Source organism: Impatiens glandulifera, unplaced genomic scaffold, assembly GCF_907164915.1.
Source record: "Impatiens glandulifera unplaced genomic scaffold, dImpGla2.1, whole genome shotgun sequence".
Classification (NCBI taxonomy): domain Eukaryota; kingdom Viridiplantae; phylum Streptophyta; class Magnoliopsida; order Ericales; family Balsaminaceae; genus Impatiens; species Impatiens glandulifera.
The window spans coordinates 7,560-79,648 of NW_025919836.1; the positions used below are offsets into that span (position 1 = coordinate 7,560).

Here is a 72,089-nt window from a genome sequence, read left to right on the forward strand (position 1 = left end):
CAAATTAAACGATATTTGTCTCGCCTCTTCCGCATCTTTGATGCTGCTATCAAATTCTGGTATTGTCGGGACAGTTTCTCTAGTGTACGCCGAAGATTTTTCCATAAATCACTCATCCTGAATGTATTTCATATTAATCAAACCAAATCAATATAATATAACTTAAATCAAACACAATAACCTAAATCAAAAATATATCATACATTTAACAAAATCTAACAAAATCATATATAAATTTAACAAACAAAAATAATCTAAACTAACCTAAATTATATCTAGCTAAAGCTAAACAAAACAATAAATTAAATTAACCTATAATGGCGGCGGCAGCGGCGGCGAGAAATGAGAAGAGAATGAGAAGAGGAAGAAGAGAATGAGAAGAAGAAGAAAGAAGAGAAGAAGAAGAGAAGAGAAGAAGAAAAGGAGTAGGCGGCGCAGGCGGAAGAGAGAGAGAGAAAAAAGAGAGGCGTAAATAAGAAGAGAAGAGTTAGAGTTTTGTATTTATAAAGGTCATTAACAAAAGTTCTTTGTATAACTTTCGGTTTTGACCCTCCTAAAACCGAAGATTTTTCAATAAACCTTCGAAAATAAGCATCATGAAAATTATTTTTTTTTCATTTTCTAGGATGAGTCAAAACCGAAGGTTTATTGGAAAAACCTTCGCAAATAACAATTTCAGGAAATGTAAAACCCGAAAGTTCTTTGAATAACCTTCGCAATTAATCATTTTCAAACTTTGAATATTTTTTCATTTTTTGGGATGAATCAAAACTGAAATTTTTTGGAAAACCTTCGTAATTAAAATTTTCAAGAAAGTTAAAACCGAAAGCTTTTTTGAATAACCTTCGCAATTAAATCACTTCCAACACTTAGAATTATTTTGGTTTTTTTTGGGAAGGTCAAAGAACTTTCGGTACTAAGTAGTAAAACCAAAGGTTTTACACCCCTCTCAGAATATATTTTATTAACGAAAGTTTTCTTCCTCTGGGATCATTTAGGAGAGTTTTTTAAAACCTTTGGTAATATCTGTCGATAAAGATTAATTTTTTTACCAGTAATCATTCTTCTTTATTTATCTAATATACAAGAGAACATTAATCTATTTTTTCTAAAGTTCAAAACAACCGTATTTACAACTTAAACAAGTATGAAAAAATTGTCTTTGTCTTTTATGTTAGGTTTATGGATTAATGTTTTTATTATCATTTATGGAGTTTACGTTAATATTTTAGTATACACATTTGTCTTTTAGTTTAATTATTTTTAAATCATTAAAACATTATTAAGAATTTGTAATCTACTAGTTAATGTTCTTTTAATGTTCTTTTTTTAGTTATGATATTAGATAATATTGCTGAGAAAATTTATGTTTATTTCGTTATTATTTAAAATGTCAATAATAGTAACGAATGATCTTTTCAATGTCCTTTTTATTTACCACATACTTTTTTAAAATACAAATATAAAATTTGAAGAAAATGTTAAAAATTCCAAAAAATAAATCAAAATTACTAAAAATTAAATAATTTTCATCGACATTTAAATTAATGCAACCAACACTTAAATAAGCGTCGTTTGAACCGACCCTGCTAATATCGACACAAAATATAACGATGTCGGTGATATATTCGCGATAGTTTTAATGGTTTGACAAATGTTTTTTTAAGCTTTGCGAGAAGTTTTTTTTTGTTAGAGTAAGTTTAGTTGTTTTGATTTATTAAATATTATTTTATATCATTTATAATTAATCTTTTTACTTTTATTTTCTGTTAAAATTATTGATAATTATATCCTTATCAAAAAAAATATAAACTAATCACCTCATATATATAATATATATATACTATATATATGATATAATATATATATATATATATAGATGAGGTGATATAATTATGAAACTACTTATTAATTAGTTCTCTAGCTACTTTAAGACTAAGTAGGCGAGCTTGCTACTTATATTTTTAGTTCAAGTCAATAAATGTGAAGCCGCTCCGTTGATTTCAATGACCAATTATAATGAACTAAAAAAAAGAATAGATATATAAATATAAATCTAGGTATAAAAAAGAACATAATTGAAATGGGGAAATTGCAAATGAAGATGACTCTTAAATGTAATTGTATTGAAGTTAGAAACTACAATATATATTCAAATGGTGTTATAATTCAGCAAAGAAAATATTTGAACTTCAAATAACAATATTAATAGCCTTGGATTGCTGGAGGGGGTGGCGATGAGTACATGCCACCCACGGTTGGCGGAAGTGTCACATTTGGGAAGGCTTCTGGTGTTGGTGGAGGTCTAGGAGTTGGAGAAGGTGCTGGTGAGTAGATTGGTGGCGTTGGGTATAATTGTGGTGGAGGACTAGAGGTTTGAGGAGGAGGTGAGTAGATTGTTGATGGTGGAGGAGGTGAGTATAATGGTGGGGGAGGACTAGCGGTTGGTGGAGGTGGTGAATATACGGGTGGTGGTGGTGGTGAGTATACTGGTGGGGGCGGACTAGTGGTTGGTGCCGGTGGAGGTGGTGAATTTACGGGTGGTGGTGGTGAGTATACTGAAGGGGGAGGACTAGTGGTTGGTGGAGGTGGTGAATATACGGGTGGTGGTGGTGAGTTTACTTGTGGGGGAGGACTAGTGGTTGGTGGAGGTTGTGAATATACGGGTGGCGGCGGTGGTGAGTATACTGGTGGTGGAGGACTAGTGGTTGGTGGAGGTGGTGAATATACGGGTGGTGATGGTGGTGAGTATACTGGTGGGGGAGGACTAGTAGTTGGCGGAGGTGTTGAATATACGGGTGGTGGTGGTGAATTTACTGGTGGGGGAGGACTAGTGGCTGGTGGAGGTGGTGATATATGGGTGGTGGTGGTGGTGGTGAGTATACTGGTGGCGGAGGACTTGCGGTTGTTGGAGGTGGCGAATATACGGGTGGTGGTGGAGGACTAGTGGTTGGTGGAGGTGGTGAGTATCTGGTGGGGGAGGACTAGCGGTTGTTGGTGGTGATGGTGAGTATTGTGGTGGGGGAGATGAGACAGGGGGTGGTGGTGATTTGTTTATTGGTGGCTCCGAAGGAGGGCTCTTGGGGCGTCGTGGTATTTCGGGGCCAGGATTTTCAGGGTTTTCTCGACAATGTTTTGTACAATCAATAGACTTGTCTAAAATAGGCTTGCATACATCTTTAGGTTTTTGTTTTGGCTTATTGTCCAAACAATTGTGGTGGTCATCTAATGTAATATCATTTCTAAGTTTTGGATCACATTCCTTTCCCTCATTTGTTATATAATTGTTTGAAAAAGTGAAGTTCAACACTTGGCAATTTGCAAATGTTGTCGGGTATTGACCCTATCAACATATTGTTAGAGAAATCCAAGACTTCGACACTCTTCAATCCGTTAAGACTGACCGGCAATCCACCTACAAACTTGTTATGGCCTATGTCAACTATAGTTGCATTAGCTAGCATACCAATCTCCTCCGTAGACAACCACCCAATTCATTATTAGCGAAAAGAATCTCATTTATATTTCTAATTTGGTTAATGGTCTTTGGAATGCACCCGCTAAAACCTATTGTTGGAAAAACACAGCAACAGACACCGTGACCTTCCAAATGGTATCGGGAATGCATGCTTCAAACCTATTGTTATTAACGAACAATGCGTCGAGGTCTTTCTCAAATAGTTCTGGTGGTAACGACCCCTCAAAATCATTATACCTTATATCAAGGTATTTCAAAAGATGGCAACCCTAAAACAACCTCGGGAAAGGGACCACAAACCGGTTGTTGCTTAGGTCTAGCTCATGTACCAATTTAAGATTGCTAATACTTTGAGGAACAATCCCACAAAATCGGTTGGAATTGATATGAAGCAACGCGATGTCGGACAACATCCCAATCTCATCTGGGAGGTGCCCGGCAATGTCACCTTGGTTAAGGTCAACTCCTGCCACAACGGTTATGTTGGATCATCTAGGGCTCTCTCGCAAAAAACGCCATTGTAGGCGCACACATTGGCACCATCCCAATTCCGGTCATGTTCATCGGGTCAGAATATATGGCATCCTTCAATGCTTGGAGACCAATGTAGGCCCTCTTTAGCCTTGGATTAGGAAATGTGATTTGTAGGTCAACCTCGAAATCAAATCCGTCCCGAAGAGGGTCATTTCATTGCCGGATGAATGAGGAAAGTGAGCCAAAGATACAATGTAAAATGAGGAGAGATATACAGATAATAATAAGAAGAAGCAACCTTTGGCCTTCACATTTGGAAGGAAAGCCATTGGTGATGACCACCTTGGAGATACCCCAAGGCTGCTATATCTAAGCAACAGAAAAGAGCCAATGGATAGGAAATATATCTTAGGTTGAGGAAGAGAGGGGACCTCCCAAAAGTAAAGGGAGCCTTTCGAGGGTATTATCTATTTCATTTTGCTACAAACCAAATCTCTATTTATAGTGCCCTTTATTCATGGAAATTGTAGGCGAAACCAAAAAATGTGGTGATAACTATCTTTGTGGGATTTTATCAAATATTCTATCACAATAGTTCATCAAATATTATATAGAGAGATATATTTACTAATTACTTTGAGTTTTGTGATTTTTTCCATTAAAAATAGTTTAAAATTTATAGGCGTACTCATTTCATATAGAATAAATTATGACATCTAAAAAGTATTACAAGCACACAAGGGGATTACAAATGAATAAATTGAGACTAAAAAAAACAGATATAATCAGTTTTGGTTGACCACATTTAGTTACTTGTTTATTTTTATTTTTTAAAGTTTTAAATTTTATCCTTGGCATAAATGATCATAATTTATTTTTCACATTCACAGAAAAAAAAAAAAAAAAAATATATATTATATATATATATATATATATAATATTATATATATATATATATATATATATATATATATATATATATATATATATATATATATATATATATATTTTTGCTGTGAATGTGAAAAATTATATATCATGACACTCCATATTTATCACTTTAACATATGATCTCTTAGATGTCATATATGTATGCTCGTGTATCTTCCCAACATTTGACGTACAAATCGATTCTCCCTCCAAATTATGATAATAATACACGAGTCTTAGCAGTGGCGGACCCAAAAATATTTTCTCGGGGGGCCAAATACATAGTAACGTAGCAATTTTTTGGCGATCAAATAAATACATTTTTTAATTAAATTTACTCGGTAATTACATAAAAATACTAACAAGCACAATTACAAAATACTAACAAGCACAATTATTAAATTATTTTTTGTCCATGAGTCGGTACAAAAAAAGACAAAATCTCATTATTACGTTGACTATACCAATCAATCAATTCAAGAAAATTACCTTTATTTGATGAACTACTTGACTCATCATGTCTTCGAAAAGGTAATCCTTGCCTCAATAAAAAGCATGTTACATCAAACATTGTCGTTAAACGGGTGCAATAATTTATTTCTATATCACGACCATGTGTACGTAAAACGTTTCTCACGCTATGTCTTAAATCTTGAAATTATTCAAATTGAATTCTAGCTTCATTATGACAACTATTTGAAGTTCCCATATGACGATTGGATCTTTCTAATGCCCTTTTCCAATTTTTGTACCCATCTCCTATAAAAGTATCATCTACGTTTTCTTTATTTAAAGGCTTGAAAAGATAACACCAAAAACAAAATGATGCATCTTTTGATATGCTATATTCTAACCATGTATATTTGATCAATAACATTAGACTCATTAGTAGGCTCATTAATTGATTGAGAAGGCTCGGGATGGTCATGTGATGTAGAAGTACAAATTCGTTTATAGAACATATCCATTATTCTATATCCTACATAAAATAAATACTAGAAATAAATATGTGTCACAACCCTAGGCCCCTAAATAAAATCTAACAAATAAATTTATTTGTTGAAATAGTTTAAAATTAATTTAAAATTAAGAAATATAAAATAATATTTTACCCTTATATTTATATAAATTGTTATTTTACCCTTATATTTTGTTGGGGTCAATTATTTTGACTGAGTGTCAAAGTAGTTTGACTATTGGAATTTTAATGATGAATGTATATAAAACTCAATCTATGTCGTCTAATCGTTTTTGGTGCAGGTGTATCGAAAATAGGGGTGAGCAAACGGGTAAACCCAACCCGTATTACCCAACCCATATTTAACCCAAATTATATTTACCCAACCCATAATTCAACTCATATTATTTACTAATATGGGTTGAGTATGGGTTGGTGTTAGGATCTAGATCGCCGCTGGTGGACCGGGGGTTGGACCGGTTAGCGGTTCTCACTCGTAGGGTGTGGTTAATCCGGTTAGAGATTAACACCGGGGTTTCAATACTACACAACTGTTACAAACCCTTGAACTAGGTTCAAGCGCGGAAGAGGTTTGCTTTCAGGTTGAAGCGGCACGCTTGTATGATAGGCACGGTCGGTTTCGGATGATGAAGATTTGGAAATGGTGGGTCGGTTTCGGTAATCTGGATATTCGGTATGGTTAGTATAGAGTCGGTTTGGAGCGGTGTGATTAAGTTAATCGGTTAGATAATGAAGCCGACAGAAAGTAAATGACAAGACAGATTTTATGGATGTTCGGAGATAAAACTCCTACGTCACCCCTTCCTCTCGAAAACCGCGAGAAGGATATTCACTAAGGAATACAAGTACAGGCCGATCGAGACTTATTTCCTGCTCGATAACACTCTTACAATTTACACCGAAATTGTAAAACACACTTTAACTTTCACACTTAGGCTTTCTAGAGCAGCACACTCTATCACTTGTAGTAAATGCTCTTAATATCTCAATATCACAGTTGTCTCTTAATGTCCCGCTTAAGTCACTGCATTTACTCTTCTTCAGCTACCCCTTTTATAGGTGAAATATGCCAACGGTCATATTTCACTGCCTTGAATCTGATTGGCTGATCAGAAGTGCAGTGATTCAGTGTTTCAGAGGTTCAGACCTGCGGTCGTTTCCTCAGACCTGATGGTCAATCTCAGACCTGGTATTATGTCTCAGACCTGGCGGTCTGTTCTTCCGGTGTGTAAGACAAACCTGCCGGGTTTGTCTTTTACTTGATGTAGGCACTGTCTGTTGGACAATTGTCTGTACTTGGAAGATTTTCTTTCTGGCTTATCCCGAAGTAGAAGGATCCGGTAGTACTGTTTTCTGCAGCCTACAGTCTTTCCTCAGACTTGCATGGATATGGAAGTATTCAGTCTGTTCCTTTGGTATCATTCTCAACAGATACCCGAAATGTCTTCTTGTACTGGTCGGTCATTTGACTTGGCCGAATGTCTTTTGGTAGTGATGTAACCGGACTTCCTCCGGTTATTCCTCTCTTGTGGATGATCGGCTGTTTGATGATTCCGGTTTTGAGCTTTGACCGATCTTTTCTTTGTGCGGTCACGTTCCGAATATTCTTGATCGGTTTAGTAGCTTGACCGATTTTTCTTTAGTCGGTTCTTTCATCCGGTCCGGTTCCTTGTTCCTGCATGGGAAGTTTATTTAAGTTAGGTTTATTTGAACCGGTCTGAATTTATCTAACAATTTCTCCCTTTTTGATTATTTTATTTAAAATTATCAAAATCATGTAAGTTTGCAACCGTAGGCCGGTTGTTTTGTTTGTCCGTTTTTTTTTTTTTTGAAAAAGACTCAGAGCAGTTAGTTTCAATACTCAAGCAAATATGTATCAGGATAGGCCTCCAATGCTAGAAGGTGATGACTTTGCCAACTGGAAGGCACGCATGCACCTGCACCTAGTCACCTTGGATGATGAAATGGAATCCATTCTGACCGAAGGACCGATATTCATTGATAAAGATAGAAAAGAATGGACGGCTGAAGATAGGAGAAGGAACAATCTGGACAACCATGCTAGAAACTGGATCTCCAACAGCGTGGACAGAAACACATACTGCAAGATCAGAGATTGCAAAACCGCGAAGGAGACATGGAACACGGTCATCCAGATCTTTGAAGGAAATGAAAGAACAAGGGAGAACAAAATAATGATGGCCACACAGAAGTTTGAAAGCATCAAAATGAAACCAGGAGAAACTATGAAGGAATACAGTGACCGGTTCACCGGTGTGTTAGATGAACTAGCAACTCTGGGCAAGAAGTATGAGAACAAAGAGGTAGTCATGAAAGCTTTGAGATCTCTTCCAAGTGCTTGGGACATAAAATGATAAAAACGATGGTAATGAGAGAATCAAAAAGCCTACGTAAGATGAAACTATACGATGTATTCGAAGATCTCAAGGCATATGAGTTCGAAATGAGATCCAGAACCGAAGAGGAAGTCTCGGCCTCAACATCAACCAGAGCACTAATCACATCTACAGAACCGGCTGCACCTGCTCCTACACCTGCACCGATACCGGTTCCTGCACCCGCACCGATCAGAACCGCCGAACACTTCACTGAGGATGCCATGGCAATGCTTGCACAGAAGTTTGGGAGGTTCATGAAAAGAAGCCAACCTACGAACAACTACTATGGTGATAAATCCAATGTAAGATGCTATAACTGTAACTGTTTGGGACATTTTAAGTGGGAGTGCAGGAAACCAAGGAGGGATACCCAGAAACCGGACTATCAAAATGACAGAAACAGTTATCAACAAGCCGGTGAAGGAAGTGAGGTACCGAAAGCACTGATAACCGACGATGGAGGAAGTCTATGGGCTCGCAGTGATAGTGACGATGAACTTACATGTCTCATGGCAAATGAGGAACAGGTATTTGACTCTCCTTGCGAAGAATTTACTAAAGATGAATTATACAATGCATTGAATGACATGGTAGATGAATATAAGAACCTACTAACCATGCTACCCAAGCATCTCAACATTAGAACCGATCCCATAGTACCTATTCCAACAGAACCAGAGGTACTTATCATACCTGAACCGGAGGTCATACAATCTGATGATACCCATACTCTAGAAACCGAATTAGATCCTAAGACCGAACAATCTAGTGAACTTACTAGAGAACTAACCAAGGAAGAAAATGCCCGACTTCAATATAAGATGGCCGCCTATAAGAGATCTAGCGATATAGTAAAGAATATGAATAAACACTACAGGCATCCTCGTTGTAAGCGTGGCCTTGGATACACAGGAAATAGCTCTAAAGACCGAAAACCCATAGAGAAAGCACGGCTCACAAAAGGAAACCTTCCCTTTATAAAATTTCTTAAGAGCTCCTGGACAGCTGAAGAAGAGGAGACCGCATACTATAGGGAAGAAAAGCTAAAATACGACTATGTTGGTCCAACCGATTCATGGCTTGACCCTGAGAAAAGAAAAGACGAAATCCTCAGATATAAGAAAAACTTTCCTGAACCGCGTAGGTCAAACCATAGATCACCGAACCAAAGACCATCACCATTTAGGACATTTGAAGGAAAACCGAAATACACCAGACCAAGTGTCAAAAGGACAGTTAAAACCCTAGCAAAGAAGACCGTCCGATTTATCAAAGTTTGGGTACCTAAGAGACTAATCGCATGTGGACCCAAGTAAATGTGGGTACCAAACAGTTGTAAATATGTACATTTTGCAGGACCCAAAGAAACGGCTAGGAAACTCCGAATGGTTCTTGGACAGCGGTTGCTCCAGGCACATGACCGGAAACAGTAATTTGCTAACCGACATTAGATCAGTAACCGGTGCTCTAATTACCTTCGGTGACAACTCAAAAGGTAAAACTGTGGGCAAGGGTAAGATTGTCCATGGTAATCTAACTATTGATAACGTACTTCTAGTTGAAAACCTACGTTTTAATCTACTTAGTATTAGTCAGATGTGTGATGCGGATACACGGTAGAATTCCTTAAACATGCATGCTTAGTTAAGAACTCTCAAGGTATTGTACTACTAACCGGAAATAGGATAGGTAACATCTATAAGGTAGACTGGAAAACCAGAATAGAATATCCTATATGCATGATAGCTAAGACTGATCAAACCTGGCTATGGCACAAGAGACTAAACCATCTAAACATGAAAACCTTAAACTACATTCGTGGTAAAAAGCTAGTTTAAGGTATTCCTGTTATAGTATTTAACCAGGATAAGGTTTGTTCAGCATGCCAAATGGGTAAACAAACTAGGTCATCTTTTAAGAGTAATGGAAATATCCAATCTAGCCGATGCCTAGATCTTCTTCACATGGATCTATTTGGACCGATTCAAGTCATTAGCCTAAGAGGTATGCTCTACACCATGGTAGTTATTGATGATTATTCTAGATATACATGGGTAATATTTCTACCATCTAAACGTGAAACTGTATCAAACCTGATCACACTTCTTAAGCGGTTGCAAAATGAAAAATCCACTCGTATTAATAGCATTCGAAGTGATCGAGGTACCGAATTTACCAATAGTACATTAATTGCATATCTTGATGAATCCGGCATTAGACACGAGTTGTCTAGTGCTAGGACTCCTCAACAAAATGGCCTGGCCGAGAGAAGAAACCGGACTCTCAAGGAAGCCGCACGGTCTATGATAGCCGATTCCGGAATTGCTCAGAAATTTTGGGCTGAGGCTATCAACACTGCATGCTATACACAAAACCGGTCTTTGATAAACAGATTTCACAACAAAACACCGTATGAGGTTTATTTTAACAGAGTTCCTAAACTTAAATACCTCAGGATTTTCGGTTGTAAGTGCTATATACACATAAATGGTAAAAACCAACTCGCTGTTTTTGATGCAAAACCGATACCGGAATCATGCTAGGGTACTCGGCAGTAAGTAAAGCATATAGAGTATATAATAATAGAACTGCAACCATGGAGGAAACAATTCACGTTGTTTTCGATGAATCGGTTGAAAGCAATACTGCTTCATGCTTTGATCTACACAACAGACTGGAAAATAACGATATTCATTCTGATAGTGAAGATGAGACTCCGGTCTTCAGGCGGTTTGTCCATGACCAAATGGGTAATATTGATACCCAGCTGGATCAAGCTGTTCCACAACAGGAAGCTGACACTTCGGTCCAATCCGAGGAAGTCGGTCGGTCTGACAATTTCGTTCATCCTACCGACATGTCTAGCCTTGTTCAAGTTAACGGTAATTTGGTAGACATCCCTGAATTGAATCTCAGAAGAAACAGTAAACATCCTCCTGAGCAAATTATAGGTGACCCTTCAGAACCTGTTCGAACTAGGAGTCAACTTCTGTAAGGATATTTTAACTTAGCTTTCATATCCCAGATTGAACCGAAAAGAATAGATGAAGCATTGTCAGATCCGGATTGGATCTTGGGAATGCAAGAAGAGCTAAACCAGTTCGAGAGTAGTAAAGTCTGGTACTTAGTTCCCAGACCGAAAGACCAATCGGTCATAGGAACAAGATGGGTATTCAGAAACAAACTCAATGAGGACGGTTTGGTCACGAGGAACAAAGCCAGATTAGTGGCTCAAGGTTACAAACAGGAAGAAGGCATTGATTTTGAAGAGTCATTTGCTCCTGTAGCCAGAATTGAAGCCATTAGGATTTTTCTTGCATTTGCTGCTTTCAAAAACTTTAAGGTTTTTCAAATGGATGTTAAAAGTGCATTTCTGAACGGTGACCTACGTGAAGAAGTGTATGTTGAACAATCACCCGGTTTCAAAAGCGCTGCATTTCCAAACCACGTATACCGGCTAAATAAAGCTTTATACGGTCTAAAGCAAGCACCTAGAGCCTGGTATGATACACTAACCGTATTTCTATTAGAACATGATTTCACCATCGGTTCGGTGGATAAGACATTGTTCAAATTTGAAAAGAAGGAACATATCCTACTTGTTCAAATTTATGTAGATGACATTATTTTCGGTTCCACCGATCCTAAGCTATGTGACAAGTTTTCAAAAATGATGACTGACAAGTTTGAGATGAGTATGATGGGAGAATTAAGTTTCTTCCTAGGTCTTAAGGTCAAACAACTCAAAGAAGGAACATTCATCAGTCAACCTAAATATACCAAGGAGCTGCTAAAGAAATTCGGTATGGACACCTGCTCCTCGGCGGCTACTCTAATGAGCTCATCCATTAAACTGGACAGAGATGATGAAGGCCAATCGGTAGACCAGATTGCATACCGGGGCATGATCGGTTCCCTACTGTACCTGACAGCAAGTAGACCGGACATCCTGTTTGCAGTTGGTGTTTGTGGGAGATTCCAAGCAAATCCAAAGCAATCCCATTACACAGCCGCAAAGAGGATACTGAAGTATCTAAAGGGCACACCTGATGTCGGTCTGTGGTATCCAAAAGACTCGTCCTTCAATCTAACAAGTTACTCAGACGCAGACTATGCAGGGTGTAAGATTGACAGAAAAAACACCAGCGGAACATGTCAGTTCCTTGGTGACCGGCTCGTTTCATGGCATAGCAAGAAGCAAACATCTGTGGCCACATCCACTGCAGAAGCTGAATACTTGGCGGCCGGAAGTTGCTGTTCTCAACTTCTCTGGATCCAACAGCAGCTGAAGGACTTCGGTGTCATAGCCGAAGAATCCCCGATCTTCTGCGACAACACAAGTGCCATAGCGATCACCTACAATCCGGTTCTCCACTCCAGAACCAAGCACATCGACATAAGGCATCACTTCATTCGGGAGCATGTCACGCTGAAGCATATCCGGCTGGAATACGTACCGACCGATCAACAAGTAGCCGATATCTTCACAAAGCCGCTACAGGAAGCTAAGTTTTCTCAATTCAGGCTTACTCTCGGCTTAACCGATATTAGCCAAATCCTTCCAAAGGATGCTTAAAGGGAAGCCGGTTCAGACAGACAAAACCGATAATTCTTCCTAAACTGTTGAACTTCGAATCCTCAGGGTGTTTGTGGAAGAACCGCCCAGTCTATCAGATAGAGTAAACCGACCGGCTACTTGGTGCATGCACCAAATAACCGCATCGGGATGAACAACTGATACCTGACCGGTTTGGAAGCAGGTCATTCTAGATTATTTGAATTTCACACAGATGTAGAATAACTATCAATGCTTGTAGATATCTGTTCTGAAACATTGCCCTTTCAAAGTAATAGGTCGCGCCTAAAAAGACGAGAAGATCTTTTGATATCTTTCACAGTCCAGGCCTATGACCGACACCTAGACTGCAAACATGCCTATTTCATGCAATATCTCTTATCCTGCAGTTAATACATGTCATCCTATTTAATGCCTGGACAATAGGATAGTCCCTAAACTAGTATTTAAGTGAAGCAAACGTTCACCACAACACTCACAAGTCACAAGAACATCCTCTCACTAAGGCACAAAATGTCTCAGTTTCCCAACATCCTTCAGGTTGATTTTCAATCCTGTTCTTCCACAGACCAGTATGAAATATACAAGATGATAAAATCTTTGGAGGAAACCGGCCTCCAAAGTTTCCTATGTGACAAGCACTCCATCTATCCGGACTCCGTTCTGGATTTCTTCCACAATGCAAGGGTGTTTCGGGGCACCCCCCACTTTGATACCCACATCCAATCCAAGGTGGGAGGCATTGTCTTCGATTTCACTGAACGGGATTTTGCAAGGTGCCATAGCCTGCCAAGGCACGGGATCACAGATCTGGACATCCCTGGGGATGTAAAAGCCGAAGTCTGCGTCGCCCTCTCTCGGTCTAACGACCCGGTTGAGGACCATGGAGCAAAATCATGTCTGAGAGCTGAATATCAGCTTCTCAACGATGTGATCGGCAAGAGCATTTTTGGTAGGGACGTCACAAACACCTACAGTGTCTCGAACTTCAACATGATGGCGGCCATAATCACCGACACACTAGTAAATTGGTCTAGGGTGCTCTTCGACACCCTTATCTGGATGATCGGCATCCGATCAGTTGGTTTCATTCCTCAAATAAGCAGCCTCCTTGTGGAGCTTGGAGTCCCAACCTGTCCCGGCGAAGGTTTAAACCAAGCTCAGGTGCTCACCAAAGAAGTAACCGACCCATTTTATAGGCGGTTCGAGAGGGCCTGGAGGAGAAGAAACCGCAACGGTGATGTCAACCCCTTTGCACCCTAAGTCACTCCTTCCTGCACCCGGTCGTTTTGCTTCATGCACCGGGTGTATTCTTGTCCAACTCAAGTTTGATCGTTTCGGCCTCATCTATGTTTCCTTCGGCTTTATTTGTGTCTTTCTTGATTTCATGTTTCCTTCATCGTTCTGAAAGCCATTTTCGGCATTGTATCTATTATTTTCGGCATCTATCTAATTAATCTCGGTTATGTTCAAGTGCATTTAATGAGATAATTCCAATCAATGAAATAACCCCCAACCACCCGCACATTTAATTTCCAACCGAACTGGTTACTTCCCAACCAACACTTACCTAGGGCTTTGCAAATTTGCCACTTCCCCATGCGCCTTGAAAAGGTAAAGATTCCTTTCCTTAATAAAACAAAACTGACCATCAATGCTCAGTTTTTTCCCTCCAAAACCGATCATATATAAGGAGCCATCCTCTACTCATTTCATCACATCCGAAAGCACAAGATCACATCTGATATTCTTGAATCCCGTCTCTCTCTCAAATACCGAAATCATGCCGAGCAGAACTCTGGGAAACTTTCTATGCATCGATTTCAACTCTTGCACGGGCATAAGGGATTGCACTACTAATCAGAAATTCATGTATGACTCTCTTGCTGAAACCGGTCTTCAACCGTTTCTTGAAGAGGCCGGTCCTATTCTTCTAGACGATGTCAAGGCCTTCTTTCGAAGCGCCTGCATCAGGGGGAAGTACATCGTCTCGACTGTCAGAAACCATACGTTCTGGATCGACGAGGATGAATTTGCCTCACTATTCGGTCTACCCGCTGAAGGTTTCTCTGACTTTCCGACTATTCAGGACCTTGCGGGATTTGAAACCGCGCAATACCTGTCGGCCACCCCCTCTCCGGTGGAACACTTTGGGCCAAAAACCCAACTTGCTAGTCACGGTCAGCCACTGCTCGAAATCGTGACCCGGTCAATTCTGTGTCAATCACCTAATCAACGGTATTCCAGGAATACCTACAATATCATGACCCACATTCTTTGCAAATCGGTCATCAACTGGTCATTTGTCATATGGGAAAACTTAAAGAATATGGTGCTGACCAAGAAAGGTCTCGGGTATGCATCGCATATCAGCAAGCTGATTCTTGGGTACCGACCAGAGTTCGGACCGGGCACACCGGCTTCCTCTTCAAACATCCTCGACAGGGATTCGGCAATAGAACGAATCTGGAGAATGTCTTTTGAATAGGCTATACTTTACATTGTTTCTGTATGCCTATCTCTGTACCGAATCTTATAATCGGTTTCCTTTCTCTGCTATCTCTTGACTTTTAATATCATTTCAGTTTAAATGACCGTGTCTTCTCAATTCTTTGAACATTTATCTAAGTAACCGGTTCACATCTTCAACCTATAACCGCGTTCTTTTCCGGTCACATGAAATCTGCCTAATTTGTTAACACTCTAAATAATCAATTGAATCTAGAAACCGTTCAATCCATCGGTTTCTAGAAGAAGAGTGCGTCATCAATGACATAAGCAAAGGATTTTGGAGGGAAATCTCCCGCTCAAATTTGCCGCCCACCTCTTTTTGTTTTACCGCCCATAGTTTGGCGCCTTTTCATTTTGGAGGGAAAATTCCCGCCCATTATTGATGGGACGGTTGGGCTTCCAAACCGCATCTATAAAAGGGACCTTCGGTCATTTTATTTCATTCTCACGCGAATCTACTTTCTCTCTCTAAGCTTTCTAACTCTTTTGAAGCGGCTCTCTCTCTCACTTTCTCAAACTCTTAAACATGGGGCGTGATTCGGCTTTGTTCAGACTCTACTCTCAGGTGGATTTCGAGGAAATCCGGTTGAATGGTACGACCGAGGCGAAAGCAGTTATTGACCGGCTGATTAAAACCGGTCTGGAATATTTCTTAGGCGGTCCTCACGTCATTTACAAAGATGCGGTCGAAGAGTTCTTCAAAACCGCAACTATCGCCTACGACAAGATCACCGCGACTGTATGCGGTTCCCGAATAGAGCTCACAGAAGAATTGGTGGCCGAAAGCCTGCGTCTTCCAACTTCCGGCCAGGATGCAACGACAGAAATAGACCAGAACACCTTTGAATCGGCTTGCTACATTCTATCGGCATCTCATGAGCCGATCAAAACATCCGGGAGCAAGCAAATGCTAAGGCCGGAGTATATCCCGATATGTGACATTTTCACAAGGGCGATCCTGGCAAGGGGAGGAAACCTCAACAACCTCACAAGGGACAAAATCAAGATGTTAATCGGTCTGATGGAGGGTAAAGAGGTCAACTGGGCAAGATCGGTGTTCAGCAACCTCATGGATATGGTGAAACCGGACTCAAGCCGGTCGTGGGGATACGCCGTGCCCCTCGGTAAGATCTTCCTCCACTTGAATCTCAACATCGGTCCCGGCGTTGCGGTAGCAAAACGCTGCCTCATCAGATCAAGGCAATTCCTTGAAAGGACACAGCCGGCCCCCAGCTCCACAGGTGGCCGAAAGAAGAAAGCCGCAAAGAAAGATGCCCCGGCCAAAGCAAAGACCGGAGGAAAAGGCAAAGAAAAGATAATCTTCTCCGACCCACCACAGCACACAGAAGATGAGGAGTGGGCCTCTGCGGAAACCGACACGGAGAGGACCAATGATAGAACGGTCAATGACGACGATCATTCGGCTCGGAGTCCAAACGATGCCGAACCAAACACCAATCCTGAGACCACCGAGGGTGAAGAAGGGGTTGATAAAGAAGCCAATGATGAAGGCTACAACACGGAGAGGGAGGAGGCCGAAGAAGCAGAGGCCGATAGATTAGCCCAGAAAATCCTTCAGGGCGTCAGCAAGCGAGCCGAAGACGTTGAAGAGCTATACTTGGAGTGGCATGAGCACCGGTTTAGTACACCATATAAAGAAATCCTACCGGGCCACACGGAAAAGCAATGCATCGACAGATTGGAGGAAGTAGAGGACCTGATGATGAGCCTCACAAAATCCAACACAATTCAAGAGGTACAAAGCCGAACCTGTCTCCTGTTACCGAGGATCCAACTTCGGAAACTAAGAAAGCGCATCCGGAGAATTAAGGAAGAGCACAACAAGACGGGGTCGGTGGACACCGTAGCGCCGCGGGTGTTAACAAGGCTTGAAAAAGGCAAAAGGGAAATAATTCAAGAAATTGAGCGGTTGGAAACGATATGCAACCGAATGCAAGTACCGGTCTATACTGCTCCCGTAATCGATAAGTTTCCAGTTAACTGTCCAACACCCCCAATGGAGGATGCGGCACCGATCGTGGAGGATGCGGCACAGATCTTGGAGATTGCGGCACCATTAGAACTTCCAAAAGAGAATGCGGCACCGATAGAATCCAATGACAGAGCCGATCCAAATCCCACCGAGCAATCACCTCCCCCACCACCGGAAGTCACCGCTTCAGACCCTCCTAAAGAATGGGTTGCTAAAGAATGGGTTGAGGACCGTATTCAAAAGCTTGAAGCATCTATATCGGAACGGATAGATGACCGCATACAAGAACACAACATGTCCGAGCTTCAACCATTCAAGGACAGATCCAACAGAATAGTTGATTCGGCCCTGAAGTTCACCGACGTGACAAGGCTGCTTCTGGAAAAACATCAAGAACGACTCTCAGAACTCGGCAACGGACTGTGGGAAGAGGCCGGTGAGCGCGACAAATGGGCTCAGCGAACCGCAAGTCTGGAGGATGTGACCTCCGATCTAAAGAAAGACTTCGAACGGGTCGACACAACACTTAACCGGGTCTCCGAACTCGAGAAGACAAACGAGAGTCTCGTGGCCGAAGTGAAGGCGCTCTCCGAACAAATGGCCGAAATTCTAAGGGCTAAGGTGGACGCGGACGCCGCGGCTATAGCGGCTGATGCTCAAGTAGCCAAAAGGGTCCAGGAGGCGCTGGACGCCGAAGTTAGCAAAGATAAAGAGGCACCGCGCCCAACTCAGCTGACCGAAGCGGAAGTGGAAGCCGCACGAATTAAAAAGGCTGGGGCCATATTCCCAGGGTTTGCTGAGAAAGTGGCCAATCAAGCTGCGGAAGATGCCGCACGGTTGGAAAGGGAAGCACAGAGGCTGGAAGGCTATGCAAAGGAAAACAAGAAGAAGAAGGCGGCCGCCTCCGCTTCAGCACCGAAAAAGAGACAGAGGGAGGCCCCTAAGAAAGTTCAGATTGCCGAGCTGCTCAGAGAAGTCTCTGAACCGGTCATCCCGAGTACATCGCAGCAAGCCGACCAAGTCGAGGATGAAGTCGAAGAACAACTGCGGTCCCGATCAAAAAGGCGACGATCTTCCGAACAGACCGGGCAACAGCAACCGAAGAAAAAGAAGAGCGTCTATGACTTCACGGACTCTGAAAAGGGACTATCCTTCTTTCTCTTATTGGCCTTAGTATTTCTATATATTTTGTCTTTTCCGGTCATCTACATATAAATATATAAAGTTATTTTTGAATCCGGCCTTATTTTGCATTTCTACTTAGTTTTGATAATTTTAAATAAAATAATCAAAAAGGGAGAAATTGTTAGATAAAAGATAAAGACTCTTCCAAAACTTTTCTCAAAATTCTCTCAAAATTTTTCGAAAAGTTTTGGAAAAGTCTTTATCTTTTATCTAACAGTTGGGTAACCCAAATTATTTTATTTTTATTTTTTCATTTAACATGTATTTGACTCATTTAATACATTTTTATTCGTTTAACACGTTTTTGACATGTTTAACACGTTTTCCATATTTTTCACGTTTTTGACACGTTTTGAAATATTTAACACATTTTTCACGTTTTTGACATTTTTAATACGTTTTCACACGTTTAACACGTTTTTAACACGTTTAACATGTTTTTAGCAAATTAAACACATTTTGACAAGTTGAACACGTTTTTCATTTTTTTTGTATGTTGAACACGTTTTTGATACGTTTGACACGTTTTTCATATTTAACACATTTTGACACGTTTTCAGGTTTTTGGCATGTTTAACACATTTTGACACATTTAACATGTTTTTAACATTTTTGACATGTTTAACACATTTTCACACATTTTTTACGTTTTTGGCACGTTTAACATTTAACACATTTTCTATGTTTTGACACGTTTAACACGTTTTTGACACGTTTTCACGTTTTCGACACGTTTAATACATTTTTCACACGTTTAACATGTTTTTGGCACGTTTAATCAACCAATAGTATTGTATTATTACGTTGGAAATCCCCAGTTAGTTCTCATCTTCGAGTGAACTAGTCGACTTCTAGTTTTGTATAACTACATCATCATAAACATGGGAGAACTACGCGAGACCTGATTCTTCCAAAGAAATTAAAAGAATATATCAAGGACATATGGAAGATACATAGGCAGCCTTTATATAGGTCCGGTCTCAGCAAGCTCAATGAGCTCAGCCAGCTCAAGAAGCTCAATAAGCTCAAGAAGCTCAAACTCAAAACAAATGAACTATTTTTAGTTCTATCCCCACAGGGTTTTAGGACAGTGAGAAACCTGGATCTTTCCATCAAACGGTGATAAGGATTTTAGGAAATAAGTAAGGGCAAAAGTCGGGAGCATCTCTTGCAATCAACTACGATTGATCTCCCAAACCTCGAGTTTCCAGAAAACTCCTATCAATGGATATTCTTAATAAGTACGTTTTCGTGCTACGCGATTATCTAGAAAATGTTGAGTTATGGAGTCTACACTTATAATAAATTCTACATTGTTAATTAGAGTTTATTGGGTTTTCTTTTTTTGGTTTTGGGCTTGGGCCTGACCAAAGTTATTTAGGTTTATTACCTGAATGTTTACCCTATAAATATGTGATTATTAAGGGTTTACATTAGTGGAGATAGAATTTTAGAGAGATAAAGTGTGAGGAAAAAACTCTATATTTCTTCTTCTTCTTCATAGTGAATCTGGTGGTGGCTGAAGTGGATGTAGCTCAATTTGAGTGAACCACTATAAATCTGTGTGTTCTTGTGTTGTTCTTTCTTGTGTTTTTACAGATTGTTTTCAAACAGGTCGGATTTGGGAGATACAAATCCTAACAACTGGTATCAGAGCAGCTGGTCTAGATCTGAGCATTGGAAATGATGGCAAGTGAGAACAGTATAGGACATGGGATTGGAAGATTTGATGGGACAGATTATGCCTTCTGGAGAATGCAGATTGAATATTATCTCTATGGAAAGAAGCTTCATGTTCCTTTGAGTGAGAAACCAGATAAGATGGATGAAGCTGAATGGAAACTCTTTGATAGACAGGTTTTAGGAGTTGTCTGATTGACGCTAGCCAAGATAGTTGCTCACAATGTAGCAAAGGAGAAGACCACCATAGGTCTGATGAAAGCTCTTTCTGATATGTATGAGAAACCATCTGCTAACAACAAGGTACACTTAATGAAAAGACTCTTTTACTTAAGAATGGTTGATGGTACTTCTGTCACTACTCATTTGAATGAATTCAATACAATTGTGAATCAATTGTTATCTGTTGAGATTGATTTTGGGGATGAAGTTAGTGCCCTGATTTTGTTAGCATCTTTACCAAATAGCTGGGAACCTATGAGGGCAGCAATTAGTAATTCAGTTGGAAATGCTAAACTGAAATTTGTTGAAGTTAGAGATCATATTCTTGCTGAAGAGGTTCGTAAAATTGATTCTGGTGAAATATTCAAAGGTTCTGCTCTGAATATGGAAAACAGGGGCAGAGGTAATGATAGAAATTTCAACCGAGGTAAGAGCAGATCTATGTCAAGGAGCAGGAGGAGTCAGTCCAAGTCTGGGAGGATATTTGAGTGCTGGAATTGTGGTAAACAGGGTCATCTGAAGAGGAACTGCAAAGCACCGAAGAAAAACGGTGATGATAAAAATGATGCAGCCAACGTTGTTACAGAATCTGTCACTGATGCGTTACTTCTGTCTGTTGATAGCCCGATAAATTCATGGGTTTTGGACTCAGGAGCGTCTTTCCACACCACTGCCCACAAAGAATTAATGGAGAATTATGTGGCTGGAAACTGTGGGAAAGTATATCTTGCAGATGGTGAGCCACTGAATATTGTTGGCATGGGGGACATCAAATTGAATATGGCAAATGGTTCTGTTTGGAAGATTAATAAGGTGAGACACATTCCAAGTTTAATGCGCAATTTGATCTCTGTTACACAACTTGATGAAGAATGTCACAATTTCAGTTGTGGAAATGGTGCATGGAAGGTGACTAAAGGAGCAATTGTTGTTGCTCGAGGTCACAAAACTGGAACGTTATACACGACTTCAACTTGCAGAGAAACAGTTGCTGCTGTAATTGATGACTCGAAGAACAGTGAGCTATGGCATTGCAGGTTGGGCCATATGAGCGAAAAAGGGATGAAAATTCTTTTGAAGAATGGACAGATTCCAGAACTGAAGTCTGTTGAACATCAGTTATGTGAAAACTGCATTCTTGGAAAACAGAAACGAGTGAGTTTCTTAAAAACTGGGAAGAAGCTCAAGAAAGAAAGACTAGAGTTGGTACACACTGATGTGTGGGGACCTGCACCTGTTTCTTCTATTGGTGGATCATATTACTATATGACTTTTATAGATGATTCAACAAGAAAAGTATGAGTTTACTTTATGAAGCACAAGTCTGAAGTATTTGCTATTTTCAAGAAGTGGAAGGCTTTGGTTGAAAATGAAACAAATTAGAAAGTTAAGTGCTTGAGATCCGACAACGGAGGTGAATATATCAATTCAGATTTCAAAGAGTATTGTGCTGAGAATGGGATCAGTATGGTGAAGACTGTTCCCCGAACGCCTCAAGAGAATGGAGTAGCTGAAAGAATGAATCGAACATTGAACGAGCGTGCTAGAAGCATGAGATTGCATGCAGGGCTGCCTAAAACCTTCTAGGCAGAAGCTATTAATACTGCTGCCTATTTGATAAACAGGGGACCCTCTATTCCTCTTGAATTCAGAATTCCTGAAGAAACTTGGAGCAATAAAAAGGTAAACCTTTCTTATTTGAAAGTGTTTGGATGTTTATCATATGTTCATATTAATGAATGTGATAGGAGCAAGCTTGATCCAAAGTCTAATAAATGTTTTTTCATTGGTTATGGTGATATCGAGTTTGGTTATCGTTTCTGGGATAATCAAAATCGGAAGATCATTCGTAGCAGAAATGTTATCTTCAATGAACAGGTTCTCTACAAAGATTGTGTTGGGAAGACATCAGGTGGTGATTCCAAGTTGGAAGAGACTGGTACAGTCGATTTGAGAGAATTTTCAGCTGAATATATACCGGTTGTCGAAAAAGAACAATGTGTTGTTGAAGATGAAATCGTTGAGAACGTGGCCCCAGAGGTAAATCAGCAAATACCGGTTATACAGTTGAGAAGATCATCAAGAAATCGAAAACCAGTTGAGAGGTGGTCTCCATCTCTAAACTATATCTTGTTGACAGATAGAGGTGAACCTGAATGCTATGAGAAAGCAATACAATCTGATGAATCGGTTAAGTGGGAGTCTGCGATGAAAGATGAGATGGACTCTTTGATGTTGAATCAGACTTGGGAGCTCACTGAGCTACCAAAGGGAAAGAAAACACTTCACAACAAATGGATCTTCAGGATTAAAGAAGAACATGATAAAACCATGAGGTACAAGGCAAGGATGGTTGTGAAAGGATTTCAACAGAAAGAAGGTATTGACTACAATGAAATCTTCTCTCCAGTAGTTAAATTGATGACAATTAGAACTATTTTGAGTTTGGTTGTGAAAGAAGAACTTCATCTTCAACAAATGGATGTCAAAACTTCTTTTCTTCATGGTGATCTAGATGAAGAAATTTATATGCGACAACCAGAAGGATTTGAAATCAAAGGAAAATATGAGATTGTGTGTAAGCTTCAGAAGAGTCTGTATGGTTTGAAACAGGCTCCAAGGCAATGGTACAAGAAGTTTGATAGCTTCATGAAAAGTAACAATTTTTTGAGGTGTGAAGCTGATCATTGCTGCTATATCAAGAGGTTTGATAAATCGTACATTATTCTTCTTCTCTACGTTGATGACATGTTGATTGCTGGAGCAAGCTTGTATGAGATTAACAAGCTTAAGAAAGAGTTGTCTGAAAAGTTTGCAATGAAAGATTTGGGTGCTGCAAAACAAATCCTTGGAATGAGAATTTTCAGGGATGAAGAAGTTCTCAAGCTTTCACAAGAAGAATATGTGAAGAAAGTTCTTAGCAGGTTCATCTTGTATGATGCAAAACCAGTTACTACCCCCTTAGCTAGTCACTTAAGACTATCTAAAGATCAGTCGCCTTCAACAAAGGAGGAGAAAAATTACATGGCCATTGTTCCGTATGCCTCTGCCATTGGTTGTATTATGTATGCCATGGTTTGCACAAGACCAGACATAGCACATTCAGTGGGAGTTGTTAGCAGATTCATGAGCAACCCGGGTAGACAACATTGGGAAACAGTAAAGTGGATACTACGATACTTAAGAGGAAGTACGGGTCTCGCTTTATGTTTTCGAAAGTCTAATATGGGTTTAGAAGGATATGTTGATGCTGACAATGGTGGTGATGTTGATAGTAGGAAGAGCACAATAGGGTACATTTATACTTTGGGAGGTACTGCAATCAGTTGGGTATCAAAATTGCAGAAGATTGTTGCTCTTTCTAGTTGTGAAGCAGAGTATATTGCTGTGACAGAAGCTGCTAAGGAGATGATGTGGTTAGAACCCTTTTTGCGAGAATTGGGTCAAGACTACGAGGGAAGTGTGTTGCGATGCGACAGTCAGAGTGCCATTCATTTGGCAAAGAATCCTGTTTATCATGGCAGGACGAAGCATATACAGGTTCGTTATCATTTCATCCGGTCAGCTTTAGAAGATGGAGTATTAGCTCTTGAGAAGATTCCCGGGAGTGAGAATCCAGCTGATATGTTGACGAAAGCTGTGACAAATGAGAAACTGAAGTTGTGTGCAACTTCAGTTGGTCTTCTTCGTTAAGACACCGAATGGAAAGCCACTACCGATCGAGAGATGATGAAGTTAGTCTCCAAGTGGGAGATTGTTGAGTTATGGAGCCTACACTTATAATAAATTCTACATTGTTAATTAGAGTTTATTGGGTTTTCTTTTTTTGGTTTTGGGCTTGGGCCTGACCAAAGTTATTTAGGTTTATTACCTGAATGTTTACCCTATAAATATGTGATTATTAAGGGTTTACATTAGTGGAGATAGAATTTTAGAGAGATAAAGTGTGAGGCAAAAATTCTGTATTCCTTCTTCTTCTTCATAGTGAATCTGGTGGTGGCTGAAGTGGATGTAGCTCAATTTTAGTGAACCACTATAAATCTGTGTGTTCTTGTGTTCTTCTTTCTTGTGTTTTTACAGATTGTTTTCAAACAGGTCGGATTTGGGAGATACAAATCCTAACAGAAAACTAACCCTCAAGGGAAGGCTTTTCAAAAAGAAATAAAATAAACCCACAAAAGCAAAGCCAAAACCGTAACTTGGGAAAGGACGTCTCATTCCCCTTTGTATAAGAGAATAGAGAGAACTAGATTCAAGGCTCCAAAAACTATATCTACAAAATTCCCTACAGGTCGAGGTGAAGTCATCGTTCATACTTACTCGAGAAGTTGTCCCAATGACTATCGTAAGAGTAGAACATTTCGTCCTCCCGATACCCTTAGGGACCAAAATAAAATAAAATAGAAAACACTCCCGTGTAGGTTGAGGTGTTGAAATTACCGTTATGCTCACTTGGGCGGCTATCCCAATGACTATCGCAAGAGAAAAACGTATCAATTTCACCAAATATACCCCGGAAGTCAAAAAAAGGAAGAAAAAATTTCCCCATCCGTAAAGTTGAAACTCTCTTTGTGATTATACCTAAAATAATCGAACATTCTAAGAATTGCGGCCCATGGCAATAGCAATCAAAAATATAACTGAACATGATTCTCATGGTCATATCCCCCGAAAGTTAATATCTTGGATAATCGTCTGCACGAGATCGAATTTATCATCCATATCTTAACATAGGAGAATAAGGAGCTCGGTATCTTTTAAAAACGAGAAATCCCTATCAACACAGGAATGCTTGTGTCCTAGCCCCGAACAAGTTTCGAATCCAAGTCACCCTATTACATGGGTAAGACCAGGATTTCTTCTGCTTTCAAACCTTGTCTGAGATAGAATCGGGAATACTTCATTCCCTAAGTAGCTTTTGTTACAGCTCGACGCCTTACAAAGTAATAAATTAATTAGTTGATGTGTCAACCGAGTTATGAAGAACACTTTCTAAACCCAAAGGGAAAAGTTTCTATTAAACCATTCCCTTAACTCCCCAAAGAGGCGACAATTTCACCCAGCTTTGAAGGACACTTTGCAAGGACAAAGGAAAAAACTCTATGGGAAAGTTCTCTGAGTGTTAAAATCCCCACGGAGTCAATGGTTAATCCAGCTGTGAAGGACACTTTGTCAGGTCCAAGAAAGATAAGCTTCCAATTAGGACAACTCCTCTCATGAACAATCCCTAGTGGAAGTAGGATGCTTCAATCAGCTGTGAAGTTCACTTCATACAAGAACACTCTAAAGCATTAGTTAATAGGAACAAAAGATTACTGTTATGATTCTTAAAGCCCTATTCCAATAGGCATCTATATAAGTTGTTATCATAACCTATCCCCAACAAATTGGCATCCACATATGGGTTATTGTTATAACTCATCCCTAGAAGGTATGGTGACCATAAGGGTTATTATTATAACATATTCCCTTCGGAGAAAATGCTTTCGCATATCCCCTACAAGAATAAACCATATCTCTTTATAGGTATCTATATCGGTCATTTCCATGACCACTCCCCACTAGAGTGATTGTGATCACTCATTTTATCTATAGGTTATTGTTATAACCTATATTCTTAGCACGATTATAATTATCCCCACAGAGCGACGATTTCTACAGTCCCCACAACAACGTGATTGTTATCTTCACCCAACATAATTGTTGTCACGTCACCTAAAAGGTCTTCCTTCATCCTCATCGTGGAATTTTCTGCATTACCCAGAAAAGTCCTATAATGAATGCTACAGTAAGTCCTATCATCTCCTACAGTAAGTCCTATCGTATTACATTCATCCTCGAGAGTCATTGTAATGAATGCTCTCTAGTAATTGATTCCATTTGTTGATGGACACAGTATAATTGTTTAATTATCCCTGAGAGTTATACCTCTATCCCCGTGGGATTTTATTCCCAAGAGAGCATTCCTTAGGAGAGTCCTACCTCTCGATAGGTAGTCTAAATGGCACAAGTAAGGAAGATCACGTAATCTCCCCAACCACGAGTCATTGTATTGACTCCCCACCAGCAACTGCTGCCATCCAGGTTTATCCTTCTACCTTACTATAGGTTAGGATACAAATTTTTATGATCAAACTTTGAACCCTCGTTTTCCAAAAACTAATATTGTTTTATTCAAACTTGGTTCGAGAGGGGCATTTTGTAAGCATGAAAATTTGACTTACCCTATTTTCAAAATAATATTATTATGTTTAATAATATTAAAATAGTATTTTGAATTTTTATATTCAAAATAACTTAAAAGAAGGAATTAAAACCTAATTAAGGATTAATTATTGTGATAATTAAACCTTAATTAAGGAAACTTTCCAAAATTCCAAAAATAATTTGAGGATAAAATATTTGTATATATTTTATCCTAATTAGACTAAGGAAGGGTTAAAAATATTTAATTATGATTTAATTATGATTTATGTTTAATTCATGACTTAAACCAATTAAATAAAATACCCCAAAATTCCCAAAAACTCTCAAAAAAATAAAATATGATCATAAATGTTATTTTGATTCTAGAAATATGTTTTGTGAAATTTCAGGTGAAAAAATGGATTTAAAAGAAATTAAAAACCGATTTTTAATAACCTTTTAAATTACAATATATTTTTAATATTTTAAATTATATGTGATGTCTTATTCGGAAATCATCATAATCCATTTAGCGACTCTATGCAACAACAACGTTTGCTGAAATAGATAATGGATTGGATGAAGCCGGGATACCAACTTGATAGGGTGGACTTGCATATAATGTCTCAGTCTTTTGGTGACCAAGGAAAAGAAGTCATGCCAGTAGCATTCGGCCCTAGACCCCTTCCTGGTAAATATCCTATTTTCTACATGAGACATAGGGAGATGACATTGTAGGGAGTAAAGTCATGGGTGGAAAAGGAATCCTGACCTTGCCTAAATATAGGACATATATCGATTCCACTTAACTCAATCTCTGGGTTAGTGGAGTGAGTTGAACCGATAATGATTGTGGTATATTTCTCACCTTTTATGGTGACGAGTTTGTCGTTATCCATGAAACAGATTTTCTGATGTAGGGTGGAGGCAAGAGCCTTGGCCTGATGCAAGATTAAGTTGTATGACAGTCGCATGTTGATTACGTAGAATTCTACCTCAAAAGGTGTATCAACTATATAGATCGTTGTTTAGAAGCTACCCATAATCTCTCAACAGGTCTGAGGGAAGAACTTTATTAGAAAAAAATGTCGAGTTTTAAGAGAGTCTTCAAAGGAAATATGTTCAAATTTGAACCATTGTCGATCATAGTCATAGGAATGAATTTATCAACCATTTTTAAAGAAATATAAAGAGCCTTAACATGAGGTTTATTGGGAGCAGACAGGTCATTGTACACGAAACATATCATGTTGATCTATGGAGCTTTTGAGATGATACCAACCAACTCTTCTGGAGTCGTGTTTGATGGTATACTAGTCTAGCTTAGTTCATTCAGAACATCCTACATGTGTTCGTTATAATACATCAAGATTTCTTAGATGGAAATGTTAGCATTTCTCTTCTTAAGCTGAGCAAAAAGACCATCGCCAGGGTTTAGAGCTCTAAGCTAGTTTTCCCTTCTTGGATCATTAGATGGTCCAAGAAGATTAACCGTAGGGGTTGATTTCATGAAATTGGGTTAGAATTCGGCTCCACTCCAGGTTACTGAGACTTTTCTTTGCACTACTTTTGGAGCGCTCAAAGTAGGATTGTCAATAATCCACCAATTTCGAGTCACTACTGGCAGAGGTGGAGCTCGTCGATCCTCCTTTTTAGGCCATGGGTTGACCATATTAACCTCTAGAGGGTTAAATGGTTCGTCCGCGGAAATTGGGTTGACTTGATGATCGGGCAACAGATTGCTTGCGATTTCGGGTTTAGGAATGATCTTTTGATCAATTAGGTATTGACACTGATGCTTAAGGGCACTATAGTTATCAGTAGAGTGACCCTTCATTTGATGATATGCACACCATGTCCCTTTAAACTTTTCCATCAACTCTACACCCTCTTGAGGAGTTAAGGGTTTAATGTGGTTCCTCTCCTAAAAGAGGGTAAGAGCTTGACTCAGGGTTATGCCCGGATCGTAAAAAGTTCTAGGAGGTTTTGGGAACCTTGGTATTGGTGGCTTAGATGTCGTTGAGACATTTGTTTTAGCCAACATTGGTTTCTAAGTAGCCACGACTTGGTGGATCTCGGTTGTATCCTTCCTCTGAGGTTGAGGATGAGAAACATATGCCTTCACGTTTTTACCCTCTTTTCTTTCTTTATCAAAGGCTTTGTCGAGGTTATTACCCGTTTTGAGAAGTTTCTTCATGTTTTGGAACGTTTTGACAGTGAATCCAACAGAATATCGGTCGTTAACATTATCCAGAATAATGTTGAAATGTCTTTGCTTTCTAGGCAGAGAATGAATCTCTTCAGCAACAACATTCTACCTTTCGATGAAGACCGCAAATTTCTCGTTTTTGCCTTGTTTCACATTCTTGATGTTCTTTTTATGTCATTTTAAGCTGAGAAACATGCTAAAAGGTTCTATGAAGGCTGATGCGAGTTTCTCGAAAGTTTGAAGATAAACTATCTTCTTTTGGTGATACCAACGCAGAGTCGCACCATCTAAATACTGGGAAATATATGGAGGACGGTTGGTTCTCCTAGATATAAAGGTGTCATAGCCATGGTGTATATCTAGAGGAAAGCATCAAGGTTAGTCTTGCCTACATACATTGACAGAGAAGGTATCTTTATCCCAAAAGGGTTCATTGCACGTTCGATAATTTTTATGAAAATTTTCCAATCATGGTGCTCATCCAAACTGCCTTTGGTCAATTGATTGAGCTGATATTGGGACTTGTCCTGGTTAGAATTCAATTGAGCCAATTGGACCTCGTACTCCGTAGGAAGAATGATCATAGGGTTTTTCCCTTCTTATGTGTTAGGATTATCAACAACTTTTGGTTCAGTCATTGTCGACCTATTATCATCTTCAGGAGGCTCTTCATAAAGAGAGGCTTCTTCCATGTTACGACGAGTTTGAAGATTAATCCTGATTATAGTAGAAATAGGTATAGATTGTGGCGGCTTTCGTGACGAGAATGGTTTTTCCAGTACAGAAATAGCAGGCTTAGTCATCAAGCTCGTTAATATCGTAAATTGTTCAGTTACTTGCTGAAGAGTAGCTTTCATCTCAACAAAATCAGTAGGGGATAATGTATCCTTATCATTCTTTGGAGTTCATTCGACCATGGCATAGTGCACAAAACGTCCAGTTCTTAAGTCTCTTTTTCGTGGGGCCATACTTGTTCCAAAGTGACTGGAACACAGTTAAGAATAGAGAGGTGAAACTTTTACAGATGTAGAAATACAAATGTAAAATATGAGACATGAATTTAAGAGAACAAGAATCTTATTCTTGATTTGATTAGATAAACAAACATAGAGTTGTATAAAAACATACTCGCAACATTTGTTACAGAGAGACTCTCTTATTGTCAAAAGAGTCTAAATGGGGAAAAGTCCCAAATGAAAGTGAAAACTTCCTAAGTCCAGACATACTCTGGTTCGATATGAGCATTCTCCTCTACTTCATCTTGGTGAGCTCTCCCATACTGGTTGGAGATAAGATCCATGTATTTTCTTCGTCTTGTCATGATATTGAGTGCAAAAGCATCATGCCATTGTCCAGGGTATTCTACATGGAAGACTTCGGGTTATAGCCTATCGGTTCCAATAGCAGGTTCGATATGGCTATGGCCAAATTATTTGAACAGTTTATGGGTATGGTAGTGGGTTATCTATTCTAAACCCATGAGAAAAACTAGATGCTTTTCGTGCATCGTGAAGGTCATCTTTTTGATGGGGTACTAAGGAAGAATGTCCCAAGTTTCGTTATCATCTTGTATCAGGATTTCGTGTAGAGCTTCCCTCATCCTTTGGTATTGAACGAAAAGAGATAAAATGCTACTAGATAGAAATGGTGATAGACGCTTAATCTTATCAAGTAGTCATAAGTAGAGGATTAGGGAGAGCCACTCTTACTCATGGTGGGAGATCGATAGGAGTTGTTCAGATCCATGAGTGTTTATGCCAAGACAATACCAGAAGGATCTTTGTTGCATTTTCACAACTAATGTGACACCTCAATGATCCTTGAGGAAGGCTTGTCGTTTGCTAGCCTGATTAAGTAGTGAGCGAGTAGAACAAACATCGTGATCATGGATGATCTTGCTCTTATTGAGACTTCTCCATCTTTGATTTCCATTTCGGCCCATGCCGGGAAAATGATGGTTATGCCGAAAATGATGGCATCAGAGGTTTCTTCGGAGTAGTGGTACACTTTTTGCATAACTCTTCCGATAGACATCGAGTCTATAAATGGCTTTAGATGTATAACATTTATGTTATCTATCATTAAGATAGCCCATAATTCTTCTATGGTGGGGCATATGATCCTGCTACCGAGAACATAGGTTATTTGATCGGGATTCTACCTATGTTGCATCTCCATCATAAAGTTAGGGTTTATATCGTATTTCAAGAACTTCATGATGGGTTTGTCCAAGAGAGTAACTCGACACCCATCAGTGTGGACATTGTGGATGATTGTTGTAGTTGTAAAAAGAATGTATTGTAATTGTAACAATAAAAGCAAATGCATATGCATATGCAAATAACATGACCTATAAATAAACATCTCGTAAGGTTTTATACATATTTGCTTTCAAAAAAAGAACTTTCGATGTTACAATTCAAAATTTTGTTAGGATTCACTTAGTTGATTATACTAGGCTTCTAAGTTTTTTTCGTTTGTACAAAAAGGTAAAACTTAAAGCTCCTCTTTAGGGGGAGCGAGTTCGACTACAACAAGTGGAGGTGACAGAGCCTTTACTTTCTTCCTTTGTTTATTGCCAGTGGAATTGGTCCATGATCAGGTCGATGTAGTATTTCCGATCCTTGGGGATACCCATTTTGACACAATCATTCTTGAGATACAGATAGTCGAAAAGTCATTGTGTTGGATTGGTTTGTCTATGGCCATCACACAGTCATGGCATGGGGTATGCAGTCATGCCTGAACTATTTGAACATGTTGGGTCAAATTATTTTGACTAAGGGTTAAATAACTTTGACTATTGGAATTTTGATGATGAGTTTGTGTAAAATTGTATTTTGATGATTAGTTTGTGTAAAACTTAAAGTAAGTTGTCTAATTGTTTTTGGTGCAGGTGTATCAAAAATGTTTTAAATTATACTAAGTCTGAATGAGGTTCATTAGACTTACTGATTATTAGACGCATTGAGTTAGACGTGCAGTCTAACAGAAACGTAGTTAGACGTGCAGTCTAACAGAAACGTAGTTAGACGTGTAGTCTAACAAACGTAGTTAGATGTGCAGTCTAACGGATACGTAGTTAGACGTGTAGTCTAACGGATACGTAATCAGATGTGTAGTCTAACAGAGACATAGTTAGACGTGCAGTCTAACGGATACATAGTTAGACGTGTATTCTGACGGATACGTAGTTAGACGTGCAGTCTAACAGATACGTAGTTAGACGTGCAGTCTAACGGATATGTAGTTAGACGTGCAGTCTAACAGAAAGTAGTTAGATGTGCAGTCTAACGGATACGTAGTTAGACGTGCAGTCTAACGGATACGTAGTTAGACGTGTAGTCTAACAGACGTAGTTAGACGTACAGTCTAACAGGCGTAGTTAGACGCGTAGTCTAACAGACGTAGTTAGACGTGCAGTCTAACGGATACGTATTTAGATGTGCAGTCTAACAGACACGTAGTTAGATATGTAGTCTAACGGATACGTAGTTAGACGTGCAGTCTAATTGATGAAAGTTAGACGTGCAGTCTAACTCTTTCAGATTAGTCTGAAAGGATTCGTAGTTAGACATGTCGTCTAACTCCATTAGACCTGGTGGTCAATTGGATCATGCTATTAGACGGAGGCGTCTAACTTCATTAGACTTGTTAGTCTAATTGAAGCACGTCTAATGTCATGCTTTATTAGTTTATTGAAGCCAGCATCCGTCTACCCACGATCAAATAGCTGTTTGCTACTCCTTCTCCACTATTCTGTGCAGATCAGTACGACATACAGTTACATCCAATGAATCAATGCCACGTAAGCAAATATTCTTCCCACTACTTGTTTCTTGCAGGAAAATCCTAGAAGAATATTCGGCGCACTACCAAATTGGTACGGCCACAATCATGGTGCTTAGAGTCTGATGTACCTGTGTACTATGGAGGCTCTCAAATGGGTATTCGTCACGTGTCATTATAGAAGATTCGACCGTTGGTACCTGCTCTCTATTTAAAGAACCTCAAGGACAACGGATGAATCACCGAACTACCAGTCGATCAGACACTTGATACATTACAATCTCACAAATTGCTTTTTTACTTTATTGTGTGTACATCAAGAGAGAGATAGAATCAAAGTATTGTCTAGCTGAGTGATATTCTTCAATATATTGTAAGTTGAACAGAGTTTGTTCTGTTCAACAATGAGTTAGTCGTGCAACTGTATTTGATTCTAAGAGAAGTATAGTGAATCTTTTCGGTGGTTAGAAGAAGGGATGACGTAGGAGAGATTTGCTATGAACATCCATAAACAACTCTTTGTGTCATTTACATTTTGTCGTCTTCTTCTTCTTTGGTTCTTAGCTTCAAACCTGAGCAAATGTTTCCGCACTTGAATCGTTCAAGAGTTTGCAAGGGTTTGTGAAGAATAGAAATGATTTAAATCTCTAACAGGATTTCTATCAAACCTTTTTTTGTACGAAGTTGTCATCAATCGCTAGATCCTCGTCTCTATTGATTACACCGATCCTATTAGAACAGTTCACTAGTGTAGTACACAATAATCCCTTCGAGACACTTAAGTATAATTATGGGTTGGTCACTCATCAGATAGTTCATTTTCTTCATACCGTAGCATGGTAGATGTTCTCGAATGGTATCATTCTCGTGAACAGGGTACTTCGACTTGGCATGCCTAAAGCATCGATTCTGTTAGGTGGAACCCATCACGTTGCCAGAAAGTAAAGGAGGAATGCGCTCCATTTTCTCTAGATGCCAGACGTATAGGATGGTAGGAGCTCCTTTTTTATTGTGAGAGTAGGAAAAATATGATTCATTGATACCCATCAGTGTCTCTATTAGGATGATTCCGGTAGGATCCTTATTTCCACCTCTAAGATGATAGACTACTTCCAAGATTTTTTAGGATGGAGGCGATTTCTTGAGAGAGAGAGAGAAGGAAATGAGCTACCATAATGGTCATAGTAATTAGAGAAGTGTTGAAACTCAATATAGGAATTTCTCCAGTTTGGGTTTCCATCTTGACCCATCGAGGAAGATCCAAGTAATTCGGGCAAGAATTTTGTTTCCCACGGTTCTCGTGTAGCCGATATCTTCTTGGAGAAGTTGTTTGAGAGACATGGATTCTATGAAATGTTTGAGCCTCAGGATGTTTTTACTTTGGATCATCATTATGGCTTTGAACTCTTCAATGGTTGGGCAAATCTGGCGATCCCCTAGTATAAAAGTTTGGTGTAATAGATCTCATTTGCAATGCATTTCCATCACGAAGCCATGATAGAGACAGTGATTAGTGTAGTTGAGAGCGGTGTTGAGCCCATAAGAGTCATAATACCATTCTGACTCTTGGAAGTGGTGAGTCCACATGAATAGATCCTCATTATCTAACAAGGTCATTTTGCGATGTATAATCAACTTTGACAAACATGTCGTTTAATTTTGATAAAAGAAAACATGCTTAAAGATGTTTAGTATATTTATTATATATGTATGCATGTATAATAAATAAGCACGTACTGAGTTGATTTTTTGAAGCCTTATTGTTTGGGCAAGTCCAAACAATGGTTAGGTAAAGTAAATAGGTTTTGTGTGTTAAGGTTTCTGTCGAGGTTTAGATTGAAGTCTCTCCCCACCATCGCTAAGGTCGCATGCCGAAGGATGTATCAAAGCCGACAGGGGGTCCATTATGGGTTCCTAGTTTTTCCTCACACAACATGTCTCGGTCTTAGACCGATATGATCGGTCTTCACGTAATTATAAGAGTACATAATTCTGATCTGGTACTCCTTCACATATTTCAGGGTTATATATCATTTCGAGGAAAATATTATGGTAAGACCTAGGTACAGGGTACAACCTAAGTATCTTTTGGGTGACAAACCCTGTGAGGTGGACTACTATGAGGGTGTAATGTTTAATTTATTCTTTTTCAAAATAACAAGATATTTCCATAGTAGAGTCGCCAAGAGAGTTGTAATCCCCAACGATCTAATGTCTCGTTCCATAGCTTAACATGCGTCGAGGGACTTGTGGCAATATGGAGGGACTATCGTGGGGAGACTCGAGGTTCGATACATTTCAACAATGGTTTGCGTGCCAATCATCTTTTAAAAATGAAACATTTAGATTTTGAAAGATTTTGAAAATTACTGGAGTGGAAAGAAATTAATTATGTAAAAATAATTAATCTTTTGTTCAAAATTTAAATAATTTAGGAGGCTAAATAACAATTTAGCTAGAACTCGGTTTAAATTAATCAAACATAACTAATTTAAAAGATTATTTATTTGAAAATTAGAGTCGCCAAGAGATTTCATGAAAATCAATAAAATGATATGTTTCAAACGTATTTAGACCAGAGTTTCTAAAAAGAGGGTGGTTCTTTGTTTGTTTACGCTCGGGAAAGGACTTTCGCATTGTCCTCTATGCCTACCTAGGGATGGTTTTCGAAAATTCTTCAAAAATAAAAAAAAGTCTGGGTTTTATAAATCCAATTATAATATTTATGAACTTTAATTTGTAGTTTAGAGGTCTTAAGTAAGGATGAGATTTAAATAATTGTACACAATTATTTAAAAGGGGTGTGTACATGTGCGTCGGTGTTTAGATTTAACAAAACCTTAAAATGTCAAAAGGAGAATGTTAGAATTTAAAAATAAATTCCAAATGGGGCCTTATCCAAAACATTGGTTCGGAAACATCCCAAAAATATATAAAAATATCATTTTTTGACCTTTCGGGATTATTTGAAAATGAGTTCAGGCTTGGTCAAGACCGGGGTGGTCTGGACTAGGGATTAGTCACATGGGTCAAGGGACCGAAGAGCTCGGTCATGGGCTCTAGAGGCTCGGTCCCAAACTCAGGTGGCTCGATCAAAGACCAGGGAGGCTCGGTCCCAAGTCAAATCTACTGGTCTAGATACTTAGTCCTAGGGTTAGGTAGTTATCGGTCCTAGGTTTAGGGTTAGGGTTAGATTTATCAGTTATAGGCTAAGTGAGGGCTCAGACCTAGGGTTAGAAACATTGGTCCTATGTCTAGAGTTATGGCCAAGCTTATCGGTCTTAGGTTAAGTGAGGGTACGGTCCTAGGGTTAGAAACATCGGTCTTAGGTTAAGTGAGGGCTTGGTCCTAGGGTTAGAAAACACGGTTTTGATCCTCGGTCCTAGATGAAGAACGTCGGTCCTAGCTGAAGAACACCGATCCTAGGTTAGAAATTTGGTCATAGGATTCTCGGTCCTATGTGCATTTTCTCGATCTTGGGTTTTGACCTTGGGTTCGTTTTTTTTGGATTCTACTGAAGAATAGGAACGAGGATCACTGGTCTTAGGCTAAAACCTTAGAACCGAGTGTTCTTGTTTTGGTCTAAAATTTTAGAAGTCCATAACTTTTGATTGGGATCATGAAATCATGATCCGTAAGCTACAGTAAGTTCATATGATCATGAAGAACAAAAGTCCTAATATAAATCACAATTTTGAAGTCCTTATAAGGATCGATTTTAAAACACAATTTCTAAGTAAAATTTTAGATCTTTAAAACTATGCTATTTCAAGGTCTGATTTTTATTTCATTAGCTTTGAAAAGATAAATATAGTTGATCTTAACCAAAACAAGAACATCATAACACCATTAAAACAGTTTTTTAAGATTGAATCAAAATAAAAAAAAAATCAAAAGAACAATTTTATCAAACATGATCAAAGTAATGAAACAGTTACTTGAAATTTATCGTAACATGCTAACAAACATGTATAACAACTAATTGGATTAAAAAATGTGAATTAAAACCAAGAACACAGAATTTCAAAAATTCAATTTTTAAGCTTTAATTTTAAAATTTTAGTTTAATCAAACATGATTACAGTTGTTTAGGATTTATTATAACATGTTAACAAACATGTAATGCAACTAATTGAACCCAAAATATCAGATTAAACTCAAGAACATGAGATTTTAAAAAATCTAGTTTTCAAACTTTAATTTTCAAAAAAATATTTAAGTTGATTTGATCGATTCTCTTTCAACAAAAAATTCATACATGATTTTTATAATGATTCTAAACAAAGAAATCATACAATCAAACTCAAGAACATACCAAATCCGATAAAACAAGAAAAAATTGAAAAAAATCAAAATTTTCTTTCAATTATCATGATATAAATGATATGGATGCATACCATCAGCGGGAGAAAATTCTAGGGTGTGTTAGCGACTATTTAAGGGCCTGGATCGAGACTTGGATCATCGGAATATATTTTGATAAAAACTAGTTCTTTGGAATCTTTAAAGCTTGGATTCAAACGATGAAATTGGTTGATTGTTGCATGATTGTTTGATGATCTAGTAATGGAAGGGTAAGGGGACTATTTATAGTGTCTCTAAGGCGACCGGGGAGGGGTAATTGAAGTCGGATTTTCCATTCTCCGATCTTTTCTATAAATTGTGATAACCTTATCTACGGTAGGATAAGTCTTGAAGATAAGGGGGAAACGTAGGCACTGACGAAGGGGAGTAATGGTAAAAATTTAGAGCGATAAGGATGTCTGTAGCATGAGCTAAAGCTTTTAGAAGAATCATGCTGGAGAGGTCACGTTTCCGGAGAGCGCGGCGTCCCAACAAAGAAAAATGTTGAAACTGCGTCGTTTTAGATGACGTCGTCTTGTGATCTAGTTAGTCCCGTTAGTTGATCCGATATGGTCGATTGCACGTTGGATCCGTTGTAGCGGGGGTCTGGCGCGTTCTGGGAATTAAATGAAATATGGGTGCTTATCTGTTGGTCTAGTATCATGTTGCAAAGATTATTAATAACTTCTGCTACACATGATCATCAGATTTTATTTTTATTTAAAAGGTTTATTAAAATCAATTTTTAATTCTTTAAAATTCATTTCTTCACCAAACATTTCTCAAAAAAAATTTATGGAATCATAATAAAAATTATGATCATAATTTATTTATTTTTGGTATTTTTTGGAATTTTGGGGTATTTTATTTAATGGGTTTAAGTCATGAATTAAACATAAATCATGATTAAATCACAATTAAAAAATTTAACCCTCTTCTTTGGTCTAGTTTGGGTAAAATAAATACAATATTTTATCCTCAAAATATTTTGAGAATTTTGAATAATTTTCTTAATTAAGATTTAATTATCACAATAATTAACCCTTAATTTAGGTTATAATTTCATCTTTAAGTTATTTTGAATATAAAAATCTAAAATATTATTTTAATATTATTAAAAATAATAATATTATTTGAAAACAAGGTAAGTCAAATTTTCATGCTTACATAACTATCTTCTGATATGCGTTTTCAGGGCTAGATGTGAAATTTCCCATCCCCATTTAAACTGATAAACGTTAGATTAAAACGATAGGAACATCCTCTAAGATATATAGAACAAGTTGCACTTTCTTATGTCGTCATTTACCCCACGAAGCCATGGTCGGAGTAACATCGAGAAACCCGATTTTGTCCGTATATTCAATTGGCTAACGAATCAAGAATTTAAAAAAAAAAGAATGGCATAAATCTCTTCCTTAGGTGGATTAGAACATTACTAAATTGGCTAGAACTCATCATTTATCATTTCAATCCCACTAATTTTTATCTTCCCATTTTTTTTGGAAAGAAATTTTTATTTGTCCAAACTTTATCTAAAAGTAATTATAGTTAGTGAAATTAAATTTCAATCTATTCTAATACATAAAAAAGGGAGTTCTGTATTATTACCTTCATGTTAGAGCACAAAGATGATATCCAAGAAATTTGAATTATTTTTCAAATTTATGATTCGAGATAAATTAGCAGATTCTATTGACATGGACAACTTCTAAATCAGAATTATTGTACAACTCTATGATCAAACGCTAGACATATATTTTAAATCTTCATCTAAATCCTAGACATGGATGGTAGGTATGTTTTCTCCAACAATACATTGAAACTCTAGGCTTAAGCGTTAGACATATTTTTTAAATGCATATATTGAAATCTTAGGATCAAATGTTAGACATCACTAGGAATGTTTCTTAAGTCACGAGGCGAGAACCTTCCATCTGAACGACGAGCGTAATCTCTTGTGAGGTGAGAAAAAGAAAATAAAACGAAGAATTCGGTCTCAATAAAATTCAGGATGTTAGTTGGGTGATATTCAATAAAATATAAAAACAAATATATAACAAATAAACAAAAAAAAGTGTTTTGGAAATTCGAAAGTCGTGGTCCTCAAGTTCAGAGTAATGGTAGTCGCGAAACATTGGACGTTTCAAACTTCATACTATGGATGGTACACTGGTGAAAAAGGGGTCAAAACCGAGAGTTAAAACTCTCGGTTTTGACCCTATAACTTTCGTTGAAGACACCTTACCGAAGGTTTTAGTTACTCTCGCCATCCCTCGGTATTGACTCTCTCGGGTTTTCCACAAAGAGAAAAACCAAGAGTTATATGAAAACTTTCGGGTTTTTCTCTTTGTGGAAAAACCGAGGGTTTTACAAAGACCTTTCGGTTTTTCTCTTTGTGGAAAAACCGAGGGTTTTACAAATAACTTTCGTTTTTCTCTTTGTGGAAAAACCGAGGGTTTTGCAAACAACTTTCGGTTTTTCTCTTTGTGGAAAAACCGAGGGTTTTACAAAGACCTTTCGGTTTTTCTCTTTGTGGAAAAACCGAGGGTTTTACAAATAACTTTCGGTTTTTCTCTTTCTTGAAAAACCGAGGGTTTTACAAATAACTTTCGGTTTTTCTCTTTGTGGGAAAACCGAGAGTTTTGATTGAACTTTCGGTTTTCCTCTTCGGGTAAAAACCGAGAGTTTTCATATAACTTTCGGTTTTCTCCTTTTCCAGAAAACCGAGAGTTTTGTAATAACTCTCGGTTTTTACCCGAAGAGGAAAACCGAAAGTTCAATCAAAACTCTCGGTTTTCCTCTTTTGGGTAAAAACCGAGCGTTTGTCATATAACTCTCGGTTTTCTCTTTGTCTAAAAACCGAGAGTTTTCTAATATCTCTCGGTTTTTCCTCAAAGATAAAAACCGAGAGATTTCAATATTACTTTCGGTTTTTTCCCGTAAATTTTTAAAAATGTGCGGATTATTTTGCTCGCAACCAAAACCTGTTCAGCCAAACCAATATATCAATGTTAAAAGAAATGCAACATACATTAAACGATCACATTAATTGATCATGAACATTACAAAATTCGAAACCAAACTAATATTCCGAACAATCTGTTCTAAATTCAACCACTAATGAAAACATGTTTTGAATCGAAACAACCTTAGCTTGTGGGGGGAGGAGGTGGTTGTTGCCTCATATACAATTCGATTCTCTTCATTCTTGCGTTCATCTCTAACTTCTCCCTCTCCATTCTTGTCACAATTTCTTCCTTTTCCGCTTGCATTTCTTCCATTCTGCACCTTCTTTCTTCATCCCTCTTCTCCAGTTCCTCCAGCTTGAGCTTCATTATTTGATTCTCTTCTAACAATCGCTCATTGTTTCGCTGTGAACTGTTTCCACTACGACGATCCTCACGAAAGTGTGTGGGTCGGACGCCTGATCCCATTCCGAACACTACCCCGTGTTTTTGTTGTCCGAACACCCTCTTCGTCAATTCAAAATCCGATATTCCCGGTTCGTTACTAACAACCTCCTCCATCTCAGCCTGTACAATTCAAATAAAATATCATTTCTATAATAAAAAACTAGGCATATTCAATTCACTTACAATTTTCTCTTGCACGTGTTCGTCCGGGACGGGTGTTGGGTTTTCTTGTGTCGGTTTTGGTGTACGGGTCCTCTTGAATACTTCAATTACAGACGGTGGCCGTCTCATTTCAATCGCCTGTTGAAATAAATTATTTATATAATTAATAACAATCTTTAGATTAAGTTATTACAAATAATGTACTTACCAACTCGTCTTCAATTTGTGCAAACGGTCTACTTCCCGTTCGATGCGGGAATTTCAGATTCTTCCGGTTCTTAATATTTGTAGAACTGTGTCTCTGTATTTGAAATAACAAATGAAGTTAGATTAATTAATATCAACTTTTATTTGAATTATGAAACCGTACCTTAAACGTTTCTGTGAAGAAATGGTTGCGACACACAAACTCTCAATCATCTCGATCGTAGTCTGATGGAGGATTAGCTAGTACCGCCGTCTCGTCTCCTTTGTGGAGGCGGATATATGTCTTGTTCAAATCCGACCGCCATCTATCCCATATCTGATTGGCGTGTCCCAACCCGGTCTTTCGAAAAGACTCAATGTCACCATTAGTCGCTTCGAACGGATCCTGAAAAAAATAACATCCAAATGTTAAAAATAATTATTTAATGACGTAATGTATAATCAAGTAATAAGTATTACCTTGATAGCAGTCCACAGTGAATCCAATTGGTCTGCACTTAAAGCCTTCCACTTGAGAAGACGGTGTGAGACGGCTGCGGGGTCCCGGATAATCGACCCCACATGTCTAGACCATCGTGTTCTTCCCACGTCTGTACCGCCTGGTCTCCCATCCTTCTCTCTAAACGTTAGAGGGATCCTCGTCCCCGCTACCCTCTTAGACAGCGCAATATTCTTGTTCTTCCCCCATCTCTTACGGGCAGAAGATTCTTCAAAATTATCAAAATCATAATTAAATATGTCAATCAATTGAAACACTAACTAATTTGTAAACGAAATACCTGTCGATGATGGGTCGGGAGTGGTCCCGTGCTCCTCCTCGTCATCCTGCTCCTCGGTAGGCTCCTTAAGACCCTCGTCTTCAGCCTCATCGCTAGGCACCATATCAGCGAATGTGCTCTCTATAAACTCTTGGAGCTCACTAGCCTCAACATCCTCGTCTGTTGGGGGAGGCGCAGTAGCTATCGGGACCACAGCAATCGGTGGTTGGTCTCTAGAAGACGATCCTCGAAGCTTTAACGACTCAGATTGGGCAAGTAGGTTTTGGTAGCTTTTATCCAATTTCTTGGGTGTCTTCCTCATACTCTTCCAAGTTGTTTTAGGACCTTCAGACATTCTTAATTCACACCATTAATAAAATTGAGTGAATAATTGAAATAAAGTAGTAATAAAAATGAATATAAAGTTAAAAACATAAATCTACCTAATTAATTAATCTGAACTATATGTTTGTAAACCGCGGTTTTATTTTTGTCACAATCTTCCAACCGAGTCGGGCTGACATATCAGGGGCGTAGAATACTTGTTTTGCTTGACTCGCCAATATATACGGGTCTTGACTTTGGGTTTTCAAAATTCGGTTTACATTTACACTTATGAAGCCATATTTATCCACTTTCACTCCTAGTTCCCCCGAGTGTGTATCAAACCACTTACACTTGAATAAAACAACTCTTTTGTGAGAATAGTATTGTACTTCGATTATATCCGTCAAAACTCTGTAGTATGACATAGTTTCAGATCCGTTGTACCCTCAACAACCACCCCACTATTTTGAGTTCTCAAACCTTCGTCGTGTTTTTCTGTACAGAATTTGAATCCGTTTACTTTACACCAAACATACATAGACGAGTACATACTTGGACCTTCTCCTAAGATCTTGAGGTCTCTTGATATGTCGTCAATTTCTGCTAAATGGGCGACCTATATATGTATCCGAAATGAAGTTGTTAATATGAATAAAAAGAGTTAGGATATATGGTTTGTAATTTACTCACTCGATGCTTGAAATATGCGGCAAACGTTTCTCCACTGGACTCGTTGTTATAATCTCTGCAAATAGATCGAATATTAAATAGCACACTCTTTAATGTTAATTAGTAACAGCAACATTGAATCTTACATGTAAAAAGGTTCTACTTCGGGACAATTTTTCAAAATGTAAGAATGAGCTGTCACTCGATCGATATAATCCAAGTTGTATACTTTTCCGTTAGATAGGTCTTCCAATGATGCAAATATTGAAATGCCTGAGATTTCAGGTTGTGCATTTTCTTGAACTTGTTCCTCCATATACCTGGCACATAAACTAATACTTTCGTTAACAAGATAGCTCTCGCTTATAGAGGCTTCGGGGTGGTTATTATTCCGCAAATATCTTTTCATTGTACCCATGTAATGTTCAAACGGATACATCCATCGATTTCAATTCAAACAATTTCAAACCAAATCTAATAACCAAAATCAAATCTAATCCAAACAATTCAATTCTAACATAATCTCATTAACCATCAATCAAACCAAATAACCAAACCTAAACCAAACTCAATATAAACCAATTTTTAACATTAATCAAACCTAATAACCAAACCTAAATCAAAATCAATAACCATCAATCAAACCAATTAACCAAACTCAATATAAACCAATTTTTAACATTAATCAAACCTAATAACCAAACCTAAATCAAAATCAATAACCATCAATCAAACCAATTAACCAAACCTAAATCAAACTCAATATAAACCAATTTTTAACATTAATCAAACCTAATAACCAAACCTAAATCAAAATCATTAACCATCAATCAAACCAATTAACCAAACCTAAATCAAACTCAATATAAACCAATTTTTAACATTAATCAAACCTAATAACCAAACCTAAATAAAAATCATTAACCATCAATCAAACCAATTAACCAAACCTAAATCAAACTCAATATAAACCAATCTTTAACATTAATCAAACCTAATACACCAAACCTAAATCAAAATCAATAACCATCAATCAAACCAATTAACCAAACTCAATATAAACCAATTTTTAACATTAATCAAACCTAATAACCAAACCTAAATAAAAATAAATAACCATCAATCAAACCTAATAACCAAACCAAAATCAAATTCAATAACGATCAATCAGACTAAATAACCAAAATATAACCTAAAATCAAAAAAAAACTAACCAAATAACAAAAAACTAACCTCAAATCAAACAAAAAACTAACCTTGAAATGAATCGGATGTCGGCGGCAGCAGGAGGCGGCGGAAGCAGAGCTGGAGCGGCGGCAGAGCAAGTCGACGGCGGCGTTGTCTGATCAGAAGAGGAACCACAGTCATCGTCTGATCGAAGGAGGAAGGCGGCGTCGTCGTCTGATCGAGGGAGGAAGGCGGCGTCGTCGTCGTCGTTTGATCGAGGGAGGAAGGCAGCGGCGGCGGCGTCGACGTTTGATCACTGGAGAAGGCGGCGCGATAGAGGCGATCGGGGAAAGAGAAACTGAAATCGGGGAAAATAAGAAATGAAAGGGTTTTTTTAATAAGGTCAATTCCGAAAGTTTTATTAAAACTTTCGGTTTTGCTTAATTGTATAATTCCGAAGGTTTTTCATATACCTTTCGTTTTTGGGTCATTTGATTAATTCCGAGAGTTAATCATATAACTCTCGGTTTATTTTCATATTTCCGAGAGATTTGTATGTATCTCTCGGTTTTGATCATTTAAATTCCGAGAGATGTTTATAAATCTATCGGTTTTGACATATGTACAATTGAATTTAAATAGATAAAACCGAGAGATTTGTGTATATCTCTCGGTTTTGATCACTATTTCCGAAAGTAATTTTATTAACTTTCGGTTTTACAACGTGACAAATTTTTATATTAATTGGTTTCTCACTTTCTAATAACCTTGAACAACATTAATTTAACACATTTGATATCCTTAAAACATTTTCCAATCCATATGATCAAACATTAAACACATTCATAAGATAATCAAACATAAACATTCATATACACTTCTCTATATAATCAAACACAATTATAAACATTTTAACATAAAACACAATATCAATTTTTAAAATATAACCCACACTTGATTATATTAGTTAGGAGTCTATATTGGAAAGAAAAAATACTTTAATTTAACAAATTGTCAAGTGATAATTCCGAAAGTTATATAATTAACTTTCGGAAATAGCTATCAAAATCGAAAGTTTTATATAAAACTCTCGGTCTTGAGAAATGTAAAACCCGAAAGTTTATATAAAACTTTCGGTTTTGATAGCTATTCCCGAAAGTTAATTATATAACTTTCGGAATTATAACTTGACAATTTGTTAAATTTTTTGGTTTTTCACCTTCTAATGACCTTTAACAACATTAATTTAACACATTTGATGTCTTTAAAATATTGCACAATCCATATGATCAAACATTACATACATTCATAAGATAATCAAACATGAACATTCATATAGACTTCTCTATAATAATCAAACACAATCATAAATATTTGAACATGAAACACAATATTCATTTTTAAAATACAACACAAAATTGATTATATTAGTTAGAAGTTAAGATTAGTGGGTTAAAAACAAAATAATTTAACAAACTAGGTAGTGTTAAAACCGAAAGTTATAAAATTAACTTTCGGTTTTGATGTGTATTTGCGAAGGTTTTAAATATACCTCTCGGTCTTGACCTTGATCAGAAGTTTTTTGGGAATTGTTAAAACCGAAGGTTTATTTGAAAACCTTCGGTTTTTACCCTTCCCCGTACTTAGAAAAAAATTAGATTTTTTTAAATAGGGGTCAAAACCGAAGGTTTATTTGAAAACCTTCGGTTTTTACCCTTCCCCATACTTAGAAATTTTTAAGATTTTTTCACACATGGGTCAAAACCGAAGGTTTATTTGAAAACCTTCGGTTTTTACCCTTCCCCATACTTAGAAAAAAATTAGATTTTTTTAAACAGGGGTCAAAACCGAAGGTTTATTTGAAAACCTTCGGTTTTTACCCTACCCCATACTTAGAAAAAAATTAGATTTTTTCACACATGGGTCAAAACCGAAGGTTTATTTGAAAACCTTCGGTTTTTACCCTTTCCCCATACTTAGAAAAAAATTAGATTTTTTTAAACAGGGGTCAAAACCGAAGGTTTATTTGAAAACCTTCGGTTTTTACCCTACCCCATACTTAGAAAAAAAATTAGATTTTTCACACATGGGTCAAAACCAAAGGTTTATTTGAAAACCTTCGGTTTTTACCCTTCCCCATACTTAGAAAAAAAAATAGATTTTTTCAAACATGGGTCAAAACCGAAGGTTTATTTGAAAACCTTCGGTTTTTACCCTACCACATACTTAGAAAAAAATTAGATTTTTTCACACATGGGTCAAAACCGAAGGTTTATTTGAAAACCTTCGGTTTTTACCCTTTCCCCATACTTAGAAAAAAATTAGATTTTTTTAAACAGGGGTCAAAACCGAAGGTTTATTTGAAAACCTTCGGTTTTTACCCTTCCCCATACTTAGAAAAAAATTAGATTTTTTCAAACATGGGTCAAAACCGAAGGTTTATCTGAAAACCTTCGGTTTTTACCTAAAGATTTTTAAAAAAAGGGTCAAAACCGAAGGTTTTCAAATAAACCTTCGGTTTTGGCGATGCGGTTTTTTTTTTAAAAAAGGTGAAAAGTCAACAAAAACATAATTATTTAACAACATATTAAACCAAACCAAACATAATAACAATAATTCATAAATATTAAAACATAACGCATAAAAATATTAATTGTCATCGTTCGTACGAAAAACTAATAAACCCATAATAAATCTAGAAATTAATTATTAGATGGGGTGTAAGGAGGGGGTGGTTGATTCAGTCGACTCCTCAACAATACAAGTTCCTGTTCGAGATTCTCTAATCTCTGAGACATTTCGGCCCGGTCCGCTTTGATTTCACTTAGCAAACGACCTCTTTCCGCATCCCTTAATCGGATTTATTTCATTTCCAGCGTCATCTTTCTTACCTCTTCCTCACGTGCCGCAATTTCTGATTGTGCTATCAGATTCTGGTAAAACGGATGCAGTTTCTCCGGTGTACGCCGAAGTCTCTTCCATGTCGAATCACCCATATCCTAAATGCATTTCAGATATGTGTATATATATATTAATCAAACAAAATAACGTAAACTAGCATAAATCTAGATCTATAATATATATATATAAACTTAAGAAATCTAAATATTATAATAAACAAAACAAAAAAACAAATGAAACAAATTACCTGAACGAGAGAGGAGAAGAACCGGCTTGGAGGAGGCAGGCGGCGGCGGCGGCGGAAGAGAGAGAAAGGAGAGATGAGTGGAATGAAAAAGAGAAGGGTTAAGGTTTGTATTTATAGAGGTTGATGCCGAAGGTTTTCATAAAACTTTCGGTTTTGATATTAGTCAAAACCGAGGGTTTATTAAAGACCCTTCGGAAAAAACCATTACCAAATTTAGAATTTTTTTTAATGAGCAAAACCGAAGGTTCTTTGTAAAACTTTCGGAAATGAAATTTTCAAAAAAGACAAAACCGAAGGTTCTTTGAATAACCTTCGTAATTAAAAAACCAAGGGATTTCAAAACCGAAGGTTTTTACAAAAACCTTCGCAATTAACCCACATCCAACACTTAGAATTTTTTTGGGTTTTTTGGGAAGGTAAAAACCGAAAGTTCTTTGTAGAACTTTCGGTAATAATGAATAAACCCGAAGGTTTTACACCCCACTCGGAATCTATTTTTAATCCCGAAGGATTTGTTCCTCTCGGGAGTATTTAGGAGAGGTTTACAAAACCTTCGGGAAAAACCGTCGGTAAAGGTCCTCTTTTTACCAGTGGTATATGACACAAGAAAAAATGGTTCTCCTTCAATTCTAAAGGAAGTTGCAAGCACAACGTTTAGAACTATTGTCAATAATGATCATCGAATTAGTAGTGATCATTGAGCATCGAGTCCTCTAAACCAATATATTTTTCTAGAAATGCCATCATGGATAATAAACCGTTGGGTTATGATTATCAAGATAAGTCTTTATAATTAATCAACGAAAGTGTCGTCCAAAATGGTTTTCAATTTGGAACAACCATTATGCATCATCGAACTCTTTAAGAAGTGGTGACCCCACCGAAGTGTTGGTAAGGATGATTACGATAATCAAAGGGCAAGCTCTTAGAGACATGTAACGTTTAGAAATGTCATCAATAATGATTATCGTTTTTATAATGATAATTGAGTATCGAGTTCTCCGAACCATGGTATTTTTCTAGAAATGTTTTCACGGATAATCACCCGTTGGGTTATAATTTTCAACATAAGTATTTGAATTTTGCAATGAATGTGTCGCATAAAATGGTTGTTAATTTGGCACAATCATTACACATCGAACTCTCTAAGAAGTCATAACTCTCACCGAAGTGTTGCTAAGTACGATTACAATCGTCACATGGCGAGTTCTAAGAGTCATGCAACATTTCAAAATGTCGATAAACAGTATTCATTAGCTTTTGATTAATTATTATGCTTCAACAAAGGTAATCACCAATTTGGTTGTAACTATCTAAGGTTATGTTTTGTACCACGTAATATACACTTCACCTTGGTGTGTGGATATCAACAGGTTGTATGGTTCTATCACTATTCATCACATGTTTTGATAAAGTAAAAATTAAAGTCAGAGAAAAGTTATAGATTTAGTGTTAAAAACACTTTCCTATATGTCAAACATGACATGCATTCTACTAAAAGAGTGTTTATTCTAAACTTTGCCCAAGCTGAGCATTTTTTCGATGCTAATTTTTGACACCTAAATTTATAACATCCAAAATTCTGAACCACCGAAATTTTTATAAAATTTCTGAGTTTAGAATAAAAAAATTAATTCAAAAATAATACTATATCAACCAAACTCTGAAATATTTAAGAAACCAGACATTTTATCAAAACCCCCGTATTAACATAAGTGTATTAATTTTTTGTGTTTTGATTTTTCATAGAAAAAATATAGTTTGTAACCTTGTAAAATTATTGTCTTGAAAAAAAGCTCGGAGATTCAAAAAAATTTAACATCAGTTTTCAGTTTGCGTTTGCGTGTAAGAAATCCCTTTTTAATAAAACATTATTTTAAAATATTTATATTCATATGTCCTGACATTTAAAATTATTTATAACAATAATTAATTTTTATCAAACTTAAATAATCTTATAGATTAAAAATAATCAAATTAAAATTTGATTAAAGAAATATGTTTTTAAGTTAATTGAAAATAATTAATTTAAAAGATTATTTATTTAAAGGGTTGACGTTTACAAACGTGTTTTTGATCGGAGTTTCTTTTAGGTTCGGTGTTTGGTGATAATCAGGAAAATGTTTTTGCGCTATATCCTTCGTACCAGTTTTAAAATGGTCACTATTTTATAAAGTTTTGTCTTTTAAAAAATGGTTTTATTACATTTTATTTAACAAATCTTTTTTCAGATCTAGACATGCACATATTTTTGTGTTATTTAAAATTGTAAACATAATATTTAAATGCTAGTACATAAGACTAATGTCGATGCTTAATGAGGAAAGTACCTTAAAACATTAATCGAAGGTATTAGGATTTAAAAAAATTTCTAAACAAACCCTTATCCAAATACTTTTTTATGAAAATATTCTAAAAATATTTTGAAATCATTTTTATTTTTTCAGATTTTTAGAAAATGATTTAGAGTTACAAAATTATAAAAATAATTTTGAAATAATAAAGTCTAAACCAAACAGGCCTCTAGGAATAGCTAAATCCGAGACTATTTTTTCATTCAACAAATTAAAAAAAAAAATGATAAAAATTGCAAAATAACTAAAATATGGAAAATGGTTTTAATGATATTTTAAATTAATTTTGGCAATATAAGTTTTAATATATATAATTATTTTTTCTCTTTTTTTCTTGAGCTCTTCGTTTTGCTAGGCGACACCAAATTTCTTGAGTGAAGATGATTTTCTGAAAATCTCAAAACCCCATAAAGAGCAACAAAGTGGAAGATTCAGGGAATTCAATCAGCTCAGACTACCTCCGTATTTTGGAAATCTGAAACCATCGTCCACTGGAAGAATGTCGAACCAGGTAATCCACGTTGGCCCCGATATCCGACGACCCATTTCTCCGGCAAACAGCTTTCCGATTTTCTACCAGATGATGGAACCCTCCGTTCTTGAACACAATAAACTGGTAATTATTCGTTCTATCTCTTTGTACATACTTATGACATACGCACATGAGCTCTATCTGTGTTCTGCTACATTGTAGGGTAACCAATTGAACATCTCGTGGAGTTAGCTAGTTGATCATACGAAAATTTATAGGGTTCATTTCCTTGGAAATTTTTGAATAGTTCTTAGGCTTGTTATATTTCTATTAGTAGTTTTAGAGGAAAATAGATTATATCATTAGGGAGGATCAACATTCAATAATACAGAGATTAAAGCAATTGGATTTTTGATCTATCACCAAATTTATATAAATAAAACTTGAAAAGATGCTCATTTTGCTTGTTAAACTTGAACCAAATCTTCATTTTTCTTGCTGAAATTGCATCGGGCTTATCTATTTGCTAAACTTTATAATAAATGTTTCAAATTATGTTCTCTTTCTGATTCCTCAATAAGAAAAATTATTACAGAAATTGGATTGGATCTATCGCCAAATTTGTTTAAGAAGTTTTTTGGGAAAAAGTTAGTTTTGCTTGTTGAACTTGAGCTGAAGGCTCGTTTTTCTAGCTAAATTTGCATCAGGCTCATTTTAATTTCTAAACTTTAAGCAAAATGGCTAAACCCATGTTATCTTTCTGTTTCTTGAATGAGAAAAATGATTAAAGCAAATGGTTGGATATATCACCAAAGTTGTATTAAAAATATACTTGCAAAATTCATTTTGCTTGTTGAACTTGTACCAAAGACTAGTTTTGCTTGCTCAAATTGTATCTGCCTCATTTAGTTGCTCAACGTAAAAAATGGCTAAAGTCATGTTCTCTTTCTGATTCCTGAATAATAAAATGATTATAGTAAATGGATTGAATCTATCACTAAATTTGTATGAAAAACATGGAAATAAGTTAATTTTGTTTGTTGAACTCACACCAAATGCTCGTTTGGTTTGTTGAAATTGCGCCAGGCACAATTTAATTGCTAAACTTTCAAGAAAATTGCTAAAATCGTGTTCTCTTTCTTATTCTTCTGTAACAAAATGATTAATGCAATTGGATTGGATTTTTGCCAATCTTGTATAAAATAAACTTGGAAAGAAGTTCATTTGCTTGTGGAACTTACACCAAAGGCTTGCTTTGATAGTTGAATTTGCACCAGTTCATTTTAAGTTCTAAACATTAAAATAAGTGGCTCAAATCATTTATAACCATTTTTTATTGTTGAGCTGTATGTGTTTGCATGTAGATGTTAAGATGTATTCAATTTTGATTTGATACAGAAGATTTCAGGAAAGTTTGGAAAGAAATTTGGCAATGAACTTACTAACGTGTGTACCCTCACAGTCGCAAACGGTTGTGTCTGGAAAGTTCGATTGGAAAGGATTGATGATAAGTTTTGGCTCACAACTGGCTGGAATGAATTTGCCAAACATCATTCTATTTCCACAGGACATCTTTTGATGTTTACATATGATGGGAATTCAAGCTTCAGAGTTAACATACATGATTTGACGGTTTCTGAGATTAAATATCACTGTCATTCACTAAATACTTTCGAAAGTGGGCTGCAAGTTAATGAAACAGTTAAAACTTTCTCTCCCTGGGAAACACCCAACCAGTCTTCTTCGAGAAACAAATTTTATGATGGAACATCAAATCAACAACCATTGATTGGTCAAAGTTATGATCCGTCATATATGAGCAACCCAAGGAATCCTCAGTCAGAAGTCTTCAAGTTTGAGTATTGGTGCCCAACGACTGGATACCATAACGCAGATTCAAGCCAAATCAGAAGAAGCATAACCAACGGTTTATTCTCCACTAATGAGGTAGATGTGAAGCAACCGATGGGCTGCAAACGAGATGTTGGAATTCAATGCGGTTTTAATGAGATTATGACAGCTGCATACGGTAGTAAATCTCGTCCTCGGAATCAAAAATCAGAACCTAGCAAGAAAAGGAAAGGAGAAACCACAACTGGTGATAATTTTCAAATACTCAGATATTTTTTACTTTTTTTTTAAATTGATAGCTACATTAACTAATGTTTATAATGACCTTTTTTCAGACGGAACCAAGATGGAAGACAAAATTGAAGTGAGAAGTCCTGAAGCAATCCAGTCGGGGTTAAAGAGGAGGTCGAGGGAGATAACGACTGAAGAAAAGGAAAGAGTTCTCAATGCAGCCAAAGCCTTTCAATCAGAAAATCCTTTCTGTCGTGTTGTCCTCAGACGGTCTTATGTTTATAAGGGAGTTGGCCTGGTAAGTCACATAATAAGCATTGTTTTTACGAAATTCAATCCACCCACAATGGGATTCATTTGAATTGAACGGATTGGCTCTGTTTTTCCCATGTTTCACCTTGGATGGGACGGGGAGGTTATTTACATGCCCAACCCTCGTTGGGACTGTTCCAAATTAAACAGTTTGGATCGTTTTTTCCAATGTTTCACCGTTGCTGAGTTGGGGATGGTATTTATATGCATGTTCCCATCAAATGTGGGTCCGATTTTCCCATGATTCACTTCCCTAAACACCAAAAATAAAGGATAATATTATTTGAAGGAAAGAAGTTCAGTTTGCTTCCTCAACTTGTATCAAAAGCCCATTTTGCTTCCTGAACTTTTAGAATTGGTTCAGACTTTCTGTCATCATTTTTTTATAGCTTTGTTAATGTATTGATATGATTTTAGAAAAAATAAATATTTAAGTCAAGAATTGTGATTAAGGAGATGAAAAGTTATATATAGATGATTTTACACTCAAAGAAATTAACAAAAAAACTATTGATTTGAGCCGTTTTCTTATAGATATGATTGTAATACAAGTGGAGAAAGCAAAATGGTCAAGAAAGCTTGAACCCATATATTATTTTTAACATATATTTATTTATTCTTCATGTTTTATTTTACTACTTTATATATTAAAATATTTTTGTTGTTACTCATATTTTTTTTTGGGAAAAGTTGTTACTAATATTTATATGTTACTGTAATTTGTTTTCTCGAAACAATATGAATATTTAATTTATTAGAGTATTTATATTATAGATAATTGAATTTAAAACAAATTTTAGCGTAGAAAAGAATATTCATTGAAAGAATTATAGTATAAAGACTGCTTGCGAGAATTTTCCTTCGAGGATATAAAAACTTCTAAGAAACAGTGCTTCATTGTGATCATCCCTACTTGTTTTGATGTTCATAATAATTGTTTTTCTTATTCTTATTGATAAGAAAATGCTAATTTGAAATGCTCAATGTGTGTGAAATCTGTTTGTTTGTTGATATTTGAATGCAGCATATGCCAGCCAAGTTTGCAGAAACATACCTGAGCGAGGTTTCAGGATTTGTGGTGATTCAAGCACCGAATGGTGAAAAGTGGCCAGTTAGGTGCTTATGGAGGGATGGTTCGGCTAAGTTGAGCAAGGGATGGCCTGAATTTACATCTGAGAATAAATTGGAAGAAGGTGACGTCTGTATATTTGAACTAATAGAGGTGAGGGATACTGTGTTGAAAGTTATCATATTTCGTGCTCGCGAAAATCCTGAGCCAAGGAATCAAATTGTAGCAATGGCATTCAACAACCAACTATCTGTCGCTTGCGATTTAAATGGGTGAGAAAAAATATGATAGCTTTTGAAGCAGATACTTTATTTTTTAGGAAACTGTAGTCTTTTAGCTTTTTATGTGACTTATCTATGTAAACAGATAGACTTGTTTGCCATTGTAGCTGAAGGAAGAGGGTTCTAACCAGTTTTTAAACCTGGACTAGTTATAGATATGATTTCTTGCCTTCCTGAAATTTATGTTGGGATCTAATAGGCATGGGATAACTGCCTTCAATTGAAAATGAGTACAAATTCAGATGCGTTTGTTATTAAGGTGTGATACTGTGAAATAGAACGGAAATTGGTCACCTTCAAATGTTTTATCTTGATGATCTAACTATTCTGAAATTTGTGAAAAGTTTATAATATTAGTTAAACTTAAACTAATCTTCTTCTATATTGGATCAATTTGTTGGGAGTTCTCCATTGACAGTTGTGTTATCTAAAGAGAGTTCAAGAAAGTTGTAGAGACTGGCCCTCTCATAAATTGTGTTTACAACCTGAAGAATTTAGCACAAATGGTTAGAATGTTGAGTTAATAACATGAAGATCATGATATTGAGACCTATATATTTTGTGTATTGAATAATTAACTACTCATACATCATTTTCTTGATTAACTAATAGTTTGTGAGAGTTGCATTAGCTAAAAAAAATTGTTTAATAAAAACACAAACTAATTTATTTAAATTCAAAATTAATCTAATTAAATAAATAAAAAAAGAAAACAACTAAACTAATTAAACAAATAACCTAATTAATGAAATTGATAGGATCGGGATCGCCGATAGAGAACCGGAGTCCGGCTAAAGGAGAACGCTTAAACACTCACAACGGTTGGTACTAATCCGGTTAGAGATTAATACCAGTCTCAACACCACACAAACTGTTAAAAACTCTTGAATCGGGTTCAAGTGCGGAAGTAGTTTGTTTCAACTTTAAGCAATATACACAACTTGGACAATAAGGATGAATAGAATGAAGAAGGATCGGTTGGAATAACGAGAAGTCGGTTCGGATAATGAAATGACCGGAAATGAAGAAAGAACACAACACAAGGATTTTATGGATGTTCGGAGATAAAGCTTCTACGTCACCCATTCTTCTCAAATCTTGAGAAGGATATTCACTAGGAATATTCAATACACTTTACAATGCTTATGTCTAAGACCCGAGACTGATTTACTGCTCGTTCTTGACCTTTCAATAAAAGCACTCTGTTGAACAGAAAACTTCTGTCAACTTACAAAATCTCACTACTCACACAGAATCAATGAAATGATTATACACTTTGATACTCTTGAACAAATTGTAAGAACAATAGACTTGATAACTTTTTGTAACTTTGTAACCTCAACTCTTGCAATTGTTCAAACTTGTGATTCTGTAACTATTTTCATAATTGTTTCTTTTGATCTTCAGTTTCTCCTTTTATAGTGGAAATATGATAACGGTCATATTTCTCTTTCAACGGATACCTGCAAGGTAATCTTTGAATCTGATTGGTTGGTCAAAAGGAGCTGTAATGCATTAAATGCGGTTGATGTTTCCAAAGAAGCAATACAGCCGACCAGTTTTGTCTTCACTTGACTTTATCATATGGTCGGTTGGACAGTTCTCTGCTCATTGGATGCTGCTTTTGGACTTATACCAAAATAGGTATATCTGCACACTTGACAGTTTTCTACTGCCTGCAGTCTATCATCAGACTTGTATCAAATAAGAAATAGCAGTCTGCAAATTTGAAAGACTCCTTCTGTCTATTCCCAAAGAGAGCTTATTGCATCAAAATGGAAACTTCCAGCAGTTCCATATCTTTGATTTAATCTTGATTTATCTGCCCGTTGGAGTTGTACGGTGGCTTAGAAATTTTCAGGAATTTAACCAATCGGACATCATCGATTGACCATTCCTACCGAAAAGTAGCGACCGATCAAGGAAAGGAGTTCACTGATCCTGAAGTTGAGCCTGACCGGTCTTCTAAGAGGATAGATCAATTAAGTGAGTTCTGGTTTGTGCTGCTTCAGAGATGTAGGTTTGACCGGCCAAAGAATGTGACCGCTCCCTATTTTTCCTGCACCAAAGGTTGAATTTAATTAATTTTTTAGATAGTTAATTACTTATTAATTAACTATCTAATTTATCTAACAATTTCTCCCTTTTTGATTATTTAAGTTAAATATTCAAAACCATGCAATCGTTGGCCGGTTTTTAAAAAAAAAGAAAAGTTATATTAATTGACCGGTTTAAAAATGGTTTGATTTGAAGAGAAAAATTTTGTGGGAAAAATTTTGTATGGAAAATTTTGTATATTTATCTAGTAATTTCTCCCTTTTTGATTATTTAAGTTAATTATTCAAAATCATCAATTTGAAACCGAAACTGAAAAATATAAATTTCCAAAGTAATCATAATTTCCCCAAAATATTCATAATTTTCCCAAGGTAGTAGTCATAATAGATATAAGTAAAAGTATAAAGATAAAGTTTAGTTGCCCCCTTGATCATGTTTGTCGACCAAATCGATGAAGTAACGTTTTGCGAAACCCTTTCCTAGTGTAGTAGAATCGACATCTGTCCGGGAGCCGCTTGCCGGTTGACTTGAAAAACTGGCCGACCATGCGGGTCTTGTCGGTCGAGTAGGAACTTGGAATACAGGAGTTCTTTGACTCTAAACAAAGTTGTCAATCGAGTCTTTACGGGTTCCTTGGTCTGAACGGGCACTTGAACGAATGGATTGAATAAGTATTGCTTGGATCGGTTGAACGGTGGCTTTGGATTTGCGTTTTCTTTGATTCAATTGTTCACCCTCCTCTTCTTCTTCTTCATCCTCATGATTCAAATTTCCTGAGCCAGCGACTGAATTTATAACCGGTTGAGCATTTTGAGTTGCTGCTGCCGACTCTTGTGCCCTCTTTCTTTTGTTTGTTTGTGCCCTTCTCTTTTTGGCAATCGGAGAAGGAGATTTCCGAATTTCTTCATCGATCTGCTTTTGGATAAGTTCTTACTGAAGTTTACGAGTCGCCTCCTCGTTATTTCGCTCAGCCTCTTTGGCTTTTGCATGTTCATCGGCTTGAAGCTGCCGGGCGATCTCTTCATCTTTTTGTTCAGCCGCCTTGACTCTTGCGTCTTCATCGACTTGAAGTTGTCGAGCAGCCTCTTCATCCTTTCTTATTCTATCTTCGTTTGCAACCTTTCGGGTCCTTACCAGCTCATATAATTGTACAGACATAGCCTGCACCGATTCAAGAGTTTGAGAGGTTACCTTTACAACATGTTCAAGCTTAGAGTCGGTGGATGAGGCCCGAGCTTCCATAGACGCTTGCCAAGTAGCCATGGATGCTTGGATCATTTCCGCTATGATAGATTTCATGCGGTCTTCAGTTATGTGAGCCACTAATTCGACCGATTAATGTTATACTAGAGGCGGAGAGTTGACCAAAAACGATACTTCTGTTCCGACCAGTTTCTGAAAACTATCTTTTCTGGATTTTCTTCGGTCAGAATGTTTGCCCGCTGAAGTCTTGGCCGATGTATCGGTTGACGGAGAAGTCGTTACCCCATCTCGTTTCTCTTTATTTTCCGGAGACTTAAGTGGATGTTCTGGTTGACTGATTTTAGATTGAGCCCTTGTAGGTTTGGATGATTGACCGACCTCAAAGTTAGACTTTTCAGGTTGTTTTCCATTCCGGTCAGCATCTTTCACTTCAATCGGAGTGGAGTTAAGCAGTTCTGCATCCATTTCGGTTGCCTCTTCATACTTTGAAATTTCGGTTAGAATGTCTACTTCAACCGTTTTCAAGGTCTCCAGCACGATCTTATCAACGCCAGCTACTTCACCTATAGCAAGATATCTTCGATTTATGTTATTAATGGCTAAGGACAACACCCTCAACTTGGCGTTTGCTTCAACCAGTTTTGCTCTTGTCATGGCGATCGATACGGATGAAGTTTTGGCAAGATCAAGCACAGTTTCTTCCAATGATACCATCGTCGGCCACTTGCTCTCTTCAGGGCATTCTAGGAGCATTTCATTAAAGTTGACTTCCGTCCTTATCTTTTCTCATTCATAATAAGGATCGGATAGGAGATATGCTCTCTCTTCAATTATTTTAAGAATATTTTCTACAACCTTCTTGGCCTCAGCATCGACCATGTGAGAATCCGGTGTTTTAGCAGAATCCGGAATTGTATTATCAGCCACCTCGTCTAGAATCGGGTTTTGATTGGTTCCGGTTGGAAAAGTTTCCTCATTGACCGGACTACTTGTAACCTTCGCGATATTATCGCTTTCATGCACCCGAGGCTGTTTGGCCAAGATTTCTTCTTCATTTCCTTCGGCCGACTTATCGGCCTCATTACCAGAACTTGCCCGATCAGTTTCGGCATTATGACCGGTCTCAACAATTTTACTGGTCACATCGGCTTCAGCCACCCGTTTGACCTCATTAACAACATCGTCAATAATTTTCGAAGCTCTTGGTTGAGCCTCTGAAACCGCAGGTCCAACCAGTTGAGCAGTAGAATCCCTAGACACAGATTTTGTAGATAAGATAGGGATATTTACCTCAGGGATAGATGTTTCCTTGGATCTGGATCGGCTAGCCGTGCTGGCCGTAGACTCGACACAAGTCAGAGGAATGACCAAAGAAGGGACAGACTCGGCATGAATTTGATGATCAACTGAAGTGACGTTGCGGTTATCGGTTTCTGTTGCCTCACTGTCGGATTCTTTGTTAAATTCAAATTGAGAACTCAGTACTTCCATTTTTGTCCGTTTATTACTCAAGTAGATATTCCCTATATAGGCATGATGTTCTGCTTTTTTTGTATTGTTGTTCTTCATAACTTCATTAGTTTTCTATGTCGAGTTGCTCCTGATAGTATATAATTTAGATTTTGGAGCCTTCATCAGCTCCATCATTGTAGTAACTGACCAATGAATACTTTTTTTGTATTCTTCTTTTTTTAGCAGATTCTAGTCTTGAAGATAGTGGATGTTGAGTTGAATTATATTCTGATGTACTTTCTCCTTATTAATTATAATTTTTGGGATGCATAAGTAGCTTTTTCAATTTGATTTTTGAGTTCAAACAAATTATCTTTCAGATTTCTTACTTGTGTTATTATCATGTAGTTTTTTTGCTAACTTCTCCAACAATTCTTTCAATTTTTTTGACCGCTGATTTTTTAATTCTTTCTAGCATAAACTCCTTGACTTCTTTATATTTATTACTTTTGTTCTTTCTCTTCCCCATGATGGCCGAAACAAAATAATAAATTAAGTAATTGCAGAAAACCTAAGAGATGATCATAGATAAACCGAATCGAGGGCAAATTCCAGCGGTGCTTATAAATTCACAAGAAAACCCTAAGACTAGCGAAACTTAATGGCTCACTTACGGCGCAAGACAATATTGTGTTGTTTGTGTTGATCGGGTCGTGCCGCATGTGCCTATCGTGCTGCTTTTGTCTATCGTGCCACCTGTGTCGGTCGTGTCGTGTCTCCTGTGCCGATCGTGTCGTGTCGTGGTGCCGATTGTGCCGTATTGTGCCACTTGTGTCGCTTGTGCCGATTACGCTTTCTTAAAAATCTCCAAAGTTTTCCTCTCTCCTTCTAGAGTTTCAACAGAAAGTTCAAACATGATATAAGGAATAATTCTAAATAAAAAAATCACATAATTAAACCCCATAACTTATCAAACTGATTAAATTTGATAATATTTTTAAAAAAATCAAATTTTTAATCACAATTTGAATTACAGATGTTATGTATTCATAAAAACAGATGGAGAACACTCCTTAAATGTGTTCGAAGTTTTCTAAAAGCCTGGATCGGAACTGTAATGGACGGAGAAAGTTTTCACAAAAACTGTTCTTGGCCAGAATTTCAATCTTTTGATTCAGTCTGTAATATGTTGTAATTGTTTGATGATTTGGTAGAGAAACCCTTTGGGAGTATTTATAGTGGTCTTAGGTCGGTTGAGGAAGGAGAATTCAACTTCAAATTGATGATCTCCGTTCTTATCCCTAACTTTTCTACAGTCGTGGCATCCTAGCTCTAGAGTGAGGTGTCCAACCTAGCTATAGAACTATTGTAGGCGATGACGATGCAAGGATAAGGGCAAAAGAATCATCTGATAAGGTGGAGAAATGACCGCGCTTGCCCTTGTGAAAGAATCGCACTGGCGAGTTGCGATTCCGGTGAGCGTCCTACAGCAGCAAAGAAGACGACCCAAAACAGCGTTGTTTTGTGGTGCTGTTAGGTGTTCCGTCCAGTCCGTCAGCATTTGGGCTAACAGGGTAAGCATATCTCGTTAGTTGATCCGGTAGAGCGGGCGCGCTAGCTTTGTTTCATTGGGCTATGTTCCACATTTCTGAGCGTTGGATGATGCATGGGTGCTTATCTAATGGTCATGGATGCTGCTGCAAAAACTGAACATAATTACTACTACACTGGATTATCATATTTATTTTTTATAAAAGGGTTATTTAAAATCAATCTTTAATCCTTTTTTGCGTTTTTTTCACCAAAATTTTCACAAAAAGTATTTCTAGAATCATAATAAAAATTATGTTCATATTTTATTTTATTTTGGTATTTTTGAGAATTTTAGGGTATTTATTACTTATTTTTAAGCCATAAATTATACTTAATTTATGACTAAATTCTAATTAAATAATTTTAACCCCTTCTTAGGTTTAATTTGGGTAAAATAAATACAATATTTTAATCTAAAATTATTTTTGAATTTTTGAATAATTTTCCTAATTAGGGATTAATTATCACATTTAGTAACCCTTAATTTGGTTTTAATTCCTCCTTTAGGTTATTTTGAATTTAAAATTTTAAAATATGATTTTATTATTATTAAAAATAATAATATTATTTATAAAATAGGGTAGGTAAAATTTTTCATGCTTACAGAATGCCCTTCTCCAAACGAGTTTGAGTAAAACAAACTTCGTTTTTGGAAAACGTGGGTTCAAGTGAACATCTTGAAATTTGTACCCTAATTTATAATACGGTAGAAGGATATAACTTGGATGTCATGCAAATGTTAGGGATGAATCCTAACAATGACTCATAGTTGGGGAGAGTTGTATGAGATTTGCTAGTTTAATCTTGTATGGGGATAGACTACCACAATAGTCTTATGCTTGTTAGGGGAACAACAAAGGACTCCAACTAGGGATGAATTATTATAATAATCCAATCATAATAATGATTCATAAAGCCTATCTTGACTTGACCAGCGAGTAAACCGTACTCTTTGTGGGGGAAAAGTCTTATACTAAAGGCTATCCGTGAAGAGGTAGGATTCTCTTGAAGAATACTCTTCTAGGGAGTGGTAACATAATTCTACGGGAAAAGAGATAAAACTCTTCATGAATAATGATAATAATCATGTCATGTCCGACAAAAGATGGAATTCGCCACTGAAGATTGGTCATAATAATGACTCTCATGGATGCCTATAATGAGATAGGACTTACGTGGGGATGAAGAGGATTCTCTAATGAGGATGAAAAAAATCACTTATGGGTGATGTGATAACAATCACGCTGGGTGGTGATAATAATCACGATGTGGGTTTTGATAAAAATCACGCTGAAGGTTGTGATAACAATCACGCTGAAGGTTGTGATAACAATCACGCTGAAGGTTGTGATAACAATCACACTATGTCTCTCAAGAGAGGATTTACTACTGAAGATTAGTCATAATAATGACCTCCATGAGTGTTTAAAATAGAATAAGACCTACTTGGGGAGGTGATTACAATCACTATGTGAGGTTAATAACAATTATTCTGAAGGGACATGTGATAACTTTCACTCTAGTGGGGATTGGTCATAATAATGACATGTGTAGATACCTATCTGGAGGCAGGACTCACTCTTGCAGGAGATAGGTGAAAACAAGCATTCAAATGGGATATGTTATAATAATAACAACCTATGTAGAGCTTATCTATTAGGGATATGTTAAAGTGATAACCTACATATATTGGAATAGGGCTTTATGAATAATAACAATAATCTATTGTGCCTATTAATTAATAGTACTTTAGAGAGGTCTTGTACAAAATAACCTTCAAAACTTGATTGAAACATCATAGTTCAGCTAGAGATGCTTTACAAGAGGAGTTGTCCTGATTGGCAGTTTATTTCTTCTTGATTCGACAAATTGTCCTTCACAGCTAGGTGAAACATCGATTGTGTTGTCCTGAAGGAAGCTTTGGTTTTAATGTGACAAAATATTCTTCCCGACTGGGTTAGAACCATCGACTTGTAGGGGATTTCATCACTTTTAATGAGGATTCCACATAGTCTATCTCCTTTTGGTCTTACGAAGTGACCTTTACAACTAGATGAAATATCGACCAGTCATGTTGTCATTCCTAGGTAATGAACTGTTCCCAATTCTGTTTCAAATAAAATTTGAAAACATAAGAAACTTTTATCATTTTCACTAATCATGGAAACTTGGATTCGAAATGTGTTCGGGGCTAAGATACGAGCATTTCTAAAATTATCTCGCTTGTAGAGCCCGAGTTCCTTTTTCTCTTATGTTAAGATATAGATGATAAATCCACTCTCGTGTAGACGATTATCTAAACTCTTAACTCACAAGGACGGTGACCGAGATATGGGGGTCTCGTTTCAGTTTATATTTTTGGTTTCTTTTTCCATGGGCCACAATCCTTCGAAAGTTCGATTATTCCGGGTATAGTCACACAGAGAGTTTCAACTTTCTAGCTTCGGGAAATTTCTCTTCTTATTTTTTGACTTCCTGGATATATCTGGTGGAATCGATACATTTTTATCTATCGATAGTCATCGGGAAAGCCGCCTGAGTGAGCATAAACGGTGATTTCAACACATTAACCTACATGGATGTGTTATATATTTTTTAGCTTCCTGACGTGTATCTAGGAGAATCGATGCGTTTTTCTCTTGTGTTTGTCATCGGGACAGCCGCCCGAGTGAGTACAAATGATCCTCTTACCTCAACCTACACGGGAGATTTTATATATATTTTTTTTGAAGCTTGAGTCTAACTCTCTATATTCTCTTGTACAAAGGGAATGAGACGTTCTTTCTTATATTGCGGTTTTAGCTTGCCTTTTGGGGGTTTATTCCATTTCTTTTTTCAAAAGCCTTCCTTAGAGGGTTAATTTTCTAGATAATCACATAGCATGAAAACCAACTTATTAAGAATATCCATCGATTAAAGTTTTCGGGAAACTCGGGGTTATATTTGGAAGATTAATCACTATTAACTTAATAAAGCTGCTCATAGATTTTTCCCATACTTATTTCCTCAAATCCTTGTCACCGGTAGGTGGAAAGAACCAAGGTTTCTATTGTCTTTAAACTTTATGTCAAATAGAAATAGGAAAAGGTATTCCTTTCTTTATTATTTTTTATTGAGACCGAACCTATATATAAGCTTCTTACGTATCTTCCTTTTGTCCTTGACATATACTTTTTTATTCCTTTGGAAGAATCAGGTCTCACGTAGTTCTCCCGATCTTTATGTGACATAGTTATATAAAAATAGTGGTCGATTAGTCCTGGTAAGGCTAGATTGTGAGTCGTAGTAATCCTGGTAAGGATGGATCATGAGTCGTTATAATCCTATTAAGGCTAGATTGTGAGCCGTTGTAATCCTGATAAGGCTGTATTGGGAGCCATTATTTTGCAAAAAACGATATTACAAATAATATCATTTTAATGCGTCTAAATTGCTTAGAGCAATAAACTCTTCACATTCTACTGTAGAGTGATGAACTGCACCTCCAAATATGATTTTCTTAATTAGGAAGGGTCCTTCCCATCGTGGTCGGAACTTACACCTAGGGTCTAATAGTTCTCGGGTTACCTTGAGAACAAAGTCACCTTCTTTTAGGTTCCTGGGTTGAACCTTTCTATTAAAGGTATTGGCCATTCATTTCTGGTAAGCCTGAGTTTTGCATAACGTATCTAATCTATGGTCTTCCATTAACATCAACTAGTCATAATGAGATTTTATCCAATCTTCTTCAACATTATGAGATTCCAAAAGGACTTTCAATGTAGGGATTTCAATCTCGATAGGTTGTATGGCATACATACAATATACTTGAGAATAGGGAGTTTCGTCTATCGATGCTCGAGCAGTTGTACGATATTCCCATAAGGCAAATGGAAACTTTTCATGCTAGTCCTTGTATGTGTTGGTCATCTTCTTGATGAGTCTAATCACATCTTGTTAGTCGCTTCGACTGCGCCGTTAGTTTGGGTCGATAAGGCGAAGATTTGTGATGTTCAATCTTGACCTCTTTGAGTAAGGATAAAACATTTACCTGTAAATGTCTTCCATTATCTGAAATAAGGGCATGATGTATTCTGTATCTAGCAATGATGTTAACACATATGAACTTTGCCACTTAAGTAGATTTCAGAACTTTGTAAGATGCTGCATCGACCCATTTGGAGAAATACTCGATTGCTGCGAGTATAAACTCATGTCCATTTGTCGCATAGGGATACATTTTCTCAATGACATCAATTCCCCACGTAGAAAAGGGACATGGTGATGTCATATTGTATAGAAAAGATACTTGAGCATGCTTTAAATTAGCATAGATCTGACATTGGGGACAACTTTTTACATAGTTGACACATGCTTGTTCGATATTTTGCCAATAATATCCGAGATAGAGTTTTTCTTAGAAAGGACTAGTCCATTCATGTGTGGACCACATACTCATGCGTGTACTTCCTCTATGATCCATCGTGCTTCGGGACCATCGATGCAGAGCATGTTTTGACCATCAAAAGATTGTCTGTATAGTTTTTTAGTTATCCAAGCATAGTTGGTGGAATACTAGCGCAAGGCTCTTCGTTTTTTAACTCTGAAATGGGACAGATATTCTCCATACTCGATATAATTTTGATGAATATCAAACCATAGTTTAGTGGGAACTTGAATGCAGGTTACTACTCCAATTTCGAAAATGGGCTTCTATTTCTACCGGATTTTCAGAAGTTTGACCTTATTTCTAACAGGGATTTGGTTCATAGCTACTAGCGTAGCTAAAGCATTGGCAAAGCGATTTTGGCTTCTTGACCTGTGTACAAAAGACACGTAATTGAAATTGTAGATAAACCGAAATAGGCAAGTGTGATAGGGTTTAAGATTTTCCCCTCATACTTGTCATGTTTTGTTCACATGGGATATCACCAGTTAGAGTCGCCAACTACGTCTAGTTTGGTTGTTAGTCTTTCATATGTAATTTTGAGACCTAAGAGACATGCTTCATACTCTGTCTCATTGTTGGTTACAGAATATTCTACTTTAATAGAAATGGGATTATATGTTTCATTGGGATCTATCAAGAGAATTCCAATTCTATAGCCATGTTTGGACAAAGCTCCATCAAACATTAGCTTCCATGTGTTTGAAGAGACAAACATTATGGTGTCGTCGGGAAAGTCGAGTTCAAAAAAAGGTTCGACCGTGATAGATTGATCTGTAGAAAGTCTGCAACAATGCTTCCTTTAACATATTTTTGAACAGTATATGTAATACCGTATTCAGAAATCATTATCATCCATTTAGATAGTATGGGTGACAATAGCGTTCTTTGAAATAGATAATGGATTGGATCCGTTTGGAATACCAACTTGATAGGATGGACTTGCATATAATGTCTCAATCTTTTGGTGACTCATGCAAGCACCCAACACACTTTCTCGTGTGTTGAATAGTTCAATTCGCATCCAGTCATTCTCTTGCTTAGATAATAAACGATAGTTTCGAGTTTGTCCTCATTTTCTTGAGCCAACAAACTGTCCATAAACGAATCTATCACTATGAGATAGAGAATTAAGAGAATACTAGACCTTGGTGGCATAAGGACCGGTGATGACTTTAGATGGTCTTTGATTTTGTGAAATGCTTGTTGACCAATTTCATTCCATTGGATTTTTTTATCATTTTTCAATCACTTTAAAAGAGGATCACATGTAAGAGTCAGTTTGCTAACAAAACAATAGATGAACTGGATATTGCAGAGAAATCCTCAAACTTTTCTCACTATTCCACGCTGGGTAATGAGAAAACCTAACATTTTACCGGTGGTGACTCCGAAAGCACACTTCTTCAAATTTAACAAAATCGATATTTTCTAATTCTCTACAAGAATTTGTCTAAGTTGGGAAACCCTAGCGATTTTTGGACTTCACAATCATATCGTCAATGTAGACTTTCACTTCTTTAAGGAGCATGTCATGCAAGATCATAGTGACCTCTCTTTGGTAAGTGGACTGGGCATTTTGAGACAGAAGGGCATAACCCTAAATAGAACATGTTTACCTTTGTGATAAAGGTGGTCTTCTCTTTGTCGTCTTTTGCAATTATGATTTGGTTATATCCTGAAAATCCATTCATGAAAGATAACAACTGATTGGTAGCGGCATGATCAACCATAATATCTATATGGGGTAAAGTGAAGTTGTCTTTATGACTAGCTTTGTTCAGATTGCGGTAATCTACACACACACATATTTTTGTCTTCTTTAAGATAGGAACCACATTGGCTATCCATGTGGGGTAGTCCACAGTTTCGAGGAATTTTGCTTCCAACTGTTTCAGAACTTCCTTTTTTATCTCAGCAACAACCACAGTTTTCATCCATTTTAAATTCTATTTGACGGGTTTAGCCTCAGGATAGAGGGGAATTTGATGTTGAATGATATCAGGATCTACTCTAGGCATATCTTTGTAAAACCAGCCAAACACATCTTTGTTTGCCTTTAGAAATTCTATCATTTCATGACGTTGGTCATTACTCAGGCTTTGTCCAATTAATATAATTTGAGGATCATTGGCTGTATTGAGGTTTATTTCGATTGTCGTTTCAGCTGCAGAAACTATTTCGTCCTCATGTTCCAAGAAGTTTTTCATTTCGAAGTTAATATCAGACTAAAAAGAAACATCATCATCATCTGACATATATTTGAAATTGTAATCTAGTATTTAATTTGACATTTTATTACAAAAAGACGAAGCCATCCCATCATGATTCTCATTACAGAGTTCTTTATTTATTACAACGTAAGACACTTTTTTACAACATAAAGGGAGAGTGTCTTCATCATTAACTCTCAGGTTGATTACATGAGTTTTACCAGATGATGGTAAGTTTATGGAGTTTATCTTACAAGAGCCTTCATCCTCCAAGTCTTCTTCCGTCAGAGAGAGATCGTCTCTAACCAGCTTTTACGGAGTTTTGTGCCAATAAATAGTCATTTTCCTAATCATGTTAATAAATGAATTAGGATTAAAAGAACAATCTAAAAAGATTTCGAAACCTAAAGAGCGGAATTGTAAAACTTGATTAAAGAATGGCTCGAGGAAATTAAAACACAGTGTGGTTTCCACTTCTTGCACAAACTATCCATTTAAGATTGGATAAATAGGTATATATTGTTTAGATATTTTACCTTTTCTAGAACCTTCATACCTAGTCGGAGTATATCTAATACTGAAGTTGTCTAAGTCTTAATAAGACCAAGGAAAAGAATTCATGCTAGTAACATTCGGCCCTAACCCATTCATGGGAAATATCTCATTTTCTACATGAGACGCATGGAGATGACACTGTATGGAGTAAAGTCGAGAGTGTGAGATGAATCATGGCCTTGTCTAAATATAGGACAGATATCGAATTCACTTAACTCAACCTTAGGGTTATTGGAGTGAGTTGAACCGATAACGACTGTAACGTACTTCTCACCTTCTATGATGACGAGTTTATCGTTAGCCATGAATCGTATTTTTTGATATAAGGTAGATGCCAAAACCTTAGTCTGATGCAACCAAGCACGTCCCAAGATTAAGTTGTATGACGGTCGCATATTGATTACATATAATTCTACCTCAAAATATGTATCAGCTACGTAAATCATTGTATAGAAGCTACCCATAATCTTTCGACGATAATTATCAAAGCCTCGGACGCACAAATTTGAGGGAAGAACTTTGTCAGCAGAAATGGAGATTTCTTAGAGAGTCTTCCAAGGACATATGTTCAATGATGAACCATTGTCCATTAGAGTCACGTGAATGACCTTATCAACCATCTTTATAGAAATATAAAATGCCTTAACATGAGTTTCGTCATAAATAGGTAAATCTTTGTCTTCAAAACCTATCATGTTGATTTGAGGAGTTACTGAAATAATTTCAACCAACTCTTCAAGAGTTGTCTTGTTTGGTACACTAGACTCACTTTGTTTATTCAAAACAACTTGCCTATTTTCTATGGAATACATCAGGATTTCCCAAATGGAAATGTTGGTATTTGACTTCTTAAGTTGAGTAAGAAGAGTATCGTCGAGGTTTAGAGCTCTGGGCTCGTTTTCCCTTCTTGGGTCATTAGTTGGTCTAGGAAGATTAGCCACAGAGGTTGTTTTCATAAAACTGGGTTGGAAGTCAGATCCACTTCGGGTTGCTAAGACTTCTATCAAACCTCTTCTTGGAGAACAAGTGCTAGGATTATCAAGAATCCACCATTTATAAGAAATCTCTAGTGGAGGTGGAGTTCTTCGATCCTCCTTTTTAGGCCATGGATTAACCATACTAACTCCAAGGTTGTTAATAGGTTCGTCCATAGAGATCATAATCATTTGTTGATCAGGTAAGGAATTTTTTGCGATTTAGGTTTAGGTATGATCTTTTGATCGATCAGATCTTAACATTGATGCTTAAGGGCACTACAATTATTAGTAAAGTGACATTTCATCTAATGGTATGTGCACTTTGCACTTTTGAATTTTCCAATGAACTATTTACCTTCTCGTGGAGTCAAATGTTTAATCAAATTCCTTTGTTAGAGGAGAGAAAGGGCTTGACTCAAGGTCATACCCAAATCATCAAAAATTCTAGCAGTCCTTGGGACCTTGAGTATTGGCGGTTTGGTTTGTTTTAGACAACATTGGTTTGCTTGGACTTGTCTTAGGAGAGGTTGGAGGTTTCCAAGCATACGTGACTTGGTGGATTTTATATTTGTCCTTTCTCAAAGGTCGAGGAGGGTTAATATAAGTCTTTATAGTTTTACCCTCCTTTCTTTCCTTATAAAAGGTTTCATTGAGGTTATTACTCGTTTTAAGGAGATTCTTCATGTTTTGGAAAGTTTTGACGGTGAATCCAACATATATCGATCGTTAACATTATTCAAAATCATGTCGATTTGTCTTTATTCGCTAGGTAAAGAATTGATTTCTTCAGCAACAGTCTTCCACCTTTTGATGAAAATTGCAAATTTCACGTTTTTGCCTTGTTTCACGTTCTTAAGCTTCTTCTCAGATCATTCTAAGTTGAGATGCATACTGAAACGTCCTATGAAGGTTGAGGCGAGTTCATTGATAGTTTGAAGATAAACTATATTCTTTGATGATATCAACGTAAAGTCGCACCATCTAAATATTGAGAAAATAAATGATTGATTGTTGGTTCTCCCAAATATAAAGGTGTCAAAGCCATAGTATATATCTGTAAGAAGGCAGTAGTGTCACTCTTGCCTACGTATTTAAATGGAGAATGATATTTTATCCCAAATGGGATGATTGCTCGTTCAATAGTTTTCATAGCATTTTTTCAATCATGGTGTTCATCAATGTTATCCTTGGTCAACTAATTGAGATGATCTTGGAACTTGGCTTGGTTAGAATTCAAATGAGCCATTTGGACCTCGTATTATATACGAGTAATGATCGTTGGGTTTGCCCCTTCTTGGGCATTGGAGTTATCAACAACTTTTGGATGAGTTCTTGTTGATCTATTATCATCTTCAGGAGATTCCTCATAGAGAGAGATTTCTTCGACGTTAGGACACGTTTGAAGGTTAATCATGATCGAAGTGGAAAGAGGTATAAATTATTGTGGGTGTCGTGACGAAGATGGCTGCTCCTAAAGAGGGATAATAGGCTTAGTCATCTAGTTCGTTAATATTGTTAGTTGTTCTGTTACTTGCTGAAGAGTAGCCTTCATTTCAGCAAACTCAGATGGAGATACTATATCTATATCGATTTTCTGAGTTCCTTCGGCCATTTCTTGGCGCACAAAACTTCCAGTTCTATTATCACTTCTTTGTGGGGCCGTACTTGTTTAAAATGATTGGCAGACTACCATAGCGTAGAGAGAGAGATAAAGATGTTACATATGTAATAAAATACAAATGCAAAACCGCTAAAAGGAAACCTAGAGAGGTGATTTGATTAGATAAAACAAACATAGAGTTGTATATAAATATATTCGTAACATTTGTTACAGAGAGACTCTCTTGTTAAGGTGGTAGGTGAAAAAAGGATTCGTTTAGCACTAAAAGTGTTAAGATGATGCTAGTGGGATCCTTATCTCCTTCCATGAGATGGTAAGCTACTTCTAGTATTTTAGAGTATGGTGGATGGCTGCCTGTGGGAGCGAGGAGAAAGTGAGTTAGTGTGATTGTTATGGTGAGCAAGGAGGTAGTGAAATTTTGTGAGATTTCATCGGTTTGAGTGGCCAAGCTTATACACATTGGAAGATCCAGGTAGGTTCTTGCTAGAATCTTATCCGTCGTGGTTTTCGTATACCCAAATTCTTTGTTGAGCAGATGTTGGAGGGACATGGATTCCGTGTAGGGTTTAAGTCTTATGATGTTCTTGTTATTGAACATCATAATGGCCTTAAATTCTTCGATGGTCGGACAGATCTGACGATCTTCTAACATGAAGGCCATGTGTATTGGGTCTCATTTTTGTTACATTTCCATCATGAAGTTATGATGAATTTTTAAGTGGGTGTATTTGAGAATGGTACTGAGACCGTAAGTTCGATAGTACCATTCCCTTTTGTGGAAATGATGGCTCCATAGGAATAAATCTTTGTTCTTTAAAAGAGACATTTTACGATGTATAATCAATTTTGACAAACATGTCATTTGATTTTGATAAAATCAAATATGCTTAGAATGTTTATTATATCTATTATAGATGTATGCATATATAATAAATAAGCACGTAAAAGTTTGACTTCGTCAGGATTTGTTGTTTAGGAACGTCAACCAACAGTTGGGTAAAGACTGTAAAGTAAACAAGTTTTGTGTGTTATTGTACTGTTGAGGTTTGGGTTGGAATCGTTACAACGAGATGTGTGGCACGTTCTCGAGTGTTGGATGATGCCTAAGTGCTCATCTGATGTCCACGAATGCTGCTGTAAAAACTAAACATAATTTATGCTGCACTGAATTATTAGAATTATTTTTTTATAAAAGGGTCAATTGAAATCCATTTTTAATCTCTTTATTGCATTTTTTTTGCAACAAATATTTCAAAAAATATTTTCTAGAATTATAATAAAAATTATGTTTAAATTTTTTTTTTAGTATTTTTAGGAATTTTGGGGTATTTATTTAATTATTTTTAAGCCATAAATTACACATAATTTATGATTAAATTCTAATTAAATAATTTTAACCCATTCTTAGGTTTAGTTTGGGTAAAATAAATAAAATATTTTATCTTAAATTATTTTTGGAATTTTGAATAATTTTCCTAATTAAGGTTTAATTATTGATTTGGTTTTAATTCTTCTTTTATGTTATTTTGAATTAAAAATTCAAAATATTATTTTAATATTATTAAAATAATAATATCATTTATAAATTGGGTAAGTCAAATTTTCATGCTTACAAATATAAAATCTTATTAGACTAATTGATTAAAATATTGTACTTGTTTTTATTAATTAAGTTGTAAGTTGAAACATACATATATCATTTTTAATTTTATTTTTAAACGTTTTAAGTTTATGACAGGGTTAACCCATAATCCGACCCGAATATTCATTATATATATATATATCCAATTTAACTATGACAATCTAGACACTTTATAATTAAGTATTATATATAAACTAAAAATAATTAAAATTGATAAATGACTTAGAAATAAAAAAAAAATACAGACAAATTATCCTAGACCCAAACTGAAATTAGAAATAGGTCAGGGAAAAAATTGTTCTTGGCCAGAATTTCAATCATTTGATTAGTCTGCAATATGTTGTAATAGTTTGATGATTTAGTAAAAAAAACTCTTAAAGAGTATTTATAGTGGTCTTAGGTCGGTCGAGGAATGAGAATTCAACTTCAAATTGATGATCTCAGTTCTTGTTCCTAACTTTATCTCCAGTCGTGGTAGCCTAGTTCTAGTGCGAGGTGTCCAACTTAGCTATAGGACTATTGTAGGCGATGACGAGGCGAGGATAAGGGCGAAAGAATCATCGGATAATGTGGAGATATGACTATGCTAGCCCTTCTAGAAGAATCGCGCCGGCGAGTCGCGATTCCAGTGAGCGTCCTGCAATAGCGAAGAAGACGACCCAAAATGACGTCGTTTCGTGGTGTCGTTAGGCGTTCCGTCTAGTCCATCAACGTTTGGATTAACGAGGTTAGCCTATCCCGTTAGATGATCCGCTATAGTGGGCGCACAATAACTTTGTTACAACGGGATGTGTGGCGCGTTCCTAAGCGTTGAATGATGCTTGGATGCTCAAATGATGTCCACGGATGCTGTTACAAAATCTGAACATAATTCCTGTTGCATTGGATTATCAGATTTATTTTTTTATAAAAAGGGTTATTTGATCAATTTTTAATCCCCTTATTGCATTTTTTCTTTACCAAAAATTTC

At 36.8% G+C, this 72,089-nt stretch overlaps 2 protein-coding genes across 2 annotated transcripts; one reads left to right on the forward strand and one right to left on the reverse strand.

The window, feature by feature from the left end:
- Nucleotides 1–2,072: 2,072 nt before the first annotated feature.
- LOC124918530 (pollen-specific leucine-rich repeat extensin-like protein 3) lies at nucleotides 2,073–4,144 on the reverse strand (the record flags this gene model as incomplete). Its single annotated transcript, XM_047458644.1, is given in 8 exon segments — nucleotides 2,073–2,855; nucleotides 2,858–2,971; nucleotides 2,974–3,305; nucleotides 3,307–3,478; nucleotides 3,481–3,568; nucleotides 3,571–3,962; nucleotides 3,965–4,030; nucleotides 4,033–4,144. Coding segments are annotated over 8 exon segments (1,926 nt in total), but the record flags the coding sequence as incomplete, so codon positions are not given.
- Nucleotides 4,145–30,707: 26,563 nt separating this feature from the next.
- On the forward strand, nucleotides 30,708–53,633 carry LOC124918527 (B3 domain-containing transcription factor VRN1-like). Its single transcript, XM_047458641.1, has 5 exons — nucleotides 30,708–30,806; nucleotides 49,519–49,779; nucleotides 51,034–51,733; nucleotides 51,822–52,015; nucleotides 53,054–53,633. Exons 1-5 carry the CDS (start codon nucleotides 30,708–30,710, stop codon nucleotides 53,372–53,374), a joined length of 1,575 nt encoding a protein of 524 aa, XP_047314597.1. The 3' UTR covers nucleotides 53,375–53,633.
- The last annotated feature ends 18,456 nt before the right edge of the window (nucleotides 53,634–72,089 follow it).

Bases quoted from the DNA above. Each gene is read 5' to 3' on its own strand.
- LOC124918527 (XM_047458641.1), top strand. From the start codon at position 30,708: ATGGATGATCTTGCTCTTATTGAGACTTCTCCATCTTTGATTTCCATT. The intron at 30,807-49,518 runs GTTTCTTCGGAG...TCGTTTTGCTAG, and splicing joins CGAAAATGATGGCATCAGAG to GCGACACCAAATTTCTTGAG. The intron at 49,780-51,033 runs GTAATTATTCGT...GATTTGATACAG, and splicing joins TTCTTGAACACAATAAACTG to AAGATTTCAGGAAAGTTTGG.